The sequence below is a fragment of the Centroberyx affinis genome, unplaced genomic scaffold (genome assembly GCF_046629955.1).
Source record: "Centroberyx affinis isolate AG114_WGS23_722 - 3 ecotype Tasmania unplaced genomic scaffold, CSIRO-AGI_Caff_v1 ptg002048l_1, whole genome shotgun sequence".
NCBI lineage: Eukaryota > Metazoa > Chordata > Actinopteri > Beryciformes > Berycidae > Centroberyx > Centroberyx affinis.
In genome coordinates this window covers 1-62,500 of record NW_027280383.1, presented here as the reverse complement: position 1 = coordinate 62,500, position 62,500 = coordinate 1, and the positions used below count along the sequence as shown (strand labels likewise).

Genomic DNA, 62,500 nt, shown 5'->3' with positions numbered 1-62,500 from the left:
ATCACAAAATAACTCCTGGAATGCACTGAGCGTCCCAAATAGCGCCGAGTATCCGAGGGTGGATTTTCCCTTTAGCCGCATGAACGCAACAATATACTCCTGCATACCTAGCTGATGAGGAAAGTTCCCTTTTTTTTACATAACACACGCCAAACACTGTCAGACAGCGTCGTAGCGATGCTCGCAAACACCGCTGCCCCATAGAGCCGGAACAAGGCATGAGCTAAAACAAAGCCGGGAGCTGGAGGAGTCACAGTATTCTGCAGGGATGGAGACACAAAGCCGGCTATGTAGCTCTGAGCACAGACAATGGGGGTGAAAGCACTGTGACTAATCAGAAAGGAAAAATCACTGGTTTGAAACAATCACACTGGAGAAAGCCTGCCTTGGTGGAACATTCGGATTCAATACATTTCCCTCTGCACGGGGTACAGAGGCCAGACTCGATCTCACCTCAAATGACCTCGAACGCGCACAAAGGGAAAACTTGCCAGTCTCTCTCTCTCTCTCTCTATCTGCCAACGGGTGCCGTGATGAAACATGATGCCAGAGCATGTTCATCATTTCAAAGAAGAGGGGGGGGGGGAGAAAGACAGAGACTGATGGGGCTTTCTGTTACTTGGAGAGGACAGAGTATTAATCTGCCTATGGAAAAGGTGCCAAAAGCCCCTCCCTTCCTCCATCCATCCACTGCTGCACTCATCCTTATCCCAACAGATGCCCTGCCTCTCACCTGCAGCGCTCTGCCTGGGACAACAGCTGTCTGCTGCCTTATGGGCTGGAAAACACACGCACACACACGCACACACACACACACACATGCACTTCTTTATGTGTGTCCCGTGGCAACCAACAGGCGATAACTCATATCTGCGTCGGCTTAGACAGTATAATGCATGGCGATCCACTTGAAATGAATGAATCCGATGAAATCCAATGAAACACAGGCTGCTGCCGCTGTACGAGCCGTATCAACTTCTCCATCACAGCTCTGTTGTGCGGCGTGTGTGTGTGTGTGTTGGAGAAAACAGCTGGAAAGCTACTCTGTTGTGGAGCGAAATCCACTGTTTTGCCACTGGGCTGAAACCAAATGAAACGGCTCCAGAGGAAAAGAAGAGGAAAACAAAAATACACCCAACAGATTGCACTGCTGTGGCTGTGGGGATCAAGTGTTCGCTAGCATTACTCACCACCCCCCCACCACCCCCACCCCCACCCCCCCCCGACACACACACATTTGACAGAAATCCCAATAGTAATATTTTGGGTTTTCAACATGCAGACGAACACCCCTCCGCCACCTTAGTTTTAGCCCTCATGCCTTGAGGAGGTTGGAAGTGAGAATATGACAATATTTACAGTGGGATTTATGGCTTGCCTCCCTGGAGATGGTTAGGCAATACAAATAATACATAGCGAGCGTTCCTCTCCTCCTGAGAAGCAGATTGATACCGCAGACCTTTCATAATGCTGCAGAGCCACTTAAACGGACGCCATCTGACAATAACACGCCTCACAACAATAAGGCACTGTGATTTAGATGGCTGCTCTCATCAACTGAGTGTCCTTCAGCAACGTGGACACACACACATATACACAGTAGCCAGTAAGCGCTCACATCAATCATTTGACCTGTTTCTGTATATAATCCACCCCTGCCATTACCAATCAATTGAGGTGACATCAAACACAAGCTTAAACCCGCTCCACCCTGACACTTGAGCATCCTTCATCAACTGGAGCCTGCAGCTCTGTTGGAATTACGACGCCTTGGCTGAATACACTCCTGAACAAGCAAACATGCCCATAAGCACACACATACAGATGGTGTTTGTTCAGCAACTGCAACAACCTGAGGAAACACAGTTTACCCACATTGTCAGTGGGTAACCTACCGCAATGTTACCCAAGAGCGTACTCCACCGTCTGGCTCACAGTGGAGTTTTTATTTATTTTAAACAGCAGATTTAGATGCGGAATCAAAACTTTCAATCCATTACAGAGAAGGGGCATTTCACTTGACGTTTCAATTCACATGCATATAGTGAATTTCATTTTCCATGTTGTGATGTGATCAAAAGAGATTGCATAGCAATTCCAAGGCCAGATACAGTGTCAGCCAATATACGGGGGCTGAGAAGCAGGCGAACACACACTCATACACAGTCGTGAGACACTGCCCACACAACTCACAACTCACAACACACACACACACACACACACACACGCTCGCATCCGCTTGCGTGAGTCACCCCACATCACGTTCGGCATCTCGTCTCGTTTCGGCAGCAGAGAGATGAGGTTATGGCTTCGGTCCTTTATCGCTCAATGTGGCTTAACTGCCTCTTTATGGCAGATAACAGTCAATGAAATGGGGGGAAAAACACACCACATACCTGCTTAGTCGCTTTATTTATCCAGGGAATGGTCATCTTGGGATATGCGTGCTCTTTTTCCAGCATCACCTCGCTTCACGTTCATAAAGTTCCAGCCACCTGGGAGTGGTCCAGCACAACCACAGTCTTCTACTGTCATTTACCATAGTCTTTGACTCAGAGCAGCTCTACAGCAGCAATAAGGGAGTTACTGTAAGTGCCTCACTCGATGGTAGCTATTGAGGAGAGTATTACTTATTCAAACTGCCAATTTTCCAGTGACAAGCCCTCTTCTCTAAGATTTTGGCTACAGATTTTGCTTGAGTTGGACCCCTATCAAGGCTCCAGAGGAACTTTTTCAAATGGTAGCACTGATGCCAGTAGCATTTTTAGTTGGTGGCACCAACAGATAATTTATTGGCACCAATATGTTAGTCCTGAGACTGCTTTATACACAGTTAAGTGTATGAAATATGTTGTCTGTCGATATGAATGCTGTTGTGCTTACCATATGTCATTGTGCTGAATCAACTGGATAAATGTATTGCGCTACAAAAGGCTAGTGCAACCAAAAAACACATCAGTGACACTAATATTGTTATTGTGTTCCATAAATTAAGTTCCTGCTCCCTATCATGATGTTGCATGAATTAATAGCTGACATCTGCTCTTTCTACCCTCCCTCCTCACCAGAGAAGAAGAAGTCTCGCGTTCTATCTAATGGGAGCTGGCGCCTCTGGGCCTCTTCATCTTCCACGCATTCTAATGAATTCATAAATCCCTGTAAGTGTCTCTAAACAGAGGCCCGCACACGGCTCGCCACCCTCATTGGACCGGCGCAAAAAAACACCCCGAGGGCCCCGCCACTATTACCGCCACCGCGCCAAACACCTCGCCAAGAAGCATCAGTCTCCCACAATCAGCACCCAGCAGTGGGTCAAATTGGCAGTGCTCCTCCGCTTCTCCTCGCTCCTGCTGACTCTATAATGATGCAGCCTGCTGATGAAGGGAAGAAACCCCACTGTTGCCTTTCTCCATAATGGCATTTCCTTACTACTCCCTTCCACGGCGCGCTCTCTCTCATTAATACCAGCTCTTTCTTCTTCTTCTTCTTCTTCTTCTTCGTCTCGCTCACCTGTGCTCTTCCCCTCCCCGGCCTTTTCTTTGTCGACGGGGCTTTTTCTTCCTACTCTTCCCTCCTCCTCCTCCTCCTCCTCCATCTCCACCACAGACCCGGCCTTTCTCATTATCGCGGACTCATTTCTTCCCCCGGCTTTCTCCTCCTTTCTCTTCTTCCTCCTCCTCATCGTCATTATCTACCTCCTCCTCCTCCTCTTCTTCCTGGCTTCTCTCCAGCTATTAATGATCCAGAGAAACCTCCCACAGGTCACAACGTCAGGCGCCTACTCCTAGCGCGCCACTGATCCCTCATTAGAGCCCTTTGAGGGAGAGAGTGAGCATGTGCATGTGTGTGTGTGTGTGTGTGTGTGTGTGTAGCTGAAGGTCAGGAGTCGGTCACAATGATTCCACGGACTGAAACGTTATGTCAACCCCAAATTATACCCCTTATGCAAAACCTCACAGAGAGGTTGAAGGGGCGACACATGACTTGAGCTCGGGCTGCCTATCATTTCCTCGCTAACCTCAATTCTGTGTCATGTTACACCGCAGCCGGCTCACACTCGCGCCTCATGCCTCTGCCAAAACAAGGAACCGTGAACTCTCACTGAACCTGAACTTGCGTCACCCTCTCTCTTTAGATGGATGAACGAACCTTCTCCATGCCAGTCGTCCACGATGGCCGACGCCTCTCCTCGCCTCTCCAGCTGCCTGCTTTCACACCGGCTTTTTTAAGATACACTTTTCCACTGCCGAAATCTACCTGGCCTGGAGAGCTGCCCTGAGTGCACTGAAACTAAAAGAGTAACACCTCTCCACCCCCCCTTCCCTTCCACCTAACCCCCCTCAACCCCACCCACACCACTTCTGAAGGGGAGCTTTGTTGTGGAAATAACAGCGGAGGACCTGAAACGTTTGTCACCTTTTACCTCTTGAGTTTCAACAAGTGCGGGGGGGGGGTCAAGTCTGGTCACTCTTGAGGAGTGGTATCTGTGGTGGCCGCCCGATTCCAAAACACAACAGGGGCTTCACAGCATCGACATTCCCCTAAACACACATCACTGAGAGCCACTGACGTCGAGCACTGGGCTGTTTTCTTTTCATATCCGTGAAGAAAACCGTCCTCTATCCTGAGTCATCTGACTGTGACTGTGCTCTCATTAAACATGTCCTAGAAACTCAGATTAGTATTCTAATTCGGGGGAGGTTACCAAATTGGGGTCTAGGGACCTCCAAGGGTCCTTGAAGTGGTTCCACAGGGTCCGCAGCAAAGCTACAGTTTAGTTTCACCAGTATTTTATGGAGGCTAGCAAAACGTGATAATTTCTAAGGATGACCAGTTGATGATCATAGGTTTCACACTCCCCACTTGCAGTTATCACTCCACCTACAGTACAGTCAGCTGTGTAAGTCTATATTAAGTCATTACTAATCACAAAAATCTGCTCAAATGTGGCTTCTTTGGATGCAGTCATTTCAAATCATATGGGGTCCGTGGTCTAAAGCAGATCCATTTGGACGGGGAGGGTCCTTGATATGAAAAAGTTTGGGAACCTGTGCTCTTATAAATTAATAAATGACTTTCACTCAGGCAGGTGAACTTATTTCCAGCTCAACTGCCTTCAGCCACAATTCCCTCTGGTGGTGACAACCCCTCCCCTGCAATGTGTCAAGCAATCGAGCTGTCAGTCTGCCCCAGGGCAAACTGTCAGTTCGGTCACAGCAGTGGAATTTACATGGCTGGGCTGCACCATTACTGCGGATGAGACATTGTAACCTGGGAGAGGAGGGTAAACCCACCTAAAGTTAACCCAGGCTGACATCAGTACGTATGAGCTAGCGCGCATCATACAAAGTACCAAGTCAAACGGATCTAAGTTAAATGAGGATTGGGTCTTTTAAGGAGAAAAAACAGAAATGAATGCGTTTCTGATAGTATAATAGATTGTTATGATGTCTTATGATGATCACCGGAGGTCATTGATTACCCATCTTTATATTTACCATTAAATCGCTGATTGTAACAACACAGGGGAATAGGACAGGTCGGTGAACAACTGGGAAAACGCATAAGGTATTTCAGGTCAGTTGTGCGTCAAAGTTATCCAGCGTCCCCTATTACTGTCCCTTATTCTAACAGCTGTCCACCGGCGCAGCAGGTGTCCCTCCCCGCCGGGCTTTAGTCGCGGTCAGCGGTATAGGGGAAATAGACAAGCAGTTGTCCGTCTTACCTTGTAGACATTCTCCGTTATACGGTGCACCTCGTCGGTCCGGGACATCCTTGGAGCGTCAGTCAGAACAACCATAAACAAGAATTCCTTTGGAGATGGAAGAGGGGCTTTTCCGAAGAAAACAGTACGGCGGGAAGAAAAAAAAAAGCGGCTGGTCGCGGGGAATCTCGGTGGTACAGTCTACGAGTGAGAGGGAGAGACGAGCTCGCCTGGCCGTGGGATCCCTGCTTTTATAGGAAAGTCCTCCACTGCGCCCACACTGGCTCCCCACGCAGCCAGTCAGTCGGTGCCACACTCGGCTGGAGCGCAGAGGCGGACTCACTTCTCATAGGGAAGATGCTGCCTTCGCGTGCGGTGGGAAATGTCGGAATTAGGAGTTGAGCCTCTTACGAACGATCCAAACAAACGGGTAAATACGACTGGGGGAAAGTGGGGATTTTCTGATAGCCTATCCGCGCTGCCGAGATGTGACGTTGGAGGGGCGGAGGGCATGGAGGCTGTGCCAACAATTTATGATAGGCTTATGTTATGTTATAGGCTATGGTTGTTATTGTATTTACAGCGGACCACAATAGCCTAGAGAGGTTAGACCATTTTTGTTATTCTAATTTCTGACCAAAAGCCCCTAAATGTGCGTCAAGTCCTTTTTTCTACTTCGGCTCTGCGCACTTTCTTGCGGAGAGCCCTTGAACGCAGCATGGCATTTAAACGAACCACGCCTCCTCCTCTCTGTCACACGTTGCCCACGCCGCCGCCTCTGCCTGAAACCATTCATGAGACCTACCTGTATGCTTTCCAAGCTCCGTACAAAAGAATGAAAAGCCTATCCATTTAGCCTAGTTAATTACCGATTACTCCAACGAAAAAATACCTATAATATTCCCATGATATTCATATGGGGCTTTGCAGTGTGTCTGTGGTTCTGAGTTTATAGTGACCTTATTGTAGGCCTACTTAATGCTGTTCTCTACTAATCACTATAATAGTCATATAACATTCTTAAAAGGTCTTAATGATGATAAAGGGACTTTATTTGGACTAGTTTTGCTGTGATATTTGGATAGTATCCCTCTATTGTTTATAGGATTACTTCTTTTTTCGCAAGGGAACATTTAACCTGAGCACAAAAAGAATCTGTTGTTGTTGTTGCTGATTTGTTTAGCTTGCCCTGTCTTTGTGTGGGCCCGGTGCTTCTGGCTGAGTGGGCCCTAGTTGGGATGAGTGGGATGGAGCCACATTTTCTTGCATTGAATAGCCCAGTGTTGTGGGTCGGGAAATCCCACACATAGGCTATTTTCAACAAGTCACGATCAGCAGCCTTTTCAATGGAAAACATATTGAAAATGTCAGTGCTGTATGGATTTGTATAGAGACAGAGAGAGCTTAAGATAGCATAAGAGCGTTCTGCAGGGGGACAGCCATTTCTGTTCTATTCAGTGACACATTTTTTCCATCTGTGAGAGAAAATAGGCCATGGGTACAGTGTTTTAGGGCTAGTCAGGATAATAAAGTTTCAGAGCTTCAGTTCAAATAGCCAGAGCAGGCCGGTTTTCTTTTGTTTAGCACTGTCACGTCTGATTAGAGCAGGACCCAAGCCAAGGACACCCAACTCCAGACAGTTAGTGAAAATCAATCAGGTATGTTTGGTCTGTGGAGGAGCAAGCATCAACATCCCCACCATCAACAAGCCTATTGACTTGATTGTCTGTGAGCAAGCAATCCCCACAGTACAGTTTCCATAATTGAATATCATTCCATCATCGGCTTCCAATCTATCTTGGAGGGCAATTATAAACAGATGAAGCAACATAATGCTCCTTAATCACAGTTAGTGGAAGTAATATCATGTAATTGAACTCTATAGGATATGTGAGAGGAATGTGTTGAAATGAACATTTTCAAAACACATAAACAGAGGTGTGTGTGTGTGTGTGTGTGTGTGTGTGTGTGTGTGTGTGTGTGTGTGTGTGTATAGAATGAGTACTAAATTGGCCTGATTCTATTTTGCACCCCCCTACAGAAAATCAGGAGGAGGCAGGTAGGCTGTGAAAAGACTGGGTGGCAGTGGGCAAGACACACAACACCAACACCAACACACACACACACACACACACACACACACACACCTACATACCTGAGGCATGCATTCTGTGCCTCTGCAGAGCTATAGCTTTTGTCTCAGCAGCCTACTCGCTACCACTCTCTCCGGCTCGCTTTTCTCTCTGGTTTCAGATCTGCATTCGTGATTCATAAAGCGCAGCGCTCTGACATTCAGGCTCCTCCGCTGTCTGTGCATCGCCCACTCCCACGCACCCCAACGGGCTTGTAGTGAACAGTCAGCCGCAGAATGGGGCCAGTTCATTCAAAGGAATATCTCGCTGTGAAGTGGATTTCAGTAACTCTGGCAAAGGCACCAATTCAGGCTATTTCATTCTTGTGAAAAGCCTAAGGGACAAGGTGTCAATACGCAGGCTTTGTTTATTAAGAACACCTCAAGGCTACAGATGGGAAAATTTTTACATCTACTTTTTGTATTGTAGAGGATCTCGCTGATGCTCTTATCCAGTGCAATAGTACAACACTCTTTAATTACTAGATCACCAACACTACAAGCAACTTAACAGTATGAGGGTTAGAGTGTCCTGATAATGATCATGTAAGAAAGAAATGCTGGGAAAAGAAGTAAAAAAAATAAGAGCTGGAGAGAAGTAGAATGGGTTTTTTTTGTGTTTATGAGTAGACCTGTTCAAGTATGGATTCAGCATTCATATGGAAATAAAATCTATGCCTGCTGTCATCATGTAAGGCTATTTTTTTTTTCAGTCAGAGAAATTATATAGCCACACAAACCAAGTCACCAGCCTCAACAGCTGATACTTCAGGAATGAACTGTCACCTGCTGCCACCTAGTGCTCAATCATGGAAAAACTCAACCTCAGCACTGGGAAGCCGAAGTGAGACACCAAAGGGGCATGACTAAAAAATACTTTTATTGTAAAAAGAACAAAAGGGAAAGAGGTACATTTTTCCAAACCAACTTAAAGAAAACTGGTTGGATGAAGTGTTAACTGTGAGACGATGTCCAAAGCCTGACAGTATTAGTAATTGGAGTGTTTCAAATCTGTATGCGAGACAAACTGAGTCACAGGTTAGAGCAAGGTTTAGAGCAGTGGTTCTCAACGTGGGGTCCTTGAGGGGGTTTCAGGGGGTCCCCAGCAAATTGATGACTTGTTAAACTTCAGCATTATTTCATTTACAAGAAGTTAACACAATTAGAGAATGTAGAGAATGTAGAAGAATGACTGTTTTGATCATAGTTTCTCTGCTATCTTTCTACCTACAATACAGATAGTCATGGAATTCTGGACAAAATCATATCTAACAGTAAAAATACTCTCAGATTTGGGTTTGAGAGACAATATCTCATCAAATGGGGGTCTGTGTCCCTAATGTGAACTAAATTAGGGGTCCTTGATATGAAAAAGGTTGAGAATCACTGGTTTAAAGGATCCTCGGTACACTATTGGTCAGTCTGTTGTACAGTGGTATACTCATAAGTTAGTAGCTTAAGCCATATGAATGTAGGCCATCGACTCTTTCTGCAATTCAACACAAAGAGAATCTGAGTGCGATATGAACAGTAAAATAATTATAGACTCCTATGTTGGTAATACACGCTGCGTAAAGATCCGGGCTCTGTCAAGTATTACCTTGAATAGATTAACAAGCGTTGTCTGGGCTACCGGCGTAAGCCTGCAGACGATATGATATGATTAGCCCTTTCTCCAATGACACTCAACTAATCCACAAGGGGAGCACAGAATTAGATTGGTTAAGCTGTTTGAAAAGGGGTCAGAGTGAGAGAATATTCTGTGAAACAGATGCTTACGCAAACATTTCAGTACTTCTTAGTTTGGGGACAGGTCAGTGTGAAGGCAAGCTTTCCCAGCTGGGGCTAACAAGGCAATCTAGGCCTATACTGAGAGTAGAGGATGCCAAAGAATCCATCACTCTTACCATGGACAGAGTATGACTTACAAGCCATACCTGTCAAGAAAAGTTGGAGATAAGTGGAGAAATTATGATAAGAAGCACTTACATGCATTTGTAAGTTAAGTCAAAGTAAAATGATTTGCTCTTCATAGAGGGTTGAATGTATGTTGATCAAGCGTAGGCACATTTATCGGAATCTTGCAGGTCTTTATGATTTAAGTCGAACACTTTTCCGATGCAGTTGGTTTTCTAGATACTGAAGCAGCCATTGTTCCATCCAAGCACCGCTCATCTGCTTGCAGCGGAGGCCAGAGAGGGAGTTGGCCCACAACATGTGAGATGGGACAAACGCTGGCTGTAGCTGGATGGTAGGAGAAACAGTCCAGTCTTTAGCGATATGAGTGGTAACTGTCGCGGTACAGCAGGCCACGGGGGAGCGAGTTCTCCGGTGGATGTTTGTGTGTGTTTATGTAAGACTTGAGTTTTGTGGAGCAGGAGCCAGGAGCCTCTCAGGTCATCTGAGGCGGGGTCAGGCATGTGTCTAGGCAGCGAGCATCTCCCGCTCTGGCTTGTTCCTCGAACGCTCCCTCTCTGAAACAAAAACAGATTCACAGACTTACATGGACATCAAGACAGTAACACAGACAGTAAGAGTAAATAATATAAAGCAGGAAATGAATAGGAATGCTGTGTCACAGCCTGCTGGGTGTTGTCACACCAAAGGTATTCGGGGGAAAAACAAACAAAAACCAAATCACATTCCTGAAAGGTCCACGTACCTGGTTTCTCCTCTGTTGCCTCTGGGACTTCTGGCAGCTCCTCCGAGGGAACGTCAGGAAGCTCAAAGTCTCCCTGAGAGACAACAACAGTTTAGAAGACAAGTGTAGGTAAAGAGGTCAGAGGCCTGTTTGTATTCAGCAAAAGATTTAAGGGCAGGAGTGCTGCTCTGGGACCTCTGTGTCTCTGAAGTCACACTGTTCCACTTGCAGTTTCAATGTGACTTTTATCGTCCGATCATGCCGGGACGCATTAGGTGACGAGTCTGGACGCAGAAAAATTGCTATTGGATCTTCTAAACCAGACATGGAAGTGGTCAGACTCGCATTGTGATGGGAATTCTATTTAGTCTGGACATATTCCAGCTACAATGTGCATACAAGCAATTGTAAAGAGATGGAGAGCAGGAAAAAGGCCAATTGTGAACATTATACATATACTCTGTGTGATCTCATGAACTCAGAATGTTAGAATCAAGTCTCAAAAATCCCATTGAAATGACAAGTGTAAACAAATACAGTACTGTGCAAAAGTCTATGTAAATAAATTCTGTAAAGCGAAGATGCTTTCAAAAATAATGAAATGAAAATTTTCTAAATATAAAATAATTTACTACAAAGAGCAGTCTACTGACACACTAATGCAGAAAACAAATAAACACCTACAACAAAATGTATATAAGAAATCTAGGGTGCCCAAGACTTAGGCAAAGTACTGTATACTGAAGTGTGAATGCATGTGACCAATGATCCCAGATCAGTGCACTGACTGTTCAAAGCTTTATGAGCAGGGTGTTTGCGATATGGGTGAGATTGATCTTCCTGAATACTGTGAGTCTGCCCACTAATTAGACCAACCTGAGTAATAGCCTCCAGCTCTGCCAGTACGGCATCTTCATCTTCTTGTGACAGAGAGCCAGCCAGCATCTCATCTATTTGCTGTGGAAAGGCAACAATCTCTCAGTAAACAACAGACAGCTTCCAATTGTGGACCTGAGCTTAGAAATCACTGAGGACTTAATCTCTCCTGACAAATGCGCATATGGAGAGGTTAATTCCAAAACACTATAAATCCATTTTGCAAACAATTTGCAACCTGAAATTCATTTGTCAGTATTCCAAAAACACTGATGAATCCAGCCTCAAAATATTATTGCTTTATAAGCAAAGGTCTTAAGATGACTCATGACTTAAACCATAACCCGTAATGTGCTTTACTTTCATGCAAACAATCTTTTTGTAAGAGCAGAGCACAGATATCATTTCGGAATAAAACTCTGCCTATCAACCTAAGAACATCTGTTGACAGACTGTGCTAGACTGAAATCATTGTCCTGGATTTTGCAGATTAATGGTGACCTTACCCTTTGGTACTCAATAGCATCTTGGGTTTCATCCATAATCCGTTCTACCTCCTCAATGGACATCACCTGTAGTGGGGAAGAGCAGTCAACAACAAGAGCCCATCAGTAAACAGCAACCTTATGAACATTGTGTGGGAATGCTGGCGATGCACTTCTGTATATTATGGCTATGGTATTTCAGACACTAGGTAAGATATAGATTGCATGGTTTTGGAAAAATATACCTGGGACACGTCACATTGCCTACCTCATGCATTTTTTTCAGACAGTCATTTCCAACTTTCAGCCCTTCAATGACTTTGATTTCGATCTGGGCAAACTCCAGGTCTTGAACCTAAAATAATAAAAATAAAAAAAACAGGAGACTTGTCAGTTTCATCTTTTGCACAGGGACATAACATGACATTAGCACACTGTATGTCGGTGACAACTGTCAGCTACTCACCATGCGCTCCAGGTTGCTGATCTGGTTCTCCGTCTTGTCTAGGAGTTGGTCCTGGTAGCGCTTCTTTTTCAGCAAGAGGAGTGCTTTCCTGTTTGAATACAAATGATTGTCAAATTAGAATCACTTTGAATGATGGAACAATGAAATCAAATTCAAGCCTGGCCTAGCATGAAAAATGACAACACCTGGCTTGAAACAGTTTCCTACAAAAAACAGTTACTGGAAAAAAGTAATCAGTTCCAAGACACATGGAGAAGGTCCTACTCTTTTTTGCCATCTTTCAGCAGCTGCTTGGCTAGAAGTCTCTCCTTATGAAGCTGCAGGTTGATCCTCTTCTGATACTGCCTCAGCTTATCTCTTTGCTGTTTCAGTTGCTGGAATGAGGAAAAAGAGACATGTGTACAAGAAATGAAGTGCAGTTGTGCAGTTCTCTGACAGGCAGTGTGTGTGTGTGTATGTGTGTGTGTGTGTGTGTGTGTGTTTACCATTGCCATGTGTAGAAAACGTTACATTTTGGTTAAGTTATATTACAAACAAATTCATAATAATATGCTTTGTACAGCATAGCAAGAAGCTGCATTGGCCCAGCCAGTGGTAAGTACAGTCGCTAACATCTGTGCATATAATAAGCAATGGCGTTAAAGTAACAGTAGCCCTGCAGTCCACGTTTAAAATGTGTAAATTTAATGTGACCTTGCTTATCGTCAAACATACACACCACCGAAAACATCACTTAAGACATTTAGAAAAATAGGCTAGCCTCTGAGACATTAGGTCTGCTAAATTCGGCATACAAGAAATCCACTAAGCAGCACTTTATTACAATAAAATCTCAACTTTAAGCAATGGACCAAACTGCTTGCTACCGCCCTCCACAATGCATTTTGATAGGTGGAAAAACATGGGAATAATCGCTATTACCAATTCTAAAAGTTTAACTTTTATTGGAGCGTGCTGCTTGTGTGTATGCTGAATTGAACAGTGTCTCCTAACGATTGGTAATGTTTTTTAAGTGATGTTCTATTAGGTGTGTACGTCTGCAGATAAGCAAAGCCACATTAAATTACCAAAGTTTTGAAAGCACTTTGGCATGACTTTATCTGCATACAAGAGACAACGTACAGTATTGGTGCTAAGTGTAACAGTGGCTAATGTTAGCTATCACACTCACCAGAATCGCCCTGTCTTGCACTGTCACTCGAGTCCGTTTCTTTTTGCCAAAAATGTTTCCCATATTGACACAGCATCCCAGCTACTAATTACCACTAGGAATGAATTTAAAGACTATGACCTAATATTAAACTATTTAGCTAACCGAGCTCGCAGACTATTGTAGCTTAGCCTCCATAATTTGTGTAGTCATCTGTTGACACTTGTCCACACCCACATCAGGAAGTACGGCGTCCGGACAGGGACAAAAACTCCACACTGTGACACTAAAGGACACGTTTGATGTACACTAACGAAGACTGCTGTGATAATCATATGAGCTTCAATAAAAACGTTTTTAAAAAAAACTGTATCTGTGAATGTACATGTCACACTAGGAGCACTTAGTGTCCGGCTATATTGTCTGTCCCTCTTATGTCATTCAAACAATAAAGGCAAATGCATCATTTTGACTAACATTTATTCATGAGAAGGTAGTGTAGGGACCACAGAGCTCATTAATGACCAGTGTTCATCTAGACATGGAGGAAATATAGGAGCAAAATACAGCACACTGCTAAACCACACAGTCTTTAAAAAATAAAATCAGTGCACAGATAATCTTACAAAGATTGCATAATATACATAAAGGTTATAAAATTTCCCAGAAATAGTGCAATTATACCACCACCAGGAAAAAAACAAAACCTGCTCCAACTTGCCAATTGCCTTTATGTCCCGCTTTCTACAGAGCCAAAGAAGTTTTCCAATTATTTGTGTGAAACACTCCTACTTGATGTGATTCTTTCTGTTCTGGTAGCAGGGATTAGAGAAGTGCAAAAAAGCAGATGTTACTTGGGTGGCTACATTTTACTGAAACTGACTAAACCCACAGAAAACACATGAATACTAGAGTATGACAAAGATCATATAATGTTTGTTGTGAACAACACATATCCAAATATTGCACTTGGGAAAAAGATAATTGAAAAAAAAGGTATATATATATATATATATTTCACCAAAACTCATACATCCTCCCCACACACACGTTCAACTTAATGCAGAGCCAATTTTCTAGTTTGTGCCCTAGTTGAGGACACAAGGCTACAAGTGTGCAAAACAAATGTTGAGTTTCATCAAAGTTATCGGACTTAAAAAGGCCATAATACACCAAACTATGTATGTGAATATAAAGAACCTAAAAAATTGCTCCCACTCACTTTCTGCGAAGTTGATGTTTATCTGAATCTGTACTGTCTGTACTGTATATCTGTAGGGTCTTTAAAAGCAAGCACCTAGCCATCAGATAATATTCAATATCAGCCTGACAAAACTTGCTTGAAACAACTCAAAATATGATATGATACTTGGTTAAATGAAGGACAGCATGGCAAACCAGCTCTCTTACTGGGCTCCTTCAGTGAGTGATTAACATAAAGTTGAGGTAAAAGACAAGCAATAAAATCTGTTAAAAGGAAGCTACTGCATGAACAAACATTTGAAGTCATTTATCCCAAACACCTTACATAAGACTGAAAAAGCCCACCACTAAAATAAAAAATTATAGAATATGACAACCGTAAAGGGTCTGCGCCCCACATCTGAGAGTTTGACACGTGATGAAGGACTGCAGCCGAGAGACAGAAAATAAATTCAGGTTGGAAGGCAAAAAAAGGGTCTGGAGAGGCATTTTGTGCCGAGCCCAGCCAAAACAGAGGGTACAACATCGGTAAGAAAAGGCCTCCCAATATAATGACCACTAGATAACCGTGACTAATTCACACTAATAATGATACCAGTAACATCCACATCATCCATATGAAACATCTTAGGATATCTTTACAGTGAACTATCAGATTCTGCTCCATGGCTGTCCCACAGCGAGGAGAGGAAAATGAAAATGAACGTCCACGAAAAAAGAAAAAGGACAAACACTGAGTTGTCAATGCTTGTGAAACAAGCAAGAGGACGTAACATCTGACATAATGTATCAAACACAGACACTGAATGCATCTCTGCCTTCAGGGAAACTTGATATGTACTTTGTGTATTCTGTAACCTACTTTACCAAGCCAGTAGCCACGAGGGTCAAACTCTCAATCAAAAGATCTATTGAGGATCTGCTGAGGATTGGTAGGCAAGTATCACAAAAAAACATCCAGCCTATTCATGTTCATTAACCGGCCAAATATACTCAAATGAATCACATTTTGTCTTTCAAGTCTGTTCTTACGTATAAAGGAAGTGTCTTTTAAATTCCCTATCCACATCATCCTCTCACCTGAATGTCATGAATTACAATTTAACGGTTTGCTGATAGGTATTGCACCAACAACACACCTCCTCCAGTACAAGTACTAGCTTATGTAGGAATACCCCCAAAATAGCCATAGCTATATAAAACACACATATATACAATAAACACACACCAAACAGGCTAGATAAGTCTAACAAAACACATCTGTGTGATTAAAAGTGGCACGAAAGTGAAACAGAGTGACGACAAGAGCTCCGCAGATTACTGGATCTGTTGAGGAGGAGGAGCTCGTCACGACTGTGTTACAACCCCCCTCTCATCGGAGGCCCAACATACATTCAAGATCTATTGTAAAAGATAACCACCCCCATAAAATCTGGCTAAGAAAAGACTTTTAAGAATTTCCCAAGAAGCCCCATACATGTCTTGATCCATATACAATTTCTGCTTCACATCTCCATGTTTGAGGTTAGTGCCCATGGCGAATGTTTGATGAGGACAGTGTGCTACATGTACTGGTGTGCATATTCTATACTACATTCTCAGGCTAGGAATTCTACTTTGAAGCTAAATCTGTTGAGAGGAAGGCCACGGGGCAGCGGCCGTCTATCCCAAACCCTCATCCCAGCATCCATCGGCCACTTTTCAGAAATAATCACGACTTCCTCTAGAGCATGCATGCTAAGTCACTCAAAAAAACAAAAAGCAGGCCTCTTTTTCGGAGTCCTGAAAATGGTAGAGAGATGTGTTTATATGTGGGTCTGGACATTGAGATGTGCATGCTGGTGTAAAAGAGGAGAGGGAACTCCATCCTTCAACCTCAGTGAAAACAAACAGTAGCAATCCCTCTGTTGAGCGTGTGAAACTTTCACCTGTAATGAGTGTAGGAGCCCTCTAGAGGGCACTGCAAGAGGGAGTGCTGTTACACAAAATAAAAAGGCATCTCTCTCCCACCGTATGTTGGTTCGTCTGTGCAGCAAACAGGCAACACACACATTGCCCATCAATAATAAAACTATTATGCAAACTATTTATCCACATGCTACCGACACTAAAATAAAAAAAAAGTACCTCTCAGTGTCAATGTGTCAGGAGGTGTGCGAGTGTGTGGTTCAGAGATGTGCTGCTTTGGTACTATTGTGGATGGATCCCAGTACTGCTAGTGCAGAAAAAACACATTGTAGTTTCACAAACACGATGGACAAAGAGTTGAAGAGACGAGCAAACACGCTTACTGTAATGCCTCCCACGGAGGAGAATGGATGGAAAGTATTAGAAAGCATAAATATTATATATATCATTTATATATATTTTCCATTTACCGACTCCCTGTGAAGATTTAAAAAAAAAAGAAAGGAGGAGTAGGTGCCGCGTCAGTGTGTCTTTGAGAAAGACCGCAGGCCCCCCCTCGGTCAGTGCGAGTCAGAAAACACAGAGCACCAGTGGACGAGGGTTACGGACATGCACACCTCCGCCCCGCCAGAAAAGGGGGCCTTAACACCCCCAGCCCCGACACACACGCGGTCAGTCCCAGTGTATGCTAGCTCCCCATCCTCCCCCACAGCGGAGGTCTGTCCCATTCGTTTGGGGATGGTGAGCCGGTGTGTGGAGCGGGGCGAGTGCTGGGCGCGCGCCCGCAGGCAGCCGAGAGCCCGGCGGGTCGGCACCGATCAGCCCCCCCACCCCCACCCCACCCCCACCACTCCACCGTTCTCGGGTGGAGTTCAAAGCTGGTGCACTATGCTGTCCGTGTGGTTGACTGAAACGGAGCCGTCCTGGCGCAACCGCTGCCACTGGAAGGTCGTGCTGAGGGAGCCCACCTCCTCCTCCTCGTTCTCCTGCTCCTTGGCGAACTCCATGAACACCTAGAGGGAGGGAGAGGAGGAGAGAGGACAGGAAGATGAGGGAATTCAGAGGGTGTAAGAATTAACAAATGTTGATGCTGTAGTAAGAGCATATTAGCCTTATGGAAAACATAAGGTAGACGATGACCACTTGGAACAAAAGTAGTTAGAGTCTGCACACTGAACTGTACTAACACCACCTTTATACACCTTGGAAGTAACTTTCAGTGCACCGACTCTAGTTTAGTTCCATGTTTTGTATTCTGTCCAGTGCCCATTTAAATTGTGATGTGTGTGTTTTCACTCTGCTCAGACAATCAACCATGTACCTGCTCTAAGGTAGACTGGGAGAAGTTGTACTCTTCAAAGTTGAAGGTTTGCTTAGCTGAAGGTAAAGGGAAACAAAGAAGACACATTAGAGCAAGAATCCATTCAGAATTCATTGAATGCGTCAGTAAAAGTGAAGCAGATGGCTAGAGTGTGTGTGTGTGTGTGTGTGTGTGTGTGTGTGTGTGTATGAGATCAGCAGTGACTCACCACTCTCTAACTGAGCGAACGACTTGGCCAGTGATTTGACATCCTCCATGGGAATCTTGTAAACCATCAAAGTGGCAAAGCTGCAAGACAGCATCAGCAAACAGCATCTCTTTAGACACGTACACACAAACACACACACACACACACACACACACACAGAGACAGTTGGGCGGGGCCTCACCTCTCCTGGCGGGCAGCATGAGGGAAGATCCGGAGGATCTCCTTGTGCAGCAGCGCCACCTGCTGGAGCCCAGTCAGCTCCTCTCTGAGCTTCACCTCCAGGCTGTAGCCTCGCCCGTACTTCCCTTTTAGATGCTGGATGGAACCAATACATCTGAAGGGGAGAGATAGAAAGAGCACTAACTAAAGAGTGTCCACTGCTTCAGAAATCTCTAGTAACACAGTAACGCAATGCTGTGTGCCCCCATTAAAGCACACCGCACAGCTGTGTCCCATTGCAAGCACAAACCTCAGCTGGCCAGAAACCATTATAGCCACACGGTCACAGACGGCCTCAGCCTCCTCCATGTAGTGTGTGGTCAGGATGGCTCCTCGCTGACGATTCTTGAAAGCAGCACGGATGGCCCTCCTACACACAGAAAAGATACCGAGGTCAAGAGCTGCTTAAATATAAGTGTGGCAGGGTGGCGTAGCGAGTGGGAAGATCGTTCTGCAACCGGAAAGTCAGAGTTAAAATCCCTGTGAAAGCAAGAATCCTCCCTGTTGAGCAAGACACTGAACCCCCTCCAGCTGCATGGGTGCTGAACCTGCACTCTGACCCAGGGTATTATCATGAACTGAAACTAAAACAAAAACCCAAGGGTAATACAGAGTGTGGAGGGAGCATTCATTTCTGTCATGAAGGCAAACTGAAGGTGTTGCTTCCGTCAAGCCCGTCTCTATTCCCCAAGGCATGTTTGTACTAAGGCCTTTTCATAATTAGACTTTTATACTGAACTTCATTATTTTATTTGTATCTGTTATTAAAAGTGCTCACTATATCAGGTTTATCATGATCTCTGACCTATATACTGAACTATCCTGAACTTCCCTACTTAATTGAATTATCTTAAAGCCATGTAAAAAAAATTCAATGTACATCCCTAAACATGAAGTAATTCCAGACAAACTGCCAACTTTCCCCTTGATGAAAGGACTAAAACAAAAATGAAAATGAGGGCCGGGGCAAGCACAAAACACAATTTCTGCAGTATAAAAAAGGGTTAAAGGACATTAAAAAGATCCAGAAATGTCAACTACACTTGAGGAATGTTCTTGTTATATACAAATATACTCAGAGAGTGTCTCACCACATGCGCTGTTTAGACTTGGGATCCATCCCTGTTGAGGGCTCATCCAATAAGACGATCTGAGGATTCCCAAGCATACTCAGGGCAAAGCACAACTGTAAACAAAAGAGACAACAGTCTAGTCAAGGCTGTGTGCAAAAATCTTAACAAGAGAGAAGTATTAATCCAAGGAAGAGAGGAGTTGAATGTGTGTTTGTGCTCAGCAAACTAGCTGAGATAAGACAAACTTAATCTATCTTTTATTCATAATATCTCATTGAATTATTGATTGTGAAAAATGCGAGTCTCAACTCCAGTGAGACATAATTAAGTCTTATTCCAAAAGGCCAAGATAGGGAATAGAGTTAAAATGGAGGCTATGTTCTTACTTTCCTCTTGATTCCTGCTGACAAGGTCTTTGCTTGCTTGTTCAGATGGTCCTTCAGCTCCAGAGCATTCACCACACTGAGGAGAAAAACAAAGGCATTGAGTCATTGAGTGACAAATCACAAAGACAGACAAGTGACGAGTTTGACTATGGCTGCATCATAGCAAAAAATGACCTCAGTTGACTATAGCTTTTCAGAGGTTTACCTCTAACTCAGAGCATTAAATGTGTTTGTAAAGCTGCCCCTTGAATGGTGACAAGGCTGGGGACACTTGAACACACAGATTAGACATCACACGCTTAACAACTGCCATTCATAGATTTTCATCTTGCGTCATACATGGAGGTGGAGCATTTTCCTTTCCACATCCTATATTCTGTATTTTTTTCCTTTTTGCGTCATAAAAAACAAACATATTTTGTGATAGTCCTGGCAGGATACGGAGGCAAGAGATTAAAGTCCCTCACCCTAACACACTACATGATCATCTGTGCTGACCATCCATTCCGACCGCCTCATACTAGCATTGATTTGGTTTGATGGTGAAAAATCAGTCCTGATGCCGACACTGAGGCTGAGAGCTTACCGCTTGATGATGCCTGGTACATCCTGCCCTCGTAGGCCCTTAATGGCAGCGTAGATCTCTAGGTGCTCCTGAAGAGTGATCCTGGGCCACAGCGGGTTGACCTGTGGACAGTAGCCCACGTGCTCCAGAGGGTTCTCCACTGGACGAAACTCTGTACTGTAGTCCCCCATTAGAACCTGACAGACACACATAATTCATTGCATCACATTGCATTGCATCACATTGCATTGATACCGATATTACTCATGCCATTTCAACGCTATTTCCCCGAGGTGGGTTAAGAGAAAAATGTTCTTTTTGATCATGAGCATGATCACAATTCACAGACTACATGTTTAAAGGTAACATGACTATAGCTACTTACATAGCTACTTTTGTGACTAACCCCCACCAAATATCAGATTTGAAGTAGAATCATCTAAAAAGTATGATTATCCCCATCCCCTGATTCACTTTTGTCATCCTTGACCAAGTCTTTAAGTTGATATTTCCACTACTTTGATTTTATCAAGCCAACAGGTGACAAACACACTGAACATTTGGTTACCCAGATCATTCAAACCGAAAAGCAGACAAGGCAATTACGTTTGATGTTTGAAGGTAAGAGAGAATGATCTCTACTCTATTATAGAGATGGAAGGTGGGTTAGACAGTGTCTGTACCTGGCCAGCGGTGGGGTCTGTGTCACCAGACAACATATGCATGATGGTGCTCTTCCCTGCTCCATTGGGGCCCAACAGTCCAAGAACCTCACCTGGAGAAACATCAGAGTTGAGATTTATGAATTCTGTCATGTTTTTCCTGTAAATGCAGACCGTGGCTAAAGTTGGATGCAGAAACAGATACAGAACTGATCAGGTTCGTATTGTGATCAGAAAAAGAAATACAGCCGCGGGAAATGCAGAACAGCCATTTCAGGCCAACTGTGGGCATATAACAATGTGATCTCATAAAATCAATCAGATCTCAAAAATCTCCATAGTGTAAACATTGCCTTTGTGTCACAGGTTTCCTTATGAATTTCTCCATAAGTCCGACCACAGTGTTGTAACCGTGCCATCTGATCAGCATTAGTCAATTTGACAAACAGAGTGAACATACCTTTGCGAACGCAGAAAGAAATGTTCTTAGTGGCCACCTTCCTCCTTTTGTTGAGAGAAAAACCTTCTCTCCTGCCCTTGTACTGCTTCCTCAGGTTATTCACCACCACCACTGGTTTCTAAATGGACAGGACAAAATTAGCTTGTGCGCAGTCAATACTTTATGATGGCTGCGAGGCTAAAAATGTACAATGGATAAAAGTAGACCCTGCACACACAACTGCTCCAGTGCACCTTTACTTAAGACAGTGTTTTGAGTCAAAGGCTCTTAATTAAAGATTGTAACTAAAGTGTAGAATATTTAGGTCAATATATAAATCCCAAATTAATTTTGAAAGCATAATATAATGGCTATAGAGAAATCAGATAACTGCCATATAAATTGGTTAATTCCATTGAGACAAAATTAGATAATTATTTTTTTCTGACAGAAACCGACAGACTCAGTTGAAACATGAGGAATTCACTTCCACAGAGCAAGCCAACCAGCACCTACCTCCTCACAGCACTGGCAGGTGAGGGCCTCCTTCACTCTGGCCTTCTCCATCTGTACATCCTCATCCTCGTTCAGCCCTTCCTCTGGGTTCCTCTCCACTTTAGGCTTGGCCTTGGATGAGATCCTTTGAAGATTAAAGATTAAAGGTAAACATCAAGGTTTGGGTCAATTTGCTGTCGCTCAATCAATTCATAAAGAGGATGTTCTTCAAAATGAAACAAAAAAAAAAAGTTTAGTCAGTTTCCAATTATGTTCTTCTAAGCTAAGGCTTTTTTGTAACAAATCAGTATTTTTGTCCAGATCTGTAATGACTGGGAATCGGATGGAATCCTCTGTTTAGTTTAAAATTCACATAAACTGGTTTAAATTTACATTTTGAAACATTTGCAATTTGTGTGTTTATGTGGAATGTAGGCAATAGGCCACACCTCAATGATAAAGAAATAAATGCACTGAGGTTTCGCCCTGTAATCTGAGTTTTCACCTGCAGAACTGGTCGTTCTTCATGGTCCTCCCTCCGTAGCGGATCTCTAGCCAGCGAAGCAGGAAAAGCAGCAGGATGCACTGGAGATATGGCTGAGCACAACAGATGCACGTTATGGCTGAACATATCCTTGTACAATCACCATTTTCTGTGTCTTCAGACTGTGTCTGTTTTATTTGAAACTTATTTGAAATGAAATACATACAGCTACGACAGCAATGAGCAGGTTCTTCCACAAGAAGTTCTCCTCATAGAGGGAAGGGAGGAAGGTAGCCTGCAGATGGAAAAAAGCATCAGTGAGTTAACGCTGGTCTGAATCTCCATTTCCATCTCGTTCAGACCAATTAAAGCACTCCTTAACCAGCAGATATAAAACAATTCATTCTATTTACAATATAATTTGTACTTCTACCATAAATTAAGGGAAAGTGCAGCAAAGCAACTGGCAAGTTTTCATGATTTTTTTTCATTTAATTTTAAAATAAAAAACAAAACAAAACACAGAAGATCAAGCATTTTAGTTTGCAATAAATAAGTAAGGGACTGATATATTGCTTGCTTGCCCCTTTTTGTACCTTAGTGATGCAGTTGAGGCAGCCCATGAGAGGGTAGAGTGGGTTGAAGAAGCACAAGGCATTGTGCAGGTTTCTGGTCAGGCCAGGGTTGTCATTCACAAATGACAGCTGAACCAGGGAGGCTGACACCACACACACCTGATGCACAAGGCACACATGCAGGGAGTAAAACACTTTCAAGTGAAGCTGGTATTAAGCTCAAATAATGACTGAAATCTAAAAGTAGAGGAACACAGACAAACTATTATATTATACCAATTACCACTTTGCTATACACAAGACATCCTATCTCACCATCATGGAGACGACAGAGAAGAAATCCCTGTTGCTCTGGACGCGGGCAAAGCCAAAGGAGACTACATAGGTGAAGAGGATCATGGCGGGGCCAAAGCCAACGGTACACAGGACCTAGGAGAGGGCAGATGGAGGAGTGTCAATGTAAAAGTCATGAAATGTGAGCCAATGGTGACGGTTAAGCAAGATTTTTCATTATTTTACACATTATATTTTGATTATTTTTATGACGTTCCTTAGAGCACAGTTAAGGATTTTGTCCCATCTCTACTGCCTCACAGTCTTTATATTATATAGCTTTAAGAGTGAGTCTGTGTTTGTGTTGCGTGTGTGTTAAAGCACTGGATAAAACACAGCAGGACGGACCACGGCGGTGAGGTTGCTGGAGGTGAGCAGGTTGCCGGTGTGGAAGGAGAAGAGGATGGTGGTCATGCAGGAGAGGATGAGGTAGTAGAAGGGGATGTCCACCGCCGCCTGGCCGCACCAGTAGGCCGATGGTACCATGCCTGAGATACGTAGTGTAGAGCGACACTTGATCTGCAGGGGAGAGGAGAACACAGGCAAATACATGAGTCATCGCAGAGCAACATATTTAACAGGCTAATAAATCTGAGACCTGATAGATAAGATGAATCTCTGATAAGATGATCCCCATGGGGAAACTGGGTCATTGTAGCAGCAAATAGTAATAGGCTAGTGTGCTAGCAGTACACATGACTGGAGTGAGTGAAACTATCCTGACTTATCAAGCATCTAAGAGCAGATGGGGGTATTTAAACATAACAGTTGATAATTACAGAATGTATTAAATACAAATATGGATCAAAACTGAAAATATATGAAGGCACTCAGAGACTGCAAACCTCTGCCAAAATTCTCCAACTTGCTGTTACACCAAAATCATTCCTAACACATACACTTTAAGTTAGATTGATTTCTTGACTCTGGAAACATCCCCTCAGGATTTTGAATCAAGTCACTATCTCTGTTTCTAGTTATGGCTAAAAAACGATAATTGTCTAATGGCAGAAATCCCAGATCCGGAACACCACCAAAATCAATTGTTCCTTGGCCCAAGGCCTATCTGTCCACCACATTTGGAGATATCCAGCTTATAGACAAATAAACTAACCAATAGGGGTGAAAACAAAACTTCCTTGGTGGAGGCAATTACAGCATGTATGAGGGGGTGCAAAATAACAGCAGAGCATATCAAGGCCGAAAACATAAATGACAAATTTCTGATATGAAAATATAAATACATGTACTATGAAAATAAATTAAATGATACAAATACATGATACATGCAGTATAACAAATGAGAAAAATATGAGAATACGAAGAAAACGTGTGAATTTTAATAACTGAATATGTGAATCATTCTCCTATTCATTACCATCCTCATTGTCCCTGTCAATATAAAATACACTTGGAGAGAATAAGTCTAGGTAAAAATCCTGTATGGCGCCTAAACACCTAACATGGATGGGGTGTGTAGGTACTGTGAAGTGCTACATATTCTTAGCTGGACAAATAAAATGATCATCAAAATCATAATCACTGGGAATGAGTGGTTACCTCTCTATCTCGAGTGTGGTCCATTGCAAAGTAGGCAGGCATTCCAGCTGCCAGCATGCCAAGTATAATGGCCTCTATGTAGACCAGGGCATAGGACGTAGCATCTGGGATTTGCTGAGGGATCGTCACAATGGAAGCATTAGATCAATATATTTAAAAAATACTGGAAAACAACAAGTTCCTTTAATAACACATGAATTACATCTGGCTTATAACTCTGTTCTTGCATGCTCACATAGTCAAAAGGTTTGGTCCAGGTTCTGATGTGTCCGGTGCCGTTCAGCCCTCTTAGAAGAGCGTTGCTAAGTATGTTGATGGCCATGGGTAAGGAGTGGACTGTGGTGCTGTTGAATGCAACGCTATACCTGAAACCCTGTAAACAGACAGCACAGAAAGCATTGAGAGCGGAGTCGGTGCCTGTTCTACATGTTGGCAGGTGAACGACCCCCGCGGCAAGTGCCACTCCACTTTCACAGAAAGCTCTCCATTAGGGCACTTAGCAGCAGAGCGGCCCTCACAGCAAGCGCCCTTCATCTGGAACATTACCACAGCGTTAATCATAGGCTGGAGGCGGTGGAGGGAATGTGAGCCCACGACTGATGCTTTGTGTCCGGTCTCATCAAATATCTGGTATGACCAAATGAATTCAATCTGTGCAATGGGAAAGTGACCTTGCTGGATCCTGTTACGTTGATGGCGGCACTGTGGGGCGCTGCCGCCATGTAGCTGGTCTGCTTCATCATCTCCACTTTGATGTCCTGAGACTCCAGGTTGTGAATAAAGTCAGAGATGTCAGAGCCTGTTGAGAAAAGGAAAAACAGAATGATAAACTGTAATAAATTCAAACTTAAGATTGGAGTTAGGGTAGAGATGAGTTAGGGTAGAGATGATTGAATATTAAAAGAGGACCACAATCGAGGAGGTCAGTAGGAATTGCACCCATAGGACAACTGTCACAATAATCATCATCATGTGTGTGGCACTTTTCTAAAAACAAACTTTATAAAAAATCAAGGCAATCAAGATAAGAGCAGCCGTAGTGTGTGTGCCTGCTTTTATTGGTAGTTCATAAATGATGCCAATTTAGTGCTGACCCAACAGAGATCTGAAGTCTCATCGAGAGGGTGTATTATAACAGAACCTTCAAACAGAAGTACAAAATGTGGACTTGCTATTAACCTATCATTTAATACAAGGTCTAGGTTTCATATTTTCAGTCTGAGGGATTTTATGCGCAGCTATTATCCGGACGCAAAGTATCAGCTATCAGAGTTTGCCCTATGGCAGTGTCTTATTATCCAATAAAAAAAGATAGATCCATTCACAAAACAAATTCTTTTCATTTAGAAAACCTCTACTGGACTGACCTGAGGAGTTCTGAACCAGGAGGCTGGTGGCGTACTTCCTGGGTGCCTGGTTCTTTCCCAGGAGGTAGATGGGCAGGAACTGTCTGTCTGGGGAGTGGATCTGGATGTTTCCTGTAGCCAGGGACAGGACCAGCACTGCAGCCACAAACACCAGGAACAAGGCCAGACTGGGAAAGAAGAGAAACAAACCCAGAAGTATGTTTTTCCATCATGTGGTGTCATCAAAGTGTATTTGCTTTGAAGTGAATTTCACAGTAATACAACTTTTACAACGTTATTCAAATCAATTAATTGAAGTTTTCCAGCGTTCTCACGTGTAGACGAAGGCCTTCCTCTCTCTGCGCATGTTGAGCATGTGGAGCCAGGCCACGGTGCTGAACTGCTGCCTCCACAGAGCGTGGCCCGTCACCGCGTCCGGCTTGCTGTCCGAGAAAGTCAGCAGCCGCTGGTCTGTGTCATCCAGAGAGGAGTTGTCAAATTCGTCCTCCGCCTGCTCCTGGTTAAACACACTATAGTCTGGGGACACACACAGACAAACAAACAGTCATAGAGAGATACTGATGTGCTCATACATAGGTAGCCCTTTTACTCAAATGGATCGTTTTAGAGAATAAACTCTGTGTCTGTGGCAATTCTCTCCAGATCCCTGCACACTCACCAGCTTGGTCCACTTCAGCCTCCGCCTCCAAACGGAGGAAAACATCCTCCAACGTTGTCATGGAGACCCCGTAGTTGACAATTCCCAGATCGGGTCGACAGTCGAGCTCCGAGAACAACCCTGCAAAAGACAAAATATCAACTACATGCCTGAGATGGTGCTGGCCACTGGAGTTACAATCAGAACTCAAAGGTCAAAAAGTAGTCGCAAATATTTGTTTAGCATGTCTTAACCTGCTATGAGTACCAGATGGGTTGGGTTAGCCGCATCAGGACAATTCAAATAATGTCAAGAAGGTTGTCAGTAAGAGAAAAGTAGGCAAAATGGACTTTCTCTAAACTAGTTGTCATTCAATGTATTGTCCTGTATAGGGAATCCCACCAACTGGCACCCAACTAGGCTAAAACCAACTAAATAAAGCATTTGGCCCAGGTCTGGTTTCAGTGTATATCAATATAGCTAATAAAGACAGGGAACTATTATTTATATTGCTGATCTAGATAGTGTGATCTGACCTGGAAAGGTGTCCATGCTTTCAAAAGGTAGAGTGAATGTCAGCTCCGCCTCTTGTTGCCTTGACAGCTTCGCCTTGGTAACATGCTGCTTGACCAATGTTGTGATCTTTTCTGCCTCGCATCCCTCACTGACAGACATTCTGTGAGGGAGAAATAATATATGGATGTAAAATAAGTTATCTAAAAAGGTATATTGATTCGGCTGGGGTACAACTTCACAGCATTACGAAAAATCATGCATCCACAATAAATCGCAGTTGACATAACGACATGAGAAAACACAGAATAGATCAGTATCTATAAAAAGGTTCAGCAACAAGTTAATTAAGTTTAAAATATTCAAAGACTGGTCAGGGCACTGAAACGTATAACCATTTAGCAATCTTCCATTCTTGAAATTTGTAATAACAAACTAGAGGTGATTTCTTTACTCTGTATTGCAACACATTTGATTTCCAGATGTGCTCTGAGGTATCAGCTACTTGCCTGAGATGGTATCCCACACCACACTTGATCTTGAGATACAGGGAAGAGCCGACACACTTCAGCTGGCCTTGAGAGATCACAGCTTTGCGATCTGGAGACAAAAATGTAACAATCACAATTTTTCAACATTTAGCAGACTCTCTTATCCAGAGCAACCTACAATTACTGCAACCATATTTATCTCTTGATGTCCACAGCCATCGCCCCAGGACAAAAAATTAATGCCATTTGTGTGTGTGTGTGTGTGTGTGTGTGTGTGTGTGTTTGTGTGCGTGTGTGTGTGTGTGTGTGTGTGTGTGTGTGTAAAACAAGAAAAGTACATACCGGCCAGTATGTCGGCTTCATCCATGTAGTGAGTGCTGAGGACGGTGACTCTGCCGGCTCTGCGGTTCTTCAGCAGCGACCAGACCTGGTGTCTGGAGCAGGGGTCCATCCCTGCTGTGGGCTCGTCCAGGAGGAGGATCTGACACAAACACACAACACAAACTGGTCAGCGTGGCATCGACCAATAGTTAGCCTCGTAGTACTGTTAGCACAGCTGTTTCCAGTCTGAGACTTGAGATGCACATACACACACACGAATGAAAGTGAAGGCTAATGAGTAACACTAGGAAGACTTGTCCAAGTGATCAGTGGGAAGCTCCAGATACCTTGGGATCTCCTAGAATGGCGATGCCCACAGAAAGCTTCCTCTTCTGGCCTCCACTCAAATTCTTGGCCTGAGCGGTCATGATCTTCTCTAAGTCCAGATCCTTCAGCACTTTGGAAACCTATAAGGCAGAAAAAATGCACCATGGACCATCAGCATTACATCTGTCACCTGTCCTTCTAGCCCATCTCACACTGCATCTCTGACATTTTCCCTGTCACATCCTGGCAACTTGGGTATCATAGAAAATTCCCACTTTCCCAGTTGTATTCACTGCTTTGTTGAGACGTTCCTGTGTGATCAACTTGTAATTAGCATATTTCTATTTATCACGCAAGACACATCAGCCAAAAAATCTACCTGACTAATCTTACCAAGTGGACTTCAAACAGAGATCACAGCATTTACTAATAAGACACAGACTGTTCAATCAGTGATTAGACGAGCGCTCTCATCTACTTACCTCAGCATCGATGTCCGCGGGCAGTATCCCTTTGATGGCGGCAAATATCCTCAGGTGCTCCTCCACAGTGAGCACATCAAAGATGATGTTGAACTGAGGGCAAATGCCCACCAGCTGCTTCATCTCCGCCCCGTCAGCGATCTCTGCCACGGGGGATCCGTAGATGGTGGCCGAGCCGTCGGTGGGCGGGCAGATGCCGCACAGGATGTTCATGAGGGTGGACTTGCCGGCCCCGCTGTGGCCCAGCAGAGCTGTGATCTGGCCCTCATAGATGTCAAAGGTCAAGCCTGGGGAGCGGGAGGTACAGGAGAAGCAGAGGGATGGCGTCATAAAGAATGGGAAGCACTGGGAACAATCAGGAACTGCACATAAACAGAATGAACACTGAATAACTTGAGACCCATTGATTTATACTGCGAGAACTCATTGATTTGTTGTCATATCACATCATCCGCTATTTGAGAAACACTTGACCTGAAGTAAACCAGTCAAGTGAAAGTGCTCAGCCTCACCTCTCAGAGCCTCCACCACGTTGTCCTTCTCTTTGTACACCTTACGGATGTTATTGATGCTGCCGGAGGTGGAGCGAGGGGGCAAAGAAACAGGAAAAAAAAGAAAAAAGAAAAAAAAAAAAAAGAAAGGAGAGAAGTGTAAACACACTGGCAGGATCAGTGTGAACAGTGGCTCTCTGGTTACAGGCCGGCCCCACAGGCCTTCCTGGGCCAGGGCTAATGGAGCAGTGGGGCGCTGGCACTGGACCAGGAGCAGGAACAAGCTGCCCTTCTAGATGAGCTAGACATTGATTTCCTCTGGAAACTCTAAAAGCCTGCATTTCTCTCTTCATGCACCAGTATCAGAGGGTTCAGTCTCTAAATGTGTGGTTAAACTGTCCAGTAACCTACTCAGCACTGCAACAAGCTGCACTTCCAAGAAGCACTTAATACCGTTGATTACGATTACTCAATGCATAATAAAGATTTTAATCAGACTGATAGATTTGTATGTGAGTTTGGACTTTTACCGGATGGCCTCTTTCCCTCTGAACTCGGGCGAGACGGGCTCGACAGACTCATCCCCTCCAGGAGTGCCGTTCACCTCTGTCTCGTACACCGAGCTCACCTCCACGTAGCGCTTCCTGCGTTTGGACCAGTAAGATGGCTTCAGGAAGTACAACAGGGAGCGCCTCATACCAAACTCACCTGAATATGGGACAAAACAAATAAGGGATAAAGAACACTGTGTTAGAATATATTCAAGTAAAATAAGATTAGATGAAACTTTAATGATCCCTGCAGAAAAATTGGGTTGTTGTGGCAGAAAACAATACGATGCAGCAAAGAATATAAATAAGAATTGAGCAAAGGGTGGAATTACATGGAATGCAACTGACAATTATAAACACTAGAATAAATTAAGTAGAAATAAACAAATGAAAAGTATGACAATATATACATTACAGCATGTGCAGAATAAAAGTAGTAGAACATACTGAGACAAAAAAACCTGAATGAAAAATATGATATGAACAAATATTAAATATGCAGAATGAAAAATTAAAATTGTTAAAATATCAAGATGTATGAAATATAACATGAGAAAATATGAGAATATGAAGAAAAAAAAATGTGCTGCTGTGATAATTGAATATATGAGAGGCAATCACAATTATATTATATAAACATGATCACCATTTTGTTGTTTTACCCCTTCCATATTAACTTAAAAAAAAAAAAGCAAATATGTTTGCAAATTGGCCAACATTTACATGCTGCCGTGCACTTCAGAACAATGCGATTCATTTTTTACATTTCCGTGCAATATATGCGTTAAAAACATGGATATAGACAGCTACTGGCCATTAAAGTTTGAACAGCCTTTTTTCAGACAAACTATGCCAAGGAAGCACTTCAGAGAAATCAAGCCGGGGAGTCGGAGGAGTAAGAGGAGAGGAGAGCAGAGGACATGAGAGACGAGTGCGTGCATATAACAGCTTTCCAACAAGGATTAAATGGACTGAGTTCATTATATATGTATACATACTTCACATTAAGCAAATCCCAACCGTACTGTTTATTTCCCATTATTTTATACTATATAATACTGCAAGGTGTGTGAGTGCGTGCATAAATATGCTGATTTTACGATGATCGAGTTTAGCGACGCCATTTTCCTTTGGTCCAACATTGTCATTGTAATGTAGTACAGTGAGCAACATGGATCTCATTGCAAAGACAAACATCACTTGACCAATCAGCACATTGCTTATTTTTAATCGAGACAGTGACCTATTTATTTATTTCATGAGAGTGTGTGTGTGTGTGTGTGTATGCTCTTACCTGGCAGGACCTGGTCCAGGTAGACGGCCAGCAGCAAGTAAAGGATACAGTCCAAAACCAGCATGAGCAGAGGGACATAGAGAGGATGAGGGCCATTGGCCAGGGTGGAAAACACAGCGCCGTCTCCCTGGGCCTCAAGGTAAACCACCTAATAACCCACACACACACACACACACACACACACACAGCAGTCAGAAAGACCACAGCCGGAGAGCTTAAGGTACATGCATGAGGTAAACTAAGTCACTTATAAGAGAATATTCATTGAATATTCATGGAGAAAATAAATAGGAATAGGACTATAACAGTCACAAGCAGCAAGGGTCAAAGTCAATAAGTTGTTGCCTCAAAGCCATTTATCATATCAAATATGATGTACTGAAAAGTGTATAATCAGTGGGTGAGAATATTTTTAACAAAAATAGAAGCAACATGAACAACATGACCAAATCCTATCAACATACTTTGTTACATAGTCTAGTATTTAATACTTTAATAAGTTTATTTGTGTAGCACAAACAACAAGTGCTTCTCAATCAAAACAATAGACAAAACAAAAAAAACAAAAAACAATAGCGAGCAGGGTGGGGGTGTGATACGGACCATTGTGTAGCCAGTGTAGCGGAACAACAGTAATAACTTTAGTATTACCTATTAGGTATTTCATTGCCTGTGTGTTACCTGTGCGATGCCGATGGAGAAAGCGCTGGGGGAGAGCAGGCAGAGCAGCCAGACCAGCGGCTGTGGGAAGTCCTTCATCAGCACAGTGAACAGCGACAGGCAGCCAAACACCACCGTCAGCATGGAGCCCACCGTGCTGGCAAACTTAGGCTTCTTGAACAACGGAGTCAGCATGAAGGAGAAGAAGATCTGTGGAAGGAGAGATGGAAGGGGAAGAGAGGTGAAAGGAGGACGGGAAAGAGTCAGGTTTCCTATGACCCGTCAGTAAGTGACAGTCAGCCCCGAGAGACTGAGAGGCTTAGAGATTAACCTCCCGGGGGGAACTGAAATTAGGAAGCCAATCTGAGGTCTAATCCCTGCCATGCATGCTGTTGTATTACAAGAACTTTGACATATCAAACTGTGGATAATGCTGCAGTTAGAGCCTCTTGGTGAGAAAGTTGCAGCATGCCCTCTACTAGCTTTAAGGCTTACTGGCTTAGGGATGTTATTAAAGGATATATTGCATTTTTTTTTCATTTGACCCTATAGCCTGAGGCTAGGGTAAAAGCAAGGAGAAAGTCATATTAATATATTGTACGGATGTTCGGAAAAAACATCTTCCACGAATTCCCATGTTGTCCTATGACTAGTCATTTAATGTTTGTGACGGCTAATATTTGTTGTTGTTTGCATGGTGATTACCAGAAAACTCGCATTCCCAAGTCACCTGGATCTTAAAATTCTTAATTTCTGTGCAAAATGCCTATGCCTTCTCTTAGAATGAAAATTGTGAAAATGAAAAATGTCAATAGATGATTACTTTCAATCTATCATGGATCTACTCACAGAGGAGATTCCATAGAGGAAGATGAGGAAGAAGACGACAAAGAAGTCACTGTTGGGGAAGAGGGCAGTGTATGTGGCAATGATGGACATCAGGATGGACATGGTGGTCACCAGAGCAGCGTAGAGGAGGCCCCATGACAACCTGTTGTGGAACACACAAATGTAGGCGTGTACACAAACACACACACACAGCAGGTTCTTACACATTCTTCTCATCTAAACAAAACACAAGCAAGTGTCTGAAACTACAGCGGCTGAATCTCTCTTCCTCACCAGAAGGCGGTATCGTAGAGCCCCATCATGCTCATGGTGTCTTTGAGGCGGTGCTCCTTCTCGGCCGCCACGTTGACGATGAGGAAGGTGACGAAGGGCGTGAAGGCGAGCACCAGGTAGATGGAAATGAGGGCGTGAGGGAACTTCTGCACCTCCACAGAGCCCGGCTGGCCCATCATCACCACCTTCGGGTCCATCTCGCTCCACACCGAACGCTTAGTCTGCATCTGCGCACAGGAGATGGAGATGCTGAAGCTGCGGGTATCACATCCTACTCAAAGCTAAACAAATTATGTCCTTCCTTTAATTTGCCCTTGATAATTAAAAAAATTCAGAGTTCATACACATTTAAAATTCCATACTTTGCCCTGACCTTAACATCTCAAAACACTGCATATTGGGTCAATACTTTCATGCAATTCCTAAACCTTTTCAAGACCTGGAAATTATCCAATTCATTTCACATGCTTTTGCTGGTAGAAAAATGTTTATATTTAAATCAACATCATACACATTTTCCTTCTTGTGTAACTAACTGATCCTGAACAATAGATGTAGTGCATCAACCCCTCTGTAGGATGGAGTGGGTTCCCCCTGGAGAGCTTTTTGCTGATCTTTGGCCCGTCTCACCTGGATGATGGCTGCATCGATAAGAGACTGGAGGCGGATGAAGCCAGAAAACCAGTAATTGGCTGCTCTGCAGTTCACTGAGCTGGCAAAGCAGTTGGCTGGGGGAGGACAACCACAATGACAACAACCATATCGTCTGTTCAACTTCCCACTGCCTGATAGGGCTGGGCGATATGGACCAAAAATCATATCTCGGTATTTTTAGGCTGAATGGCGATACACGATATATATCTCGTTATTTTCTACAAAGTAGGCTAAATGTTCAGTTGTAAGTCAAAGCCACATGTGAGATGTCACAAGCACTTTCATTAAAACAAGACTGTGATCAAAATAAAATGCAAAGACAGGGTTTCCTTCCCTGTTTTAGAACAGTCTGGTAAGTTCAGAAAATTACATCACTGTATTGTAATGCAGCCTTTAAAACCAGGAAAAGACAACACTTATGCCATATCACGATATTACGATATCCAAAATCTAAGACGATATCTAGTCTCATATCACGATATCGATATAATATTGATATATCGCCCAGCCCTACTGCCTGATACAAATAACAAACACTTTAAACTTCATTACTCAAGTGATAATCTTGCTGACATTTGTGTAAATCTCTGTGCATGCCATCTAAAATCTATCAATTTAATCTTAGAAGTATTAATGTATCAGCCACAACTATACAGTATAAAATAAATACACGAGGAGCACTGTTTACCAATAGATTCTGTGTAATCACTAGGTAGGGGCAGTTGATTGTATGGGAAGCGCAGTCTGTAGGAAGTGGCAGAGCTGTCCATGAACACCACACCAACGTAGCCTGAGGGCTCATACAGACTGGCGTTCTCCAGGTCCTCCTCGCTGGAAAACATCTCCAGACGATCCTGCATGTCTGAAAGCATAAGGAGGAGGATAAAAGCGACATAAACCAGCCGCTCGACCTTCTGATTTCCACCTCCGGCAGCATCAACAAAGTCCAACCTTTGTGCGAGCAGGTAAATAACAAATGGTTTTCTGTCCTTTGACACGCATGTACAGATTAGATTTGATAGGCTTGAGTCAGACAGTGAGCAGTGACAGCTACTTTTCTTTAACACCAGTCTAACTGCTGCAGATCAACGCTAGTCAAGGATGACAGAGGGGTGTCTTAAGGGTGATAATCGTTGGTGGGTTCTGGACATGGGGTCACAGGCACTCACGCATCTCCTGGGCCACCTCCTCCATAATGTGGTTGGTGATGTTGGTGATGGGTGTGTAGCCCAGGCCCTTGAGGAAGTGGTAGTAGTCGCGATCCAGCTCCATGGTGCTGATGCCTCCGTAATAAACGTGAGGGTTCAGGGTGCTGATGAGGATCAGGAGGCCCAGCAGAAGCAGAGGGAGGATCAACTCCTGCACAGACACACAAACACAACACACAGCTCATATGAGGATACAGGAGACCATACACAAAGTTTGCCATAGTGTTCTAGTGTTCAAAAGTTCTATTCTAGGCTAGAAATGTTATAGTTCACAAAAAAAATGTCTTCTATCTTTTATCACAGTGTAACTAAAACAAACTAAGTCTACTCAGGTGAAGTGCATGGCGGAGCTTTAGCATAGGCTCTTGGGAAGCAGCCAATGAAGCAGGATTTATTTAAGAACCACTGCTGAGGTGCTCTGCATTAGAGGAGAATATGCTGCAAACTATGATGCCTGCATTTTATTTCCCAACAACAAACTTCTTATATTGCCTGTGTTCAAGGGCTCCACCTCCACCTCCCCATCAAGCCACATGACAAACGACAAAACCTGCTCTCCCTCTCTCCCTCTCCATAAACATGATGGTACAGCTTCACCTTGAGTGACACAGAGGAAATTGAAATGCTAAATTGGGAGGCACTGGCACGTCAAGACCTGAACTCACAGTCTGCACGTCTTTCAAATGGCTATAGATCAAGAGATGTTTTAGAGCTTGTGGCTGACTCAGTTCCACTGCCTAAAGCGGATCAGGTATAATCACACTGTGTACAAAAAGCATCCTAAGGGACTAACACTAGAAAGCAACGATCTAGGCCTCCAGAGATTTGGGTCACCAGGGATTAGTCATGTACACAACAGAACTAAAAACTCATTTGGTAAACACTTTGTTTGTCCTCCGACACAAATCAATTGCTTTACTGTCAAACCGGCAAGGCTCCGAGTTGCGCAAGCCACAAAACATTGCGTAACACGATTAATATGATTTCTATTTAATAACCACTGAGAGGGTTGTGCCAGGCTAAGACAGCCAATGACAAACATTGGAATCTCTGGTAGGTAGGAAAACAAGCTATTATTCGCTATTCTGTGCTGCCGCTTCCTTAACAGCAGTTTAATTCCAGGAGGCCCCCAAATGCTACCCCCAGGAAGAAAAGATGAAACAGAGAGAGACATTAAAAATGCATTAGTGCAACTTAAATCCAAATGAAAAATGCATGGTCTTACAAAGACGAAAAGGGGAAAAGAGAGAGAGGGAAGAGGCAAAAGCGGTATCATTTATTCAATTCCAAAATCAAAAGTGTACAAGTTGGGGCGTGCTCTACCAAGGAGAAAGGGTTCCGATTTGGTTTGTTTGTTTTTTTGCCCCACTGCAGCGGCCACAGGTCCACAGACCTGTGTCACATGGTCGTGATAACATGACAAAGTTAAAAGGCTCACTTAGCAGAATCCCTGGAATAACCACAGAGACAGCGCTCTCAGAGAAATTATTAATAGTTTGCCTTCATTAAGCTGTGAATTTTACAACTGCATAAGCCATTATCCAGACTTTGCCTAGCTCCTTTTCACTTACTTTGTACAATGTGGCCTGCTGCTGCATATTTCAAGCCTACAAACTACATTAGATATTCTGGTTATTGTCTTGGTTGCAAGATAAAGTGTGGGCCACAAGGGCAATTGACAAATGCAACAGCAGGATGGTAGACTTGAGTTAGATAAGTCTGAGCACAGTAGAAATAGCTTGCATAGAAACATATTCAAATCAATCTGCTGAAAACCAAGCACCTGTAGACTCTGTTGTTTGGTCCTCCATTTGATGAGTAGGTTCTTGTAGAGAAGACTTCTTGTTTGGTGCCAGACTCCAGCGTCTCTTCTATATAAGGGCTGCATACTTCCAGCATGCCTCATCTGAATGACGTACGGACGAGAAGTCGTCTCCCTAATGTTGGGCTCAGCTGCAAGTCAAAGAAATGCCAAAGAAATTAACAACTTCCTCCCTGGACATTACAAAATATCAATGTAAGTGGCTGCAACGATATGCCTAATAAAATAATGAATACACTGGCATAATTTAAGAAGATAAGATATCTTTTCCTACACACAGAAATGTAACCAGGGATGCAGTGGTAAACCAAAAGGTAGGTAACCTATGAACTCCAGTCAGTGATCATCATCAGGTGAACAACCACCAATAAAACCAAAAATCCATTACATTTTCAGAAAAGCATTAATTTATTCTTTTTCCATGCAAAGACCCTATCATTACATAACTTCCACCAGCTGGATTCTACTTACTATGATGTATACTATGAATTTACTAAATAAATATTAATGTCAGCCTTAAAAGGTGAATGAAGCCTATTCCACAAATAAAAAGGTGGGTCAACGTGGTATAACGTGGATGTACAGTTCACTACATCACTGGATGTAATGTTAGCTTTACTTTAAGACTAATAAAGAGGTGGTATATGGCTTTACCCATCTTACCAGTGTGCCATCAGCTGTTTCAGTGCAGCATACTGATGCTGTGCCTACTGCAGCTAGGCAAGTTATCTGAGGAGACAGCTGCACTACCACAGTGGCTTTAATAAGGTGTATCGCAAGCAAAATCAACCTGTTAAGTCACCATGTATCCTGAATATCGAGTGCCGCTAGCTAATGTTAGCGAACCAACTAACCTGATGTGTGCGGTGTTGGCAAGGCTAACATTTCTGTATGCTATCAATCTAATTGTGTTAATTCGAGGCGCGTGGCCATTCGACGCCTTCACACACTAATTAAGAAGATATGGTAGCTAGAAACGTGAACCTGTATGTCAACGTTGACCGACAGGAATTTGACGCTGGCTTCTTGTGAGCTAGGGCGCTTTGGCAACACTGACTGTACGCAACGACACAAGCTAGCAAGCTACAGCCAACACAGCCGATATCCTTACAACAATTCACATTATGCTTTGAGAGAGAAGTAAACATTTAACATACTCACGTATGAAATACATTAAGGCATGTCTTTCCGCGATTTTTCTGATTTAACGGCCTTGCATTTCAGCTTTGAGCTGTTATTTGGTGTCAGTAAACCAGACCCGAGGTCCTTATTTTTCTCGTCTCTACTTCCGCCTGTCAAATGCAGGTCCCAGAAAATGTGACGCTGACCAATCAGATCTGGCTTACATGTAAATGACAACGCTTTGCACCAATCAGAAAGTAACCAACGGTCTTTTATTGTCCAATTATCAATAACAGAGCAGTATTATTCTACAACAAATATAACAAACACAAACTTGAACTGGATCCAACTCAAATTGTATGATCATAAATAAAACAGGTTTAATGAAAAAGGTGAATGCATATAGCATGAACATTTTACATTATTATTTTACATTATTATCTCAAATGTGAGAAGCAGTATTTGAAGAATAACCGGTGCAGGAATACAACAATAAGGGCATCTCTTAGGTGTGTGTTTATAGAACATGTCTGTGTTTGTGTGTGCTGCGGTATCCTTCTATTCGATCTGACACCGGTGGTGGCGGCGAGTGTGTGTAGGAAGCTTGTTGGATATCGGCGAATTGGAGGTAGCCATGTAGTGGGGAAGGCACAGGAAGCTGCTGGACTACATCGGTCCTCATCAGTACATCCGATCCCAATACCGCCCTCACCTGCAGTCTGCAGAGGTGGGAAAGACAGGGAACACATTCTAAAGGGAGGAAGAGAGGGAGAAAGAGAAAGAGAGAGGGTGAAAACAGTCAGCATTCAGAATTTACTACAGATTAATAGAAGTAGACCTTATCAATCTGCACCGTATGTTTCATCACCGTACCAAAATTTGGACACAGTGCCCAGGTCTTCTCCTCCAGTCTTCGGTCCAGAATATGTTTTAGGGGGGGAGACAGAATCGACCAGTTTACAAACCCCAGCAGGTAATTCAACACCCCACTGTCTGCCGCCTCCACCCTAAAAAGCATTTTGGCAGGAGCAAAGAGAAAACACTGATCAATTATGTACAACTGATAATTCATCAAAAAGTGAGACAGCGAGAGAGAGAGAGAGAGACTCACACGTTGGGCTGCAGCAGCAAAGAAGGTTCAAGTCCTGCCTTCAGAAGCAGGGGCAGCCAGCAGGCGGCGAAATGCACCTGACTGAGCGCCACGCACACCAGCTCCCTCAGTTCCTGCAGCTTCAACGCAGTGCTCCTCAACGGACTTGGCACGGAAAGGGTCCTGCTCGAATTCTCGGGTCGTGGGATCCACCTGTGCTGAAGTATGAGCTGGAGCAGATCTGTTTTGTCAGTGGCCAAGGCATACGTCCAATCCTCCTCGCTCAAACTTGCTCCTGCGGCTACCAGCAACCTCACTGATTCACTGAAAGAGATTTTAATAAAAAAGAGTTAGGGGTTATTGTTTGCGTATGTGCTTGGAGCGTGTGGGACGGTTACAGGGGTTTGTTTACCAACCTGTATGCTTCATCAGATGTAAGACACAAGGCGAAGGAGAGCGGTGAACGCAGGCCCAGGATGTGTGTGCAGTCCTGGGCGTCGGGGCTGTAACCTTCCCTCAAGAGCAGCTCGACGCTCTTGCTCTGTGTCCTCACAGCCGCATAGAGCGGACTCACCATGCCGTCGCCGCGGTCACACACACGATCCGTAACAGCTGTCAGCCTCTTGAGGATACTGGACAGACAGAATTGCATGGTTAAATAAATGACAAGTACATCTGTATAGAGCTCTTCCTAACAAGTAGGGATGGGACGATACGCTTATCTCATGACACGTCGGTCTGGGAGATTTGGATAAACAAAGTTCTAGTTGCAGCCTATAGTAAGTCATTGACAGATGACTTATGGATCAGTACCCGCTATGGCCGAACTCAGCAGCGGCATGAATGGGGAGCTGTGGCCAGTCACGGCTACAGGCCAGGTTAGGGTTTGCCCCGTGGTCCAGCAGAACATCCACACAACCCTCATGGCCCTCCTGAGAGGCGATCATCAGTGGTGTGGCCAAGTCAGCTGCCTGGGCGTTCACACTGGCACCTGCAATAGAAACCAAATCAAACACAATTCATTATATATTTTCTTTTAGGTTATTTGTTTATTTGTGAGTCCTACTACTACAGTAATCAACAGAAAGACACATAGTCATACTAAAGCTATAAACATACACACACAAAGGTATATGGAAAAGCAGCTGTTTACCAGCATCAACAAGGATTTTCAGGCAGTCCTGCTGCCCATACTGTGCAGCTACAAAGAGAGGGGTGATCTTGTGGTCGTCAAGCGCCTCCAGGTGGCACACAGTAACCAATATGTGCACAATGTCACTGTGACCCTTAGGAAGTAAAAGAACAAGTGTGTTTTACTAGTACTAGTTGTTGTTATTGTGCCTATTAGGATAATGGGTGTTATTATTATCTATACCTGCATAGAGAGGACAGGAGAGGTCATTGGTCGGCTGGTTGATGTTGGCGTGTGCTTTCAGGAGGAGTCGGATCACTGCCAGGTGTCCCCGCTGCGCTGCCAGGTAACACGCAGACTCCCCCTCGTGTGTCAGAGAGTCCACATAGGCACGGCAGCCACGGGACGAGCCTGCTGCTTACAGACAGATAGGGGAAAGGGAGAGCAAAGGTTGTGTTGAGGTGTGATGGATATTTGGGAAAGCAGGAAAACGGATGAAACTTAATCGACTTTAATTGAGAGCCATCTTGGAAACGAGCAACGATAAATGTCACTGTGGGAGCGGGCTGTGGTTTATCGTGAGATGAGCAATGAGATATTTGATGGACAATAATGAGGGGAATCTTTTCAGCCAAGTAATCTTTGACCAACAGAAATCAAACAGAACTATAACCCTGTGTTGTTTTGGACCGTTGCTTACCGGCAGCAGACAAGATTTCTCGCACACACTCCTTGCTGCCAGCGGCTGCCGCCTCATGTAGGGCGTTCCAGCCACGGTTGTCTCTGCTGTCCACACTGCAGCCTCTGTGGATCAGCTTCCTGACTCGCTCTCTGCAGCCTGAACGAGCTGCAGCAGCAACACTGGACACGGTGTCCCTGTAGCACTCTGTGAAGTCCATCCTCTGTGCCCGACCCACCTGTAACGACAGGGAGAGATGGTGGAGTGAAGAAACAGGCTGATGATGGAGCCATGGAGTCACTGTAAAGTATCAAACAAGCATACACTGCCATCATTAATAATGGCATTATTGCTGTGATCTTCCTCTCATTAATGCTAGATCTAATGTAGCCCCGTTGGGACTGACTGTCAGTCCCAGCGGGGCTAGAACTAATGATTTCCCCGTCCTGCCTGTAAAATCCAAGGTTCGGTAAGATACGTAATATAATGTAAAGTGATGTTAGTATGCATGCTAAAGGAGGCAGTTTGGGACTCAATGCATCCTTTTTTATGTCAGTGACTTACTTACTTACTGACTGTTAATTGTACTAATTAAGAATTACACCACCTATCGCATAACCCATAGCAAAAATGACACAACTTCAGTCGCTAACGAGTTTGACCAGGAGAAAATCAGAGCTAGCCAACAAGCTAACTGCCCCGGCTACGGTTAACGATAGACTTCGCTACCTCGCTAGCTAATCACAGTTGATGGTACTTTGGAAATTCCATATTATTTTACACACTGAATGCATTTTTCTAAAGGTGGAACTATGAATCACTTTGTTCAACTCGGATATAAGGGCTTAATTACCCCAACAGCGGGAATAGTGTGTGGTCAGTGATGTAGTTCAGCCTTCTTCCGTAAACAGATAGATATGGCTGCTACAATTGGTCGAACATTAAGCCCCGCCCACTGCAGAATACCATGCTGCGTCCCAGTGTCATGGGAAGTTAGGAATAACAGTCGTATCGGAGCAATTTGAGACGATATTGTGACATATGCAAGATCAATTTGTCTGTATGTCTGTTAGTCATGATATGATATGCTACCTCACTCTGCTGTCTTAACGTTATTGACTACTTACTTGTCTGTTACTTCAGACCACACATAAAAACACAGATATTTCTCTCTGGCTCTCTCTAAAATAACTTTTATTTATCCATCTCTGTTCTCTCCCCATTTGCCTGTTCACCTGCAGAGGAGAACTACTGGACTGGATCTGGAGCCAGCCAGCAGTTATTTACTTGCTTCTTCTTTGTTTTCTTGGCAGCCGACAGTGATGCTGACTACCACAATCCCATTGCTAAAGGCAAAGGAGTTAGAATGTACCACTAAGCAAAAAGCTGCATCTATGTTTCATACTGCCTGGAGGGTCGTGCCATGTCAGATCACACAGAAAAGACCTGACCAGACCTGCAACATTATTTTGGAGAAACATAAACATTTGATACAAGTGAAATTAAACAAATTGACTGCACCCAAAATCTTGTAATATTCATATAATATTCTGTATATATAGTACCCAACATCCAGCTCATACCAAACTCCTTCCTAATAATGCTCAAGACATGAGGAATCTACATAAATGGTCAAAATCCACCCACAGACCCCCCAAAACTCAAGCCAATCCCACTCCAGTGACATAATTTCTATGTTTGACAAGTAGTATGAAGCTGGGCCTTGGAGTCTTGCTTCTTCATCATATTTAATATATTCTCAGTGAATATGTTGAATGTTATTTTCCCTTGTCCAACTGAAAGAGTCATTGAAGTTGTTCATCTTAGTACCTGTTTCTGACCACTAGGTGCCGCTGTTTCTACTATACTGGCCCACCATGTAGGTTGCCAGTAGCTTCAGCCGCAGTACAATTTAAGTGTTATGGTTGAAATTAGGAATGGTTGAAATTGGGTTTAGGGTTTTTAGCATCATGGGTTGAATATTTCTATTGGTTTACAATGAACTTTGTGTGGCTTATTCCCTTAAAAAAAAAGATCTGGATCAGTTCTGAGAGAACAAAAAAAACATTAGGTTACACCAGTTTCAGTGGCTTCACAGTCATGGTCTCTAATGGTCTTAAAAGGTAAATGTCCTACAAACACACTGCATTGTTTTGCTGTGGTGTCTGGTTTCTGCATTGTGTAGATTTAATGATTTCTGGTGGGTTTAATGGTAAATGCTATGAACCACATTACATGTTAATTAGATATTTGTTTGATTTATTGAAAACCACAACATTTCAGTACATTGGTGTCTAATTGTTTTTCTTTTCTTATTAATATTAAGTGAAGTCAGTGAAGTTGTAAAAATGTCCAGAGAATTGATATGAGAGAATTATGTTCTATCAGTAATACTTTTCATTTTCCCACCAAATCCCCATCTATCCCCATGTATTTATCAATATCTGGGCCCATAGTATGCCGAAATCATGCACACAACCTTGAGTGAGTATAAATGGTTGCTGTCTTACCTTCAGCCAAGCAGCAGGCATGAATCAGGGCATAGAGTTCAGCTACCTGGGCCGAGCACATGGCAGGTAGGGAGGCACTTTCAACAACAGAAAAGTCATCATATATGGCATAACCTGCATAGGGAACATTTTCTCTGTAAGCAGAACCATTATTTATTTTGACTGGTGTTCAGTTGTAACATGTCATGAGTCCACTTTGGTACTGTAAGCTATAGGGCGAAAGCTAGTTGGCACTGAGTGAGCTTGGATTCTTCTGAGAACCACCTCAAAACCTGCCTGTTGTTCCTCTTCAGCGTTTTGTTTCTGGAAAGTTCGCTTTTGTTTTTTGTCTCACGGGTCATCTTTTAATGAGGCCACGTGAGATTGTAATTGCCCACACCATGCCTCATCTTCCCACAGGAATGTTTGGTTTCATGAACATGTTCTCTTACATGACTTAATGAGGTCTATCAAAACTGCCGCTTGGAGGAAATTTGAGGAGGCCATATGTCATATGAACCCATTTCTTCACTTTCTCAGTACTTTCCTATCCATAATGATCAAACATATACTTTACTGGACCTGTCAATTCAGCACCACCCTTATAATGGTTCTTGCTGTTCCTACAACCCATTTTCTTTCTTCCTACTTGACTCAATCCTTTTTTTTCTAACTTATCATTCTCTGAATGTTCCCCAAACACTATTCAATTCTGTTCCAGTGTTCTTTGAGTACTTTTCTCTTAAGTGCACTATTTTTCTAAGTGTTCCCCGAACTCTATTTATTTCCTTTTTGTATCCTTTCTAATGCTCCCAGAACATTCAGTTAACTAAAAGAGCTGGCCTCACTGTGGTTTGGTGTTGTTTAGCATTCAAGTTTTATTATTGCAGATAGGACTAGTCTGTCTGAGTAGGCTGAACAGACAGAAACAGATACAGCAACAGTGAAAAATTACTGGATGGACAGTGGACATGGAAAACTATTGAGTACAGAGCATAAGCTAAAGCAATATATTTACAGAGTTGCCTCAACAATATGGAAGTCCAGAAGTGACATAATTCAACTGAAATTATTAAATCGGATTGCAATTTCAATTCCCATATATGAGTCACAACCATTTTATTTGCTGCTGCAATATGTAATCTTTAGATCATTTATTTATTTGGATACTTAAAAAAAAATGAACTGATGAGCAACCACTTTATATATTTATATATTTATGAATGGCCTTACTGAGTTTCTGTAATAATGTCAAAGAAACCATTCCTCTCCAGCAAAAAAGTAGAATTTAACAAAAATTTGCCTCTGGAATATCCCAAGGAATCTACATACTCACTATACATTTACCCTCATTCCAAAGCTGGCATATAAAGTTGCTAAGTTGGAGAAATTTTAATAAAAGAAAATACATCAACAGGTGGGGCCACCAAATTTCCTGGTGTGTCTTTTGCATATACTTTGGTTCTTTAAGGTCTAATGGGGGTAAATCTAAATCTATGACATATTGCACCTATTAAAAAAAGTGTGTCACTCTTAAATAATTCTACACAGCAGAAATCGAATCTGTTGCAGGAACACGTGCATGCGCATACACACACACACACACACACACACACACACACACACACACACACACACACACACAACACTGCACCTTCAAGGCATTTTCCAAGACAGGAAAACTTTTTTGTCATTATCCTAGTTTCTTATAGTTTCTGCTATTATAGCAAAATTAGGCTTCGGCTGCTCCTGCAATTGTTAGGTGCAGGTTGGTTGTGAATTGGGTGGGACCAATGTGGCGCTCTACAGCCTCACACATGTGTTGACTGTTTTCCGGTGAATCGGTCCTACAGGTCCTGCGAGGAAAAAGCTCTGTCTTCCCAGAGAGAAAGAGATTTGTTTCCATAGTGACTGCTTGACAATTCTCTGCTGCGGTAGTCTTATCACTGCCTTCAGCTTTATCTGTCTCATCTCCAGGCAACCCACATGGCATGCCTCCTTTTAAAACCAGGCCCATTTCTTTTGCGTGTGCGTCACAAAGTTTTTGTCCGGTTACTGACAAGGTCGTGGTGTTAGTGGGTCACATGCTCAGGCAACAAACCTCATGAGACAGGACTTTTAAAACATGTTCTCTTTTCAATTATTCATCAGAAAAATCTGTGTCCAAACAACACTGGCACTACGACTCTTTAGTCTTTGGGACTTGTTTCTACCAAGGTCTTTAGCTCTCTCCTGCCTGAGTTTGAGGGTTTCTATTGAGTGCCACGGGTTTTACAACATGGTAATGAGAAACGCTGGCCTCCTCTGTCCACTCTGCTCCTATAGCTGTTGCTGAGAGACAAAGTAGAAGTCACCCAGGCGCTCCGACAGAGAGAGAGAGAGGGGAGAAGAGGCCTTTAAAACAATGACACCACCATAACTCATAGTGTCCAGGGCTGGGACAATTGGAAGGGGGAGGATGGGGCAGGATGGGGAAGGGGTGAGTAGAAAAACAGAGTGTAAATGGAGTGAAATGAGCGTGTGTGTGTTTGAGAGAGGAGTGAGTGAGAGAGTTGAGTTTAAAACGAGGGAGAGGGATGAAAGGCTGACAAAGTTTAAAGTTTAAACTTCTACAAGAACATTGAGGATGCTGGGAGGAGGGTCTTGTTGCATTGAGAGGAAAAGGGCGAGAAGAAGCAGACGGATATAGACACATCTTATGAGATGATGGGAGTGTATGGGTCTCTAGGCTCCTGCAGTGGGCTAGTGTAGTGTGTTTTTTTCTTCAGGGGAATATTATGTGCTCTGCAAGATGACAGGTACAACAGCTTCACAAAACCAGGCTGTACTGTGGACTCTGTGTGTGGTTTTGACCACTGCTGCTGGAGGTGAGAGGCTTCATTCTGTATTGAATTGGGCTCTATTAATGATAATATGATACTTGCATAGGAACGCATGCTCAAGCTCCATTCTGGTTTTTGCTCACCAACGTTTCAACAGGCAGGCTGTCTTCATTAGGGTATTAATTTGTACTGATATTTAAACAGGTGGAGCTCATCAAGTCTCATGAGCAGAGAAACAGCTGATTAGGAGTCATAAGAGTTAAACTACCATTAATAACATAGTCTAAAAATGAAATATTACATGTAACAGCGCATATAATAGATGAAAATATGCAAAAAGTTTCATAATTATCTTGTTATTATTATTGATGACTGATAGGATTCTACATTTGATAACTGCCCAGTGTTGTGAAATGACAATTGCACTTGCATGCCATTATCAACTCTTTATTCTCAATTATTGCCTTCCAGAGGAGATTTCTTGTCCACAAGGTGGTCAGATCCACCTGGCCAGCCTGCGATGCTATTGGCTCTCTGAGACAGCATCATCATGGTCAGTGGCGCGGGATTCATGCCGCGAGACCCGGGGAGGGGATCTGGCAGCTGCTGACAGCCCGGAGCTCCAAAACTTCATCCACTACTCCTTTCCAATGTGAGTCCTATACACATAAGGATCTTGCTGGTACCATGCTGGTACCTATACCGACCTTTTCTCTGTTTGTCTAGGAAAACCACTGTGTGGGTATGGCTGAGGGGAGCAGAGGGAGAAGAGCCTGATGAGGTTGGGGTTATGGGACCAGTGAGTCCTGCCTGGCGGGGTGGAGGCAGTGAGAGTCAGGGGGTCTGTACTCAGATGGCCTTGGGGACACTGGGACAGTGGAGGAGGGCAGGATGTGTTGGACAGTACCTCTTCTTCTGTGAAAGACAAGTAACTGGTAAGACTGCATTTCATTGTGTTTTACATGAGAAAGCCAGATACACACCTTGATAGAAAACACCATTCAGTGATTTTGTGAAGTGTTGACAATAATTGGTCCCATGTGGCTCAGTAGGTGGATCATGGTACACTGGTTGGGTGTTACGTTAATTATGAGTGACTGGTCAAATATGCTTTTGTGTGCCCGTCTTTGTGCAGTGTCCTTACCCTCTATGGACAGTTACCTGACAGGATTGGCTCTCATGACTGGCGTCTATGCTCGGGCCCAGATTCACACCCTCCCCACTGCCCCGGACACTGGACAACTCACCGTGGAGGTCAGTGAGGTGTCAGTCTAAATAGAAATGATTGAATGATTTATTGGTCTGCTTAGAAAATATATCTTGTACAGTCATCAGAGAGGCAATGGAATAAAAAAGCTATATGTAATCAATCACAGATCACCCCCCCTATTTGATGTCCTCCTGTCAATTATGACAATGTTTGCTTATCTTCTTGTGATGCCCCTATGGTGCCCACAGATGCAGCTGTTCCCAGGATTGTGGTCCAGCCATGCAGGTCATTTGGTATCAGTGGAGCTGGTGGTCCACCCTGGCCCACTGGCCACTCTGGCTCGTGTCCAGATCCTCCGGCCCTACTGCAGCCCCAGCCACCACCTCGTACCTCCAGGTACCACAGCTGCTGTATGAATGATTTGGTGTTTGATAGATGGGTAATAATGTGGGAAATTTTATGATGAACTATTTCGTTGTAGGATGGTGGGAAGGAATGGATGGACGGTGTAGGAATTCATTCACCTATTCTCCAGCATTCAATACGTAATCTCTTCTTTGCTGTTCAGGTTGCAGCTCTCTCCTCAATCCGTTCAGCTGCTGCTCAGCAGTGCCCCTGTGTAACACCACAGGAGGCTGCAGCATGGGCCAGTACTGGTGCCATCTACTGGAGGCCTGTGTGCCCATCACCAGCCCCTGCAGCCCCTACGACTCTGCAGCAGGGGACCGCAGCTTTGCTTTGCCCCCCAGATACGCTGCAATACCACCCTTCTACCACCTGGTGGCAGACCTGCCTCTCAGAATGAACCCCAGCTCTGAACTAAAGACTATTAGTGTGAGTTGACTTTACATGGTCCAATGCCAACATTTTCTGCACTATCAACTTTAGCAGCTCTGTTTCTGATGCAACTGGGCCAAATAATATACTAATACCACTGCGTGAAAACCACTTATATTGAAATAGAATAATTATTTCCTCATTTTCATGTCTTTTCTCTAACAGCTGGTTCTGCCTCAGAGAGAGATCATGGTGTATCCTGATGATATTGTGGCCATACAACACACTCGTGACTCGGGGACGTTCCTACACTGCCGTGACAGCGACGCCTCCCTCAACTCCCCCTGGCGCCAGAGTTACCTGTCCCTGAGGGGCACTGAGTGGGGAGGCTGGTGGGAGGGGGGCCTCTCTTCTCTACCTCAAGGAGGCCAGTGGGTCGACGGGGTGGTGTGTGATTTAAGAATGCTGTATGTGGACACGCTGCATAGGAATAGCCACGGCCTGAGTACGGAGCATGATGACCTCATTGGCTTCACCCACACAGAGACGACCACAACCCCTGATATTAGGGCCCTAACTACTGGTCCTCCTCCAGGTCTGAGTCCCATATCAGGGCTTAACATCATCCACCCCCAGCCTGATGAAAACAACCAGATTCATGTCCAAATCAACGTCCCAGCTCTCATTGTTGTCAAGATCCTATCTGGACAGAAAGCCAGTAGCTCATGGTCAGCCCCTGTGTTCCGGACAGGGGTGCCCTTCCTTCCGTCTTGCCCAGAAGAGGTGGCTCAATCTTGGCCTGGCTGCCAGAGAGGGTCCTATGATGCCTGGTTCTCCTCTGTGACCCTTGTGTTGCCCTCAGCAGGGGTTCAGACTCTGGACATCAGTGTGATGAATACAGTGAGCTCTCAAAGTGCCAGTGTAAAGGTTTGCGGCTACGAGGCAGTGACAGGACTTAGTGTAGAGCCACATGGACACCTGAGGATGCTCACCGATACGTCAGAGGTGAGAACGCAAACACAGACACACGCACATTTCACATGTTTGACTAACAATTTTGTGACATTCTGTCAAAGGAATCTGGATGTTGAAACTACAGTTTTCATTGCCCTTTTAAAAACGTCAGCCAATTTCTACACAATCTCTCACCCTGCTCTAATATTTTAACATCCTAGTCATTTACAGCCAAAGTGGAGAGTGGTTCCTCAGTGAAATTCACGTGGGTGATTGACAATCTGGAGAAGTTTGCCTATGAAGGGGAATCTTACAGTGTAGTGTTCAAGAAACCTGCTGACTATATGCTAAAGGTAAGATGGTTTAATTCCTGTGATGCTGTTAAATTTGCTCAGTTATTTGTTTCTGATTATGTTTTTCAAATTCATTCACATTTTACCGATCTTGTGTTTTGGAATCACTGCTGTTTCAAAAATGTACTATAATAGCCAAGCTGTAAACTGTCCGTTATCCTAGGTGACAGCTTCCAACCCTGTGAGTTCCCAGAGCCAGCAAATCCTTCTGACTGCTGATGAAATGGTCCCACTGGCTGACCCAGAGTTCCTGTCTGTCAGTGAAGTCATAGCTGTGGCTGCCACACACCTCTACACCCTCAGGGTCAAAGTGGACATCTCCCTGGCAGTCACCTTCAGGTAAAAGCCATCTTTTACCTTTCTCTGTGATATATGGTATAGTATTTTTCCTAAGTTCATCAGGATGGCATGTCTATATAATTTACAGCGAAGAATACTACTTGCAGTCATGTAGTTGTGGTTTAGAAGTTCTGGTTATTCTAAATTTCCATGTGGCACATGTCATGTAGGTGGGATTTTGGGGACGGTAGCGGCAAGGTGATCCACACCCAGCCTGCTCCCTGTCACACCATGGAGGGGCTTGTGGAGAGAGGAGAGAGACAGGTGTATGTCCAGGACTCTGTTAACCACACCTACCTTACCCCAGGTAAACACACACAAACACACACACAATAAAATGTTTCATCACACCAGACGCTCAAATGTTGACAGATTTTTGCTATGACTGGTAAATTTGTAATTTGTCAAAAACATTTTCTCATTTGATCCCCTTTCTGTCTTATTTAGATCAATTTGTTTGCCCTTAAGAGCCTCTGGATAAAATAGTAAAAGTCCCAATGCCAAAATGCTAAAGCGCCCTACAACTAGAAATCATCTGAATTTATTCAATCAATCAGTGAAATCAATGTTCCTGTGTGTTTGCTCCATGTAGACGACTGCACACTTCAAATCCAAGTCTCCAACCGATACGACAACATTGAGGCGTCCACGAAGATAAAAGTCCGCCCTCTGTTACTTCACCTCCTCCTCTCCCCCTCACCTCCGGTGCCCCTCATCACACAGCCTCTCCTTCTGGAAGCCTCACCAGAGCCGTCCCCCTATGGCATCTTCTACACATGGGACTTTGGTGATGGCTCCAAAGCCGTCCAGGGGATCCACGGCAAAGTCAACCATGCTTTTGGATCTGCTGGGGTTTATAACGTCACAGTGTGTGCTAACAACACCCTGACTGCGTTGACCGCCTGGCTCATGGTGGAGGTTATGGAGAAAGTCACTGGATTAACTTTAAGCTACAATGGACCCAATGAACTGAGCTCTGTCACAGACATCAGAGCTAAAGTGGCCACTGGTACGAGTCTCACCTGGGATTTTGACTTGGGTGATGGGTCCCAGCAGAGAAACACCATGGATGACTCTGTCTCTCACGTCTATAAGTCTCCAGGGAAATATACAGTGGACATAATTGTCTCTAACTCTGTCAGCCAAGCTCATCAGTCTATCAGTGTGGAGGTCTACAGGCTGGCTATTAGAGGAGTACTGCCTACAGAGTGCGTTATGAGTGGAAGGGATATACAGCTTAGTGCTCAGGTGAATGGGAACATATCCACGCTGACTTTCCATTGGAGGTTTGGAGATAGGTCACCTTTGACTGTGGTGAAGGGAAAGCCCACAGCCACGCACTTATTTTCACGCCAAGGGATTTTTAACGTGAATCTGGCTGTGTTTAGTTTTATTACATCTGTCTCCTATAATGCTAGTGTCTGTGTTGAAGTCCCAATAGCTAGTATAGCTGTGCAACCATCACAGGGTGCCGTGGCAGTTGGAGAAGAGGTGTGTTTCAGTGCGCTAGTTGCCCCTGAACAGACGACTGGTTACCAATTTATGTGGTTTAGTGGTTCCTCTAGTCAATCTGCTGTCACAGCGAACGCTCAAAAGTGTTTTGTCTATAAAGAGGAAGGGGTTGAAGAAATGTCGGTAATGGCAAGTAACAAAGTCAGCAACAAAACAGCCAAAACCAGTATTGCCATTCAAAAACCTGTGAGTGAGCTGTCTGTCGTGCACAATAGTCAAAGTGACACACTGACGGTCAACACAATAACAGCATTTTGGGTCGACAGCTGCACTGGCACCAATGTTTCTGTGCTGTGGGACTTTGGAGATGGTTCTCCTGTGGAGCAGAACCCAAATGTGTCCCACGTCTTCACCTCTGCAGGCCAATTCACAGTCACTGCCACAGCATTTAACGCAGTAAGCCGAAACTCTGCGACCCTTGAAGTGAATGTTTTACTACCTGTTTCAGACCTTTCACTTCACACCACCCAGCCCTACGCGGTAGTAAGTGAAGAAACTGTTATAACAGCAGTTAGCAGTGCTATCAGTAGCACCAACTACTACTGGACAGTGGATGGTATGACTACAGCCAAACAGGGAACTTATCAGTTTAGATATGTGTTCTCTGAACCAGGAGTGTATCAAGTCAGAGTTATAGCCCAGAACTTGGTGAGTAGGAGGGAGGCAGCTATTTTTATTGAGGTCTTTGAAAGGATACAGGGTCTTCAAATTGAATGTCAGAGTCTGACAAACAGGAAATACATACCAACCCAAGAGGGAGTGCTGTTTATTGCTTCATTCACCCAAGGCTCCAGTGTCACTTATCACTGGCTTGCTACGCACAGAGGAATAAACCACCAAATTACTGGTGATGGAGCGCTTTTTAACCTGTTGGTTGAAACTCCTGGCAGCATTTCTGTCCAGCTAACCGCCTCTAACAAGTTGGGGGAGACAACCAGCCTTGTTTCCATTGTGGCGGTAGAGCGGGTGACAGGAGCAAGCGTGACCACATGGTCAAACACTGTGGCAGCAGGGACATCTGTGAATATCTCCGTAACTGTGGTTACCGGGTCTGACCTCCAGTATCTTTGGTATGTGAACTCCAACCTCTCGCCCCTGCAGACGGATGTGCCCTTTCTTCTCCACACTTTTACGACTTTGGGATATTGCCTCATCAAAGTTTCAGCACAGAATGTGCTCAGCCACAGTAATGTCACCAAACAGTTTGTTGTCCAGGAGGAGGTTGGAGAGATAGACTTTCAAATAGACAGAAAGACACACCCGTTTTATATCAACGCAAGTGCTGCTCTTTCAATCTGTGGGCTCATCCGCAAGGGCAGCGATCTGCACTGGGACTGGAAAGTTGACACAAGTGCCAAGCCCGCTCTTTTTAAAGGTACCAATCAGACTTTTAGCTACACCTTTGCACATGCAGGCATCTACAAGGTGTGTTTGAATGTCTCCAATGGGATAAGTTGGCAGACGATTTCACACACGGTCACTGTCCAGGATGCAATCAAAGGCCTAACTCTGGACTTAAACGAGGCTATTGTCTGCACTCAGGACCCAGTTATTTTCACCCCAGCGATTTCCAAAGGAAGCAACGTAAGCTTTGTTATTGCATTTGGTAAAGAGGACTCAGCTCAGAGTCAGGACATTGTTGAGGGACAATTCATCACATCTAGCCTTCCAGCTGGGACACATTTAGTGACAGTGAAAGCCTGGAACCAGGTCAGTAGTGCTGAGGTGACGTCTACCATTCTGGTCATTGAGCGCATTCGAGGTTTGCGACTGGTGAACTGTTGTTCCGCTGCTCTAGAGGCTCTGAAAGAAATCCAATTTAAGACAGAAGTTCAAAGTGGATTTCCTGTCAGCTACACCTGGATATTTCACTTGGAGGGGTCGGAGCCTTCACAAGCCGTAGGACAGGAGGTGTTCTTCTCTTCACCTGGAAGTGGTTCGTTGTCTGTCAGTGTGGTGGCCAGCAATGGTGTCTGCTCCAAGACCCTAAATGAGACCGCTACAGTTCAGTGGCCTGTTAAGGAGGCCAAGCTTTTCTGTCAATCAGAAAGGATCTTCAGTGGATATACTGTGAGGTTTTCTGCCAAAGTGAATGGTGGAAGTAACCTCAGGTACCACTGGGACTTTGGAGACTCCACTGACATGTTGGTCACAGACTTCAACACAGCCAATCATACTTATCATATTCCCGGGAGGTATTACATAACGGTCAAAGTTTTCAACAATGTCAGCCAAGTGTCCGCACACCTACAAGCGGAGGTGAAAGAGCTCCAGTGCTCTGGCCCTCAAGTTTCCTTAGTCCAGGGCCAGTCTACTATCCTCAGGTCTAGACCCAGCTACTTTGAAGCAACCGTGGACATCAACTGCTCTGCTTACAAGACCGCCTATCTGTGGGAGATATTCAGAAAGTCTGACTGTGCAGATGGCAATAAAGATTTCACTGGGAAGATGGTAACCCTTAGTAGTAAGGTGGATGTAACCTCACCATTACTCTCCCTCCCGAGGCAAACTCTGGAGGTGGGACAGTATTGCCTAGAATTCACTGTTTCACTCCAGGGAACTCCTCTCTTTGTCCAACGAAAGACCAAGGTTACAGTGGTCCACTCCCCGCTAGTAGCCGTCATCAAGGGAGGCTCACACAGATTATGGCCCAGCATCAGTGACCTCATCCTGGACGGCTCTCATTCTCAAGACCCTGATGTGGAAGCAGGAGTGGAGGACCAGCTGCAGTATCACTGGGACTCCATGACGGCGGTACAGGCCTTTTGTTGAATATCAAGAGATATGCAGTGTATTGCACATTAGAAGGATATGTGTTTATGAAAAAAACAGTATGTGAACATACATACATACATATGTACAGAACAAACAGATTAGATATGTGCATACTAGCTGCTCAGTTAATAAATATTGTAATTTTATTATGTTTAATACTACAGTTGTGTTACTACTGGAATAAGATCTGGTTTAGTAATACCTGTGTGTTTGTATTTGCAGAACTCCACAGAGGCTCAGTCTGTAAACCAGTCTATTGGGAGTAACAGCAGTAGAATGACCGTACTCAGTGCTGAACTACACCCAGGCAGAGTCTATGTTTTCACTCTCACTGTGCACAAAGCAGGGAGGAGACCTGTCTCTACCACACAGTCTGTGAGTACAAGCCATAATCTCACCTCATACTCACACAGTGGCATGCTTTATTACTTTAAAATTGGTTTTCACAGTATCTTTTTTTGTATCTGCAATCTATGTGTAGCTGTTGAATGCTTGTCTCTTGTAAATAAATTGTCTTAGAAACTTTGGCAATTATGGAAGAAATCACAATGAGTACACCAATTTTACGCATGCAGTTTAGTTGAACAAGGCAGACATTTTGATGTCACTGGCCTCTCCCTCAGATTGATTTCAGAGTTTGATTTATTCACAGTACACAGTCCTGGGCTGGCAGCACCCACTGGCCTCTACAAAAGGTCAGTCGGCTTGGCTGTGGTGGTCACACACACCTGTCTCTTGTGTTTAGGTATCAGTGTGTGAAGTTCCAGTGTTTCCTGTGACTGTGGAATGTGTATCCTGTTCTGTCCTGTCCTCCCCCCACCATGTCAGTTACGCCACCCCCATCGTCCTCTCTGGACAGTGCAGACAATGTGATGACCATGCACAGGTAATGATTCTGACACCAGCTTTCATCTGATTCCATTTCATCAAGAAATTCTGTTGAACAGTGTCCACATAAGGAAATAATAAAATAATAAATAATGAAATCATGGAAAATAAAGACATAAGTACAACTACATTGCATAAGGCAACACATTTCTTAAAAGCATGACATATAAAAAGCACTGATGGCAAGTGCAAAGAGGGCTACTTTAACTGCTTGTTAGGTTGTAATATCACAGCTGGGATGAAAGAACCAAAACACTAGTAGTCTGCACCCTCTCCCATTGTGTCTGCAGAGGATTGCTGTTGTTATTCATTATCTGCTTGATTTTGGTGTTTATGTGCTTGGAGAGTAAATTCAGTATAAAGCAGGTTAACCTGGATCCAACCTCAGTGATGCTCAACTAAAGTAAATAAACTAAGTAAACAGTGTTTTGTTATTTGCAATGCAAGAATGAAAGCTCATACGTAGAGACAATAGATGAAGAGTTGCGTTCAGTATTGTGAATGTAAATACATTGTCTTCACAGTACAAATGGAGTGCAGAGGACCAGACTGGCCTGACCCTTGACCTTGACGAGCTTGCCACCTCCACAGGGGGTCGCTCCCCTGACCTGGCAGTCCCATCAGGGGTCCTCCAGGATGGGCAGAGTTACACCTTCACCCTCAATGTGTCTCAGCCAGGCAGAGGGCAGTGGGGCAGCGCCAGCCTGACAATATTACCTAACCATACTCCCTACGGAGGCCTCTGTGGTCTGAGTCCAGAATCAGACATACGGCTGCTGGAGACGGTGGTCACCTATAACTGCTCAGGTATGGCGACATGGTGGTATTGGTAGTGTTTGTTTGTCACATTAAACGGTGAAAAGGCAGCTATTAATGTGTGGGCTTCTACATCTGACTCATAATCCACACTTCACCTGAGGCTTGTACTAGACCTTGGATGTGTGTAGGTTGCTTTGCTGTGAGATCTGTGACCTTCCATGCAGTGTGTGTGGGTGTTATGCTTTATGTACGATGCTCCATTTGATATTGTTTTATATGATAAGTCAATAGAATGAAGGCTTTTTGAACTGTTTAGCCCCATTATCAGTGGAAACAGACAGGTCTAGTAAACATCTCTACCCTCTAGTGGTCAGATACAGTTAAAGATGTGATACTGCATTTGACTATATTTTGCAAAATTATGTTCTCTCTTTGCCATGTCTTGCTGTGGCATTCTCCAGGTTGGGAAGATGATGACAGTGAGGTCTCTCAGCTGATTTATACCCTCCAAGTGGCACCATGCCAGCCCATTGGTACTGCCTGCCCCCGGCTCACTCTCTACAGGTGAAAATTGGCATTAACTTACACCTGCTAGTACACAAAGGAAGTGTGATCCTGGCCAGTGGTAAGGCCTGAATGTTTAAAACTGCATTTAGAAGTCAGGTTTGAATTTGTTTCATGTCAAAATCATGATGCAAGCAGTTTATCATTTAATGTTACAGGTTTGGGAATGTTGTGTTGTCTTCATTTCTCTCCCCAGGGGCACACGTTCAACATTTGACAGTCTGGTTCCCATGGGAAGTCCTGGGCTAGAGAGAGACATGTCAGTTATCACAGTTACTGTGCTAGTAGAAGACCATTTGGGGGCAAAGGTCATTGCTCTCAACAGGTAAGCTATCTGGATTTGAAGCAGTTGCATTCAAATACACATTACACGTTTGTTGTTATATGCTTTGTTTTTGGTCAAAATGTTCATTTGAAAATCATGAGGTCAAAAATATCTTTGTCATGCTTTATTAAGCTCACAGTATTCCTGATTTCTCTGTTCTCCAGAACGTTGACAGTTGAACATCCTGCAAGGGACGAAGTTGCCAGTCAGTGGCTTAGGAATAAGAGCCAGACTGAGCTGTGGGTTTTAGTCCAACATGGCAACCCTCAGGAGATTATCCCTTACTCCATTGCCCTCACTAGCCAGCTCAACCAGGTAGTTTGTCAATAGCTCATATACCAATGCATGAAATCCACCATAGGATAACTGAAGATTCTGTACAAAATAGATGTGGGATTCTCAGATGGTTTTCATTTGTTTGTATTGTATTGATTAATGAGTCTCACCTACCTCTCCACAGATGGAGTCTGGACAAAGTGTGAGGGAGCTCATGGACAGGAGGGAGGTCCGGGGAAATGTGACCAGAGCCCTCGCTTCTCTCCCCATCTCCTCCTTACAGGATGTAGATCAGATCAGCTCGGCACTGGCCCTGTCCACTGTGAGTAGGCACCGCTGCATTTCTCTTCTCATAATTCTCAGTTCATGATGATAGATGATACCTGGCATAAAAATGTACTGACAAAGGGGGAAGCAGTGTCAGTACACCCATATTGTGACAATGAATGGAAGCCTTCCAGTGATATTACAAATGCTTAGGAGGAGATGACCAGATGTGGAAGATCCGGGAATAGAAAAAATCCCTGTCCACCTGCTCTGTATTGAGGCCATCCCCATATCAGCACACACACACACACACACCCATCTTCATATGCACACACAAACACACACACACACACACGTAAACACACAAACTGAGAATACCAGGAAGCCACCTAACACCTCGGCTCAGTATCATTTTTCTCAAAATTCACCCCATTCACCATAACCATTCAGAATTCCAACATTTCTCATGCGTTGGCATTTCTTCATTTTCCCTATTCTCTCCAGGCTGTTGCCAGTGAGTTGGTGTGTGACGGCTGTCAGGAGAAGGTTCTAGAAGCCGTGAGGAAGATGATCCATGTGATGGAGGAGCAGACAAGTGTTGGGGTTGCGTCAGTCGTTGACACAGGAAGGAACATCCTTAATGTCATAGGTGCTGGCCATCCTCCATCTCCCATATCAAATGGTCATAGGCATATGATACTGATTGTGAACTGATATCACAACTGATTCAAACTGTAGATTGGCCCTCAAAGATGTACACAAATGAGTGTAGGTGAATATTCTTCATTCTCTCTGTCTTCAGGTAGCACCTTGGCTGCTGTGTCTGAGTCTGTCAGTGCTTCCAGTCCTAACTCGACCTACTCAAGCACTCTGCAGTCTGCTTCTGCAACCACTCTGTCAGCGCTGGTTCAGGCCGGGGCCCTCATGCGCTCTCTGATGCGTTCCCGTGTTCGTGGCGAGGAGCCCCTCTCGCTCTCCACCCCTCACATCAGCACCGCCGGTTTCCACGGAGACCCTTCCGACCTCCTCTGCGCTCAGAACAACACCCGCCAGTCTCTTTCGTCCACTGACAGATCAGAGACTCACAGCCCGTGTCGGTTTCACATCCCGACCGCCCTCGCTGCTCAGCTGAAGAGTCAGAGGTCAGAGGTGGTGCAGATACTGCTAGGTATGGATGGAGGCTCGGGGTCCAACCCTTTGCTGACTGCAGCCGACCCTCCTATCTCCACCACTCTGGTTGCCATGGAGTTCACCACCCCTCAGGGCCAGCCAATACCCATCCGGGATCTGGACCCCGAGCAGGCCATACGGGTCACCCTGCCTAACAACCACCCCATGGGCCTGGGGTTAGTGGGACCGGGTAACGGGAGTGGAACTGGATACGGGCTTGGGTCTCAGCTTTGGAATGGGAGGGTGGGTGAAGGTGAGAATGGGAAAAGTCCATTTGGGCTAACTGTAACTCTCCCCACTGAAGGATGGTTGAACTTCACAGTCAAAGCTGTGGATGGTCTGGATGAAAACGCAGGACTATACATCTCCTTCAACTTTAGCCTGGCACCAGGTACAGTAATTGATTTAGTAGATACATTTTATTATGGTAACAGAATGACAATCCTATGTCTGTCATCCTGATCATGAATTCTTGCACACCAATAATATGTAAAGTACCATTTGGCTTCAATGGTATTTTACCCTAATTACTGTGTGAGAATCAATGTATTTTATTGCCTTACCTATTATTTCGCATAGGCACAGACCTCATTTTTTTTATTTAACCCTGCTGTATATCTGCATGAAATAGGAATGGATGAAGTATGTTTTCCAAACTGCAGTATGCATTTCTAGGAGCCATTCCAGTGAGTTTGGGACTTGTCAGGATTGAAGTGAGCACCGTCCTGCCAGGTGCTGGTGCATCTCAGGATTCCCTAGTCAGAAAGCTGGCTTTGGATTCCCTTTCTCCTCAGGCTGACTCCATAGAGGAAACCATCTTTCTCTCTCCACTGTGAGTCACGGCTCTGTTCAGCAAATTACTTTCACAGTACAAATGCAATTTGATGGACACTTTTATCCAAAGTACCCTACAGTATAGCGACTGCATTTACCCACTGAGCTATACAGGACCCATAACAAAATGACTTTTACTCCCCCTGATTGCTCATTTTAACGCACCAAAAGAAACTACTTTACTTGATTGAATTTTCCTCCCCAGCAGTCTGAATGGGACAGACTGGCCTCTCTCTGTCAACCTGAACTCGTCTCTGGCCGACGGCGGTCCCGTCCAGGCCTCGGTGTGTGTGTTCAGTTCTCTGTGCCAGTACTACAGTGTGGAGGAGGGGCGCTGGAGCAGCGAGGGTCTCCGGCCACTGGAGGGCAGCACTCTCCACACAGCACACTGCCTCACCCAGCACCTCACCATGTTCGGGGCCAGTCTGTTTGTTCACCCAGGGGCTGTTGTGCTGCTGCCACCGGTATGGGAGATGCTTTATTTCATCTGTTATTGGGTGGATTCGCTGAGTGGATTTTTTAAACATCAGTGCATAGTACATTCTTGACTGATTCCACAGTTGTGATGAATACATTCCCTCTATGTTAGATATGAAACCACTGCCCACATACAAGGTCATGATGAGGAGGATATTCATCAACAGATTCCTCCCTCCCTCCCTCCCTCTCTCCCTCCATCCATCTCTTATCTCTCCAGTCAGGCGGTCCGGTGCGTAACATGGTGGTGGGGATTGTGTGTGCTGTCCTGGTTGTGATTCACCTGCTGGTGGGGCTCATTGCCCATAAACTGGACCACCTGGACAGCCTGAGACTGAGCCAGGTGCCTCTGTGTGGCCGACCGGGGCTGTACCACTACAGAGTTCTGGTCAAGACCGGCTGGAGGCGGGGAGCAGGTCAGCCAAGGACACTTGAACTCACAATGGGGATGTGGAAATAACTAGCAGAGACAAAAAGAAGATGATTAACACATACATTTTCAAACTTTTATACCCATGCAAATGATTCTAATGCTGTGGTATCACCCATCAGGCACCACAGCACATGTTGGCATCAGTCTGTATGGTGTGAACAAGAGCGGCTCTCGCCATCTGCAGAGGGATGGAGCTTTTCAGCGCGGCAGCCTGGACCAGTTTCACCTGGAGACAGACGACAACCTGGGAGAAGTTTGGAAAATTCGCATCTGGCATGACAACACAGGTACATGGCGATGATGGGGGTGTACACTGCAAAAATATCCATCTTCACAAGTCTTGTTTTCCTTAAAATAAGTGAAAGAAAATCTGCCAATGGGGTGAGATAATTTCACTTGTTTCCAATGTTTCAACAGTGTCAAGAATTTCTTCAAACAAGAGATGATCTCACCCCCTTGGCAGATGTTTTTACTTGACTTGTTGAGATGGATCATTTTAGCAGTACAGTGGCTGCACATGTTTCCAGCAAAAAAATCTGGCGTATGTTTGCATGTGTATTTGCGTGTGTGTGTCTATGATTGGGGGTGATACCTCCTCGCACCAGCTTAATGCCTAAAACGTAAATGTAAAATGGGCCTTAGGTCTGGACCCGTCCTGGTACGTTCAGCATGTGGTGGTGTGGGACCCTCAGACAGACCACCTGTTCTTCTTCCTGCTGGAGGACTGGCTCTCACTGGAGAACGAGAAGAACGGCACTGTGGAGAAGGAAGTTCTGGCCTCATGTAAGCTTGCACATACGTCTCTACTATTGAATTGGAAAATCAGATTTTTATTAAAACAAGTGAAAAAATCTGCTGGTGACGTAAATACATTTGTTTTCAATGGAAATCATCTTGTTTTTAATCAAGTGGCATTATCTTCATACTGCATCTGCATCATTTCAAGATATTGTCACTTGTTTCCAAAAATGTCCGAAACAACTCACCCTATTGGCAGATTTATTTCACTTGTTTCAAGGAAGATTAGAAGACTCAGTACTTTATTAAATGACTAGTTCAGATGGACATTATATGCAGAAAGCAACTGATCCCTCTCCATCCTATATACACCCACTCACTGTCCCATAGTCATTGTTATTGCATGCCACTTCTCTGCTGTGTTGTAAGCCCAAATGTTGCAGCCGGTCACAATTTCTTTCTTTTTTCAAATTTCCAATACATTTTTCCGACATCCTCGATTCCACCCTCCCCAGGTCCCGAGGAGCTCTCTCAGTTTCGGCGGGTTCTCTCCTCCCAGCTGCTCTTTGGGATGGCGGAGCGCCACCTGTGGCTGTCGCTGTGGGAACGTCCCGCCCACAGTCGCTTCACCAGGGGTCAAAGGGTGACCTGCAGCGCCCTCCTGCTACACCTCTACCTGGCACTGGGGGCGCTGTGGTACGGGGCTGTGGGCACTGAAGGGCACAGGTGAGACGGCTTATAGGCCTGAATAAAAACCCCAAAACATTTAGTGTTGGATAATAACTTGTCAGATTGGAATAAAGTGTCCCTCTAAATGAGTGAATAAAACTAGCTAATGTAATGAATTATCAGATACTGTGATACTGTAATATTTCAAATCACACCCTTTATAATATAATAATATTACAAGTCAGGTTTTATTACATTTTTGACTCATATAGAGGGACATTTTTACATTTTGACAAGTTAATATATTATCCAGCAGTTATTGAGAGGCATAAAGGAGATTTTCCAGATGTAAACCAGTTTGCCAGTAGATTTTATAGGATGGACAGGATGACATTTAATGGTGTCTGGTTTCAACTAGTGGCCCAGTGTCTGCCCAGCTGCCGGTTAATGTGGAGACGGTTGCCGTGGGGATGACTGTCACTGCACTGGTGTTTCCTCTCCAGTGTCTCCTCTGCTCCCTGTTTAGAAAGGCTCACAGTCAGGTAACTCACCACGACTTTAAGCTACTTTATCCTCTCTTACCAGGAAAACCAGCAGTGTAGTGACAAATAAAAATGACCATGACCTTCAGTGATCATCGTCAGGCAAACAACCGATACAAACAAAAATCAATTATATTTTCAGAAAAGCTTTAATTTCTGGTTTTCCCTTAAAAGACCCTATAACTGATGGTGGGTTTACTCTCCTCTATCCCAAACAATACCTGTTTGTTCACTGGTATTTCAGCCCCTCACCTCCCAGCATGTACACACACATAATGCATAACACATGAACATGAGCAATTCACGCTGTTGCTAATCAGAGGTCATTACGATACTGTTTGTAGACACGCTGTGCTGCGCTGCCATGTTTCTCAAATAGCCTTATCTCAATGTGGAAACAATATGGCTTATATTGTTTCCACATTGAGATAAGAATAAATCGTGTTTCCGTGTTTATCTTACTGTACACTCAGAACCTGA

At 44.2% G+C, this 62,500-nt stretch overlaps 4 protein-coding genes across 4 annotated transcripts; 1 reads left to right on the top strand and 3 right to left on the bottom strand.

Moving 5' to 3' along the window:
* Positions 1 to 8,696: 8,696 nt before the first annotated feature.
* chmp6b (charged multivesicular body protein 6b) lies at positions 8,697 to 13,680 on the bottom strand. Its single transcript, XM_071531174.1, has 8 exons — positions 13,475 to 13,680; positions 12,568 to 12,677; positions 12,304 to 12,391; positions 12,106 to 12,192; positions 11,859 to 11,924; positions 11,353 to 11,433; positions 10,498 to 10,570; positions 8,697 to 10,309 (listed from the first exon to the last, which is right to left on the bottom strand). Exons 1-8 carry the CDS (start codon positions 13,535 to 13,537, stop codon positions 10,260 to 10,262), a joined length of 618 nt encoding a protein of 205 aa, XP_071387275.1. The 5' UTR covers positions 13,538 to 13,680; the 3' UTR covers positions 8,697 to 10,259.
* Positions 13,681 to 17,433: 3,753 nt separating this feature from the next.
* Positions 17,434 to 38,109, bottom strand: abca5 (ATP-binding cassette, sub-family A (ABC1), member 5). Its single transcript, XM_071531173.1, has 38 exons — positions 37,986 to 38,109; positions 36,786 to 36,955; positions 34,964 to 35,153; positions 34,483 to 34,656; positions 33,771 to 33,868; positions 33,141 to 33,367; positions 32,868 to 33,009; positions 32,040 to 32,228; positions 31,359 to 31,506; positions 30,044 to 30,221; positions 29,535 to 29,593; positions 29,023 to 29,309; positions 28,561 to 28,680; positions 28,235 to 28,373; positions 27,911 to 28,001; positions 27,425 to 27,564; positions 26,910 to 27,029; positions 26,566 to 26,767; positions 26,252 to 26,418; positions 25,556 to 25,683; positions 25,120 to 25,257; positions 24,885 to 24,998; positions 23,673 to 23,843; positions 23,307 to 23,420; positions 23,013 to 23,150; positions 22,643 to 22,711; positions 22,438 to 22,529; positions 21,954 to 22,077; positions 21,459 to 21,576; positions 21,020 to 21,111; positions 20,358 to 20,533; positions 19,772 to 19,847; positions 19,404 to 19,498; positions 18,563 to 18,682; positions 18,275 to 18,427; positions 18,094 to 18,173; positions 17,886 to 17,941; positions 17,434 to 17,577 (listed from the first exon to the last, which is right to left on the bottom strand). The coding sequence occupies exons 1-38, from the start codon at positions 37,996 to 37,998 to the stop codon at positions 17,437 to 17,439; spliced, it is 5,049 nt and encodes a 1,682-aa protein (XP_071387274.1). The 5' UTR covers positions 37,999 to 38,109; the 3' UTR covers positions 17,434 to 17,436.
* A 120-nt stretch (positions 38,110 to 38,229) lies between these two features.
* On the bottom strand, positions 38,230 to 43,449 carry asb3 (ankyrin repeat and SOCS box containing 3). The gene is given in 8 exon segments (XM_071531176.1): positions 38,230 to 38,696; positions 38,820 to 38,953; positions 39,058 to 39,360; positions 39,453 to 39,668; positions 39,850 to 40,027; positions 40,190 to 40,582; positions 40,869 to 41,085; positions 43,358 to 43,449. Coding segments are annotated over 8 exon segments (1,695 nt in total). The 5' UTR covers positions 43,379 to 43,449; the 3' UTR covers positions 38,230 to 38,463.
* Positions 43,450 to 46,127: 2,678 nt separating this feature from the next.
* Positions 46,128 to 62,020, top strand: pkd1b (polycystic kidney disease 1b; the record flags this gene model as incomplete). The annotated part of the gene is made up of 26 exons (XM_071531178.1): positions 46,128 to 46,203; positions 46,630 to 46,810; positions 46,885 to 47,093; positions 47,294 to 47,412; positions 47,617 to 47,764; positions 47,937 to 48,202; positions 48,371 to 49,150; positions 49,321 to 49,452; positions 49,646 to 49,791; positions 49,962 to 50,098; positions 50,384 to 54,057; positions 54,824 to 54,964; positions 55,491 to 55,773; positions 56,187 to 56,289; positions 56,486 to 56,614; positions 56,779 to 56,929; positions 57,075 to 57,212; positions 57,662 to 57,806; positions 57,960 to 58,718; positions 59,003 to 59,159; positions 59,460 to 59,625; positions 59,859 to 60,054; positions 60,191 to 60,358; positions 60,714 to 60,854; positions 61,325 to 61,535; positions 61,897 to 62,020. Coding segments are annotated over exons 1-26 (8,880 nt in total), but the record flags the coding sequence as incomplete, so codon positions are not given.
* Positions 62,021 to 62,500: the final 480 nt, after the last annotated feature.

What these genes read in the sequence shown, in the direction of transcription:
- chmp6b (XM_071531174.1), bottom strand. Translation starts at nt 13,537, where the DNA reads ATGGGAAACATTTTTGGCAAAAAGAAACGGACTCGAGTGACAGTGCAA. An exon ending in TCAGCAACCTGGAGCGCATG is followed by an intron (nt 12,193 to 12,303) that starts GTGAGTAGCTGA and finishes TTATTATTTTAG; the next exon opens with GTTCAAGACCTGGAGTTTGC. An exon ending in ATGCTATTGAGTACCAAAGG is followed by an intron (nt 11,434 to 11,858) that starts GTAAGGTCACCA and finishes GCCTTTCCACAG; the next exon opens with CAAATAGATGAGATGCTGGC.
- abca5 (XM_071531173.1), bottom strand. An exon ending in GCCTCAACTGCATCACTAAG is followed by an intron (nt 22,712 to 23,012) that starts GTACAAAAAGGG and finishes TTCCATCTGCAG; the next exon opens with GCTACCTTCCTCCCTTCCCT. An exon ending in CCTGCCAGTGCTGTGAGGAG is followed by an intron (nt 21,577 to 21,953) that starts GTAGGTGCTGGT and finishes CTGTCCATTTAG; the next exon opens with AAACCAGTGGTGGTGGTGAA.